This window comes from Camelus bactrianus, chromosome 1 (assembly GCF_048773025.1).
Source record: "Camelus bactrianus isolate YW-2024 breed Bactrian camel chromosome 1, ASM4877302v1, whole genome shotgun sequence".
NCBI lineage: Eukaryota > Metazoa > Chordata > Mammalia > Artiodactyla > Camelidae > Camelus > Camelus bactrianus.
The window spans coordinates 100211666-100283754 of NC_133539.1; the positions used below are offsets into that span (position 1 = coordinate 100211666).

Consider the following 72089-nt stretch of genomic DNA (forward strand, 5'->3'; position numbering starts at 1 on the left):
ATCTGTAACTATAGTGGGTGATTTTAATGTTCCTCTGAATAATTGATTGAACAAGCAAACAAAATATCAGCTAAAGGAACGGCATGATTTATAAACTGACCTAATATAAAAAATACAATACCATACCTGACAAATGAAGAGTACACTTATTTTTTAAGTAATTATATGTACAAAAATTGGCTGTGTACTGAAGGACCATAATGCAAGTCTCAAAAAATTTCAAATGACTGAAACTATTCATAATACCTTCTTGGACCACAATACAATTGTAAATAATAGAATAATAACTAGAAAAATAGCAACTTCTTGGCGATTATGAATAAACAGGTGTCAAGAAAGAAATTATATTGGATATTCTGGGGTACAGTAGGCCTTCTAAAATAAGATGCAAAGCCCAGCAGTCAGAAGTGAAAATAAAACATTAAAATCTGAAAAACAAAACAAAACAAAACTGTGTATTGTGAAAGCAACTTTAAATAAGTGACAAGACAAAGACTCACTAGGCAAAAGAATTGCACCTTATTTAACAGATGTGGGATTCAATCCACAGTAGACTACAACAAATCAGCGGGGAGAAAAATATCATATTCCAAAAGAAAACTCTGTATGAAACATCAGATATATCACAGAACAAAATGGTAAGATATTCAGTAATCACATGAAAAATTGCTCATTATCACTAAACAATCAGAATTAATAAAAACAATAGCAATCATTGCCAATCAGAGTAGCAAACATTTAGAATTGATACTTAAGAAGTGGAGTGAGGTGGTAAAACAAGCATTCCCACACTTTATTGGCAGAACAGAATGATAGGTTTTCTACACTGTGTGCAGAAAGACATGTGCAAGGATTATGACTACAGAATAATCTGTAATTGTGAAACTGGAAACTAACTACACCTGCTTGATTATGAGAAAGGAAGGGGGCAGGGCACAGCCATCCAGGGAATGTTACACCAATTAACACCAAAATGGTGAAAGATTCAAACCCCAGTAGGTCTTGAGGCTCAAGATGATGGGAGATTTAACTTCTAGTAGATCTTGAGCTTCATTATATGCTTATTGTAATGTATTAGCATGGTGAATAACATGCCCACAGGTGCCATGACAGTCCAAAGGCTAGCCACAAAAGGTCAAAGAGTGGGAAATGGCCAACTTCCTAGGAATCTCAGCCCCTTCCCCAGACTAGTTAGACTGGTCCTTCCACTTACTAGCATATGAAGCCACTGAGCCCATAAAAACTGGCAACAGGGTGCCTTGCAGCCGCTGCCTCTCTCTCCCTCCATTCGGAGACCTCCCACACTCTGTCTATGGAGTGTATACCTAACTTTACTCTAAATCTGAGCACCCAACCCCCACACCTCAGGGCCTTTCTTTTCCCTGGATGTATCTCTCTAAATAAATCTACCATTACTGAACTGTGGCTCGCTCTTGAATTCTTTCCTGTGCGAAGCCAAGGTCCCACACTTGGCGGGGCACATCGCAGGGGCTCAACCAAAGCCTGGGACTCAGCCCTCCTCACACCCTACACCCGTATGTCCTGCATCAATTAAATCAAGGACATAGTTCTGTATTAAAGGCAAGGTGATTTGCAAGATGCTCTGTAAGGTGAAAGAAGCATATCAGAGAAGAGCTTGCATAAAAGAATCCTATTTGTGTAAAAAAAAAAAACAAACAACAACAACCCTACGTACGTATATACATATTTGTATATATAATAATTATTGAGTGCTTACTCTGTAGCAAGCATAACCCTAAATTTTTGGTGTATTTAAACTTCCTTAATCCTCATAAAAATTCTACGAGGTAGATAATTGTAATACCCTCATTTTACAAGTTTAAAAAGAGGCGGAGATTGTAGTTTGAACCAAGTCACAGACATGAGAAGGGTTTCTAACCTAAATGGTCTCTCCCTCCTCTTTCCATCTTTTCTCAGTTTTGATCTCTATTCCCCTTACTTCCAACTCCCTTCCCCTCTCCTCCCACCTACCTCTTCCCTTGATAAATTTCAAGTGTCTGTTAACAGTACAACAAGGAGAAAAGCAGCCGAGGAAGGGGTGTGTAAAAATACATATCACTTCTTTTCTCCATATTCAGCTTTATTGCTTGAAAGATCATGTGTTACTTTGATAAATAGAAACTTGAATAGAAAAATAACAACAATGAATCCTTCATTTGAGTTCAACCTTTTTTTTTTTTTTTTTAACTGTGCCTGTTTGCCTGTAGGGGCGCCGGAAAGAATAAACATTCTAAACACATCTGGGTGATCGGACTCTACAGAGGAGTTAACATCACCTGTGAGAGACCGAGCAAGAGAGCGAAGGAGAAAACGTACTCTAAGGGAAAAAATGCTTGACTCGCCTCATTTGTACTCGTTACCGCCCCCTGCTTCCTGGCTTGAAAGCAACGGGATTCTAAGGTACGAAGGTCACGGCCCGAGTAAGGAAAATTCCGGAGCCGGGCACCCAGGGTCCAGCCGGAGGCGGCCACTCCCGTGTTAGTGACGTTCCCAGTTCCAGCTGGTTTCGACGTCTCACTTCCTCGTAGCCCTGAACCCCAGAACCAACGTTTTTGGAGTCTCTCCGGGGGCAAAGACGGAGCGGGGCAGCGGGTCCGCGCCTGCAGGTCTCAGGCCCTCCCGCAGCGCCGCGGAAGTGCCAGCGCGGGAGGGGGACAGGAAGCCCTTGTGGACACCTAAAATCTAGGAAACGAAACCAAAAGCCACGGGCCTCGGCCCCGCGGTCGCTGGGAAGCCTCTTTCCTGGTGACTTGCGGGAGAAGCTCGCTTGGACGCCAAGGGCTGGAGGGAAGAGAGCACCGGCCGGCGCCCGGGTTCCGGAACTCGTCTCACGGCAGGGAGCGCTGCAGCGGCAGCAGCCACAGGTGGGCGGGGGCGCGCTCTGCCTCCCCACGGGGGCGCCGGGGGCGCCGAGGGCACCGGGCGCCGGCCCTGCGCGGGTTCCCAGCCCGGGCCGGGGGCGCTGGGGGCTACGTAGGAGGGAGGGGCGCGAGGGCCGGCGGGTTGTATTTTCTCCCAGGTTTAGGGTAGAGGGTAGGGGCTGGGTCCCAGCGGCTTCCGGAAGCGACCTCAGAAGCACAGCAGGGATCCAGCGAGGGGCCCAGCTGGCCCAGAGGTACCCCGGCCAGTCTCAGGACCTATCCAAGGCCAACGTGTTTCCTGCCTGAAACCGCCTTGTAGGCTGCACTTTGCTTAGTACATCTTTTCACAGCGCTGGATCATGGGCAGAACCTGGGCTCAGGGGAGTCTGCCAGCACTTTGGGGGTATTAGAAGGGACGATTAATAGAACCTGCTAGCTGTCCCTGAACAGTAAGTATTAATGACAGCTATGGCTGGAGCCAAAACTATGCTAGACGCCCTGGAACGCCAGAAGCGGGAAGACACAGGCGGTTTATCATTGAGGATAAAACCATTAGCTCAGGAGTCCACCTGCCTGACTTGAAGCTGCCTCTACTGCTTACTCTGAGCAGCATGTTCCTTCCACATGTTCCTCCTTGATCATCTCTGAAATTGTGTAACGATCGAAAGTTACAGGAGTTACAGTATGACGTGTTGACTTTATCAGACAGGGTCTGTCACTGCAGAATATACTCACTAAACGTTAGCTTTATTATTTTTAGTATTTGACCAAGTCCCTGCTTCTCCAAGCTCCCTGTCTGGTTCCCATGTGGTTTTATTTAGACAGTTATTCCTGGAAATTCTGGCATAGCCACCTCACAGTTTGGGGAACAGGAAGTGTTTCTCCTAGTTTAGCAATTTGAGCAATCTTTCATATTGGCTAGTTAGTGAGCTTATAACATTAAGTGACCATTAATCTCCCTGGGTTTAGCTTCCTCATTTATTAGTTTAAGTGTCACTTGCTTAGTGTGGAGTGTCGGGAGACTCAGGTTCCCCTTTTTCTACCCTGAACTTTCTTAGCAAAAGGGACTTTATCTTAATACCACCTGGGTGAATATGACAATTTGTAGGGCTTTGAATATTGAACAAACACAAGGAAATGAAAAATAAATGAAAAGGGAATGAGTGGGTGTCTGCAGTTGGATAGAAGTGGCATGTAAAATGTTTAGGTCACAGAATAATCATCCTTCACATCTGTAAAGTAGGTTACGACTGTTCTTTCGGACTGAAGGGAGTGAAATAATACTGTACACACTGTTCAATCAACAAGCACCAGTTAAACATCTTGTCCTGACGAGACAGGCCATGCCCTGGCCTTTGAGAGCCTAGAGAGCAAGTAGAGATGCAGGAAACCCATAAGAACTATCCCCTATCCACCTCTCCATCCTGCTGTCTAATGATCTCTCCCTCTTTGCTCTGTAACCCCCAGATCTTCATTCCCCTGAATGAGCCAAGCTTCCTCCCTACAGCCTCAGGACTTTCTGGGAGTAATAAAGCAACAAAACCAGGATAACTGACATAAAGATGAGTTTATGTTTCTTTGGTCTCTTTGGTTTACTTGCTAGGTTTGTAGAGCACTTGACCACCTCTCTCTCAGCTGGCTCAGTTGATGTATATCTATGTTTTTCTTCAAGGATTACTGTAAATGCTATCCCAGTGTGGTTCTGAGCATATTTGATTTCTTAAATCTAAAACACAGGAGTGGAACTTTATAGGAAGACTCTCTGTTACCAGCTTCCTTGCATTGATAACAGCCTCAGCCACCCCACGTCCACCCTCTGTCCTGGACGTATGGTGTACTGGTGCACTCCGATCCTCACCAACATCTTGGCCGCCTATGTACGTGAGCCCCTCTGTTTTCGCTCTGCTTGTCTTTTACCAAAACCACAGTTAAACAGATGAAATATTTTTGTCCTTAGATGTTAACCTCTTTTAAATGCATAAAATTTACCTGCAAACATAAGCTGAACAACATGGAGATTATTTACTTTGTGACTTATCTCAGCAATATTGTGTTCTCCACTCCCTGTGTCTAATTCCTCCCCTCCCAGGAGTCTAGGATCTAATTTTCATTACTCACAGGATGTGAGAGGCATAGAATGCTGGGACTGTTTTTAGAGCAGTAGCGTTTTTCTAAAATAATTAAGAACATGTATCCCTATCTTGGAACTATAGGAAAAATGTTAACTGGCTTGTTTTGTGGCAATTAAGAAGAAAATTTGGATGAGTAATTCAAAGCTAGTTTTAGGATCTTCCAAATTTGAGGTGCTTCACCTGTGGGTTCCAGATTTTACATTAATACTTTTGGAAAGCAGTAAGATAGAAATTTCAGGACCCCCAAGAAATGGGTCAAAAGGGTTTCCTATATAAACTGTGGAGCCATAACGGGATATCACCTGCACTGTTCCTCCTTCTCCCTGGTGTTAGAGGTTTATGATTATCAAATATCCCAGAACACAATGGATCTTATGGTATCTGGTAGAATAAAATTAACAGATAAATGGGTGTAATATGTGATGCCTTAATTTCCTCAGAAGTTCTCATTTAACAGATTAGGAAGAAGTATGTAATAATCAGATTGCAATTTGAAAGTTCTATATTTGTCCTGACATAATTATGATTCCAGTGGTACAATATATGACTTTCTTAGAGACTTTTTTCCTTTAGGATAGGGTAAATATGATTTTCTATCTCTTGGAAGTTCTTCTGGGATTTGTTTCTTAAAAGGAGTAGGAGAAGGTACTATTTAAAAGTTACTATGTTAACTAACTAATTAATTAAACCAAGACACAGCGCAGTCATTTAAAAAACTGAGTAGCATTTTGTCTCATAATAGACCCATTAAGTTTGAGAAAACCACAAGATCTTTAAGACAGTAAAGAAGAGTGGACAGGGATGCACATGGTGGGTATCTTTTGTCCACAGGAGCTTTATTCATTCTACCTGGCACACATACAGGTCCAACTGTCACTTCACATTTTGCACCAGAGCATATGACACCACCTTTCATGCCTGAGATATTATGAATTGTGAAAAATTCAAAACCTACAGGAAAGTGAGGACCACCCAGATTTTGTTCTGCAGTGGTTTTGCCAACAGATACTTGTGCCCACAAATCTATAGTTTAAGACTCAAAATAATGAGACCAAGTAGGAAGGAAAAGGGTAAATATGAACAAATAAGCTTGTTTAAGAGTGTTTAGTTTCTCTTCCTTGGATTTTTGTGCAAGGAGGTAATTATCTCTGCCCTCATGAAAGGTAAATACTCTTATATTCGTAGTTGGTACTCATTTGGCAAGGACTCAGGAACTTACACTCCACTGCTTAAGAGCCTCCACCTGTTCATAATACGATGCAAAGCACTAGTGTATGAATTCCCTATCTTTCTAGCACATTCTTTATTTTTGAATTTCCCATGTTTAAACAACTAAATGCTAATAAGAAATTTATTTTAAATTAGAACTAATTTTTCCATATCAGATATACAGATGTGCCCTCTAGAAACTATGGAATTTTCTTTCCAATTCAATGATTTGTTCACCAAAAAAAAAAAAAGTTTAATTTAAAAATAATACCTCCAGGTATTATTTAGGTTTATTCCCTGAAGTGAGTGCCTTTCTGATGTTGTAGGCAACGCAATAATGAAACAGTAGTCCCTTAAAATTTCCAAGTTGGTTAAAAGCCATAAAACTTTTTTAAAAAAAACAAAGCATATTACAGAGTAATCCTATGAGAAACAGTGGTTAAGTAAAAACTTGAGCTGTTTAGTTCAGTGTGTTAATAAAGGGATACTATCCATTTCTACTACAACAGTGATTAGTTTTTAAGTTTTTGTATATCTTTTAAGATACTCTTAGAATATTTGAAGGTAATGGGTATGGATTTTAATATATAATCTTTGATCATAGAAATGTGTGTTGACAAAAGTAATCATGGCCCAATAGGCCATGTAATATAAGAATTTGATCTCCTTTTTTAATAATGTAAGAATTTAGTCTCCTTTTTTAGTAGTTCTTCATATAATTGAACATAAAACACTAATATGGACTTTGAAAACTTTTAGTATACTCTTGTTACATGTGTTTATTAGCTTATTGTTCACCTTCTTGAATAACTGCAGAAAAACATAAAATTTAATCTTTTTGTACCTTTGGTCTGAGGAGGTCCATAGCAGTTAGCTTCTGACCAGTTAATGCTAACAGGGATTATTATTGCTCTAAGAAAATCCGGGAAGTCAAAAAAACATATTTTTAAATTTATCAGGGCCAAGAAAACCCATTATTGAAGTCCTTGAGTTTATTTAATTAAGAGGTGACTATAATTGGAATGTTCTTGAGAGTTTTAATATGTTGTTAAATTTTATGCTTGTAACAGGCAATGATAAATCAGTAATTTAGAAAAGGAGAGGTGGGATGTGGTTTCTTCTTGGGAACACCAGATTTTAGTTAAAGATATGGAAGGTTCAGTTGACTTCTTTTTTATTTAACCATTTATAATAACACAGTAGAAGGAGTTAGTACTGGGACAGCAGAGACTGGAGAGGGGCTGGGAAGTGCAGTGCCTATTCATATCAACCTGTGGGTCCAAGATAAAACAATCAAGTAGCAAGTTTTTGCATCATGCAGTAACTGTAATTAACAGCCTTATAGGGGTGGGGATTTAAAGTGGAGAGATAGGAAAAAAGCAGTGACTGGATAGTAGTGGGAAAGACTAACATGGGATCAAGGCACTGGAAGGCAGAATTACTGAGTACAGTGTTTTTTATTATTGTTTTTCTGTAGAAATAAGCAACACGAAGTTTCAGTTGGATTACGTGGTGTTACAACTACTACAACCCCTGAGTGTATGTTTTTAGGTTCAAAGCATGTACTGATACACAAAACAGGGGGTCAGGCCTTCTCAAACTTGCTTTTCAAGCTGGGCAGAACATGCCCTCGGGATCTGGAATTTCCAGAGGTATTTGCAGTAGTGTGACCTGATACCTAATCTTTCTCCTTCTCATGCTGGACCATGCCTGCAGCCCAGCACTGAGGCTGCATGCTGGATCACATGCTCCTTGTAGGTTGTGTAGGTTGGAAGGCTCCAGTTTTTAACTTGGTGGGAGGGGAGACACTTAGGCTCACAGTGTTTCTTTCTGGCTTTCAGCCTCATTGAGCCCCCTCCTCCCAAGGTTTTTAGACATGGTCTACCATCCTAGACTGACCAACAACTTGTAAGATCCTACTCAGAAACATATCAGTGGGGAATGGAGTTAAGACCAAGAAGTTTAAATGACCAGATTCTGGAAGACTGGATGAGTAGAGGGGTATCTTATGTGTAGCTTCACACTTAGATTGCTTCACAGTATCTTGTTTCAACAGTGATATTTGACCTATATATTTATAGACAATGTATTAACATCACGTCTTCTTTTTCAGAACTACTTAAAGCATGAACAAACAAAGTAAGTAATTTAAGTGTTTACTTTCTTCCTAAAATGTTACATCCTTTGTTAATGTGTTATTTGTCATAATGCTTTAAATTCAGTTTCCAAAAGAATATAATTTGCTTTGTGATGTTAATACTCCAGAGTCCTAACTCTGGGCCAATGTTTTGACTGCAGAGAAGATGTATACAAATACTCACTACCACTAATTTTTCACTTAAATATAAAAAAGTCTTAGATAAACCTAAGGAATTTTAGGCTTATTGGGAAATATGTTGTATAATTTGTATTCCATTTCATCCAGATCATTTCCTTTTTCAGTGTGTATCTTACATACATGAAGACTATTCAAATCATATTAATTAACAGACAATGAATTTAATATGCCAGTACCTTGTAATAAAATCCTCACATACATCCCCAATATATATTTTATAACATACACATGTGAATAGGTTTAAATAAATACAGATATTTATGTTCTGGCTCTTTTTCTCAAGATTATTCTAAATAAGATGGGTATTGACAAAACATAATTAAAGACTCTGTCTTTTAAAAAAATCTAAGGTTCTGAAGAGAAAAAAATACACACGGAGAAAATATGAAAAACAAAATCTTGTTTTCTGAAGAATTTCTATTCTCCACTTATCTCTGTTTAAATAGCCAAAGAAATGTTTATCTTTACTACAACTGCAGCCTTGTTATATATATTAGGTACTCTTTAGGACCAGAAAACTCAACTTTCCTTCATGAAGTGTCATGATCTTCTCTTAATATTTGCTATATTAATTTAATTTTATTAAGAAAACTCAAAGATTTTTAAATGTAAATTTGTATAGTATTAAGCTATTTTCTTTGCTGTAAGCTTTGGGATGTTTCAGATCACTTAACAAAAATTCACTGGGCCATGGATACAATTACCTTTTAACTCTTCAGCTTCCTGTCTATATAAATGTATGTGTTTGTATGTATCTGTGTGCATAAATAGAAACAATGTATATATGTATGTAAATATGCATAGAGAAATAATAAAATAACTTGTCAGCAATATGAAAGTCCTGTAGTCATAAATTATTTTAAGTTGCATTTCACAAATGCAGAAATCAATCTGTAATTCATATGCTCTTCGGTCTACTTGACCCCTTGACCATTCACTTATGTTCTCTTTGTATGAAGTCACCATGGAATTTCTGAAATCATGATCATTGCTCTGATACCAAATCCCAGAGCTTATGAGCTCCTAATTTCATGAATCTGTCATATGTGTGGATATCTACTATTGTTCAAATAGTAGATACCAGTTAAGAGTCCCAAAATGTGACATGCCATTTAAGGAAGGGTCTTTAAGTCAGATTTGCAGTGCTTTTCCCTGAGAACTATTGAGTCTGATCCTGTTATTTCCAATTCAGGTTGGGAGTAGGGGGCTGTGGGCAAAGCCTTGAGAGCTGGAGAAGTAGGAGCTTGGCCACTCACCTGAAGCAAAGAATCAGAAGGGGTGGTTGGGATGGAAGACTTGTGATACTGCAGAGACGTGCGGTAATTCGGAATACGCTGCAGTGTCTGTAGAAGGAAAAGCCCTGGCTGAAGTGGAGGATTCTCTGTTGCTTGCATTTGAACAGTGTCCCTGGACTCCATTCTGCTCAAGTTGTTATGAAGCCAACAGACTGGAGGAGAAAGGGGGTTGGGGCACAGTTCAGCCTTCCTGTTGAACCCACATGAGTTGAGTGGCCTTTGAAGGCCCAGGGTAGAGAAAAACACAAGAAATGTGTCAGATTGAAAGTCTGACCAACATTTTGTTCTGTACTGATGCCGTGTCCTCATGATTCAAAAAGAAACAATTCTGAATTTACAGTTAATAAGCCATGGGAATGAGAGGAGAACAAGGTGTTAAGTGTTGTGTCCACCTGACCACAGATTCCACGACGGCAGAGCCGGCATTGCCATAGAGCCCACTCGGGGACAGAGATGCTCAGTAAATATTTTCTGGCTGGGGTGGTTGCTAAAGGAATGACTGGAGAAACACAAATATGAAAACTAGGAAACTGAACCATTTGTGTAGATATTAAGATTATTCAAACCACATTGATTAGCAGCTAACAAAACTTAATATGCTTCTTTACTGTAATAAGGTCAGTTAGGATTTTTATTGGTCAAAATCGGTCAAATATTGGGATTTCCCAAACTTAATGGGCTAGTTCCAGAGTCAGCATAAAAAGGATATTTAAATATTGAATTATGTGTATTGTTTTAAATATTTAAAACATAGGTCTTACATCAGTGATTATAGATATCTTTAAAATCACCTATAGTCCATTACCACCCCCACATCCAGCTAGTTTCAGTCATCTCTTTCTTTACAACTTATATATAGTTTTAAAACAATCTTTTTTCTAATACCAACAAAAACCAAGTATGGAAAAGAATATGTTCATCAGGCATATTTGAAAACTAGAAATTCAGCCCCAGTAACTTAGCTGCCTATTTTCTCCAAAGGGAATTTGTTTGAGACAAACTGATAACAGGCACAACTTTTGTCAGCGGAAGAATTCGCTTTATCTATTTCAATACACACAATAGCGTATAAATGAAAACTACTTAAGGACAGTGCATTTTTCTTTCTAGTATGTATTGTTTAAGCAGATGAATGTTTACCTCTCCTTGATTTGCAGATGCTCAAATGAATGCTCCTTACCCAGGAACACATTTACCAGCTGGGTATCCCCCTGAATATCCTTCGGCAGCATATCCAGGTAAAACATTGGCCTGAAAAGTAAAAAACCAAAATGTATCAATTACTGATATTCCCCAAAGGGTGTGTGTGTCTGTCTGTCTCAGTATTTCTTTTAGTAGTGTCTTTTACTGAAGTGAGATAATGAAATTGGCAGCCTAGTTCTTGATTTTTTTCCTTTGACTATATATTATCATATCATTAACATATTTTTTATTTATACAGGATAGTAAAGATGTAGTGTTAATAAAAACAGTAGTGAGTTGACATTTAGGAAATAAAATATAAGGTTGTACATATATTACATCCCAAAATACACATATTAATAAAAGATTTTATTGATTCTCCATTTGTTTTGAAAATTATGGGCATGCAGTCACATTTAGGAGATTTATCTCCCGGTGTTTTTGAGTCATTTATTATCTGGGGTTAATTGTATTCAGTGATTGTCATGCAAAAGAGATGACTGCTTAAATCTGGAAGCTGGAAGCTGTATAAACGTAGCCACCTGGGATCATTCTCATTTTTATTTTGTAACATACAAAATGTGAAAGCTTTGCTTTTCTATACATGCTCAATCACACCTTGCCTTTCTAAGAAAAGTAACTGAGTCATATTGCTACATATCAGGGAATACGTCATTTCTTTTGAACCACTGCAGAGAAGACTTCAGAGATTTTCATTTAGACAAATGCCGTTATCAACATTACCATAACTTTACCAAATGGCAAAATTCATGGTGTACCCAGATTTCCAAATAGGCAGGCTACCCACATCTTGAGGGACTGTCCTAGGGATTTAGGATCAAAAGGAATCTGGTTTGTATGCATTTTGTATTCTACTCAGAGCAAACAAATGTGCTTGGGTGCTGAATGGCTTGTTTAGTTGTCTAGCCAGAAACCTCTCAGTGGGGCCTGGATCTCATCCAGATGTTTGCATTTAAAAGAATGTGAAGTAGAAAGATTCCAGGGCTCTAAGGTGCCTATACTTAAGTATTTACTTGTAAACTGTTGAAAACACTAGTACCAGGGCACCATCCAGGAAAACTGAAGCAGAAGCTCTGGTTCTGGGACTCCGGTATTGGTAATTTGTTAATGTCCCAGGCGATCCTAATGTGTAGCCAGGGCTGAGAACTACTGCTCTAAATTTTTATATGGTTGGTGTCTGGAGAATTGTTAGCAAGTCTATACTGTGCGTCCAAGGCACTTGGAGTATGTTTTAATCCACCCATAGCTAAATAATAGCAGGTGATATATAAGAGGAAATAGCTCAGTTTCATTTCTCAAGTCCAAGGCCAATATAGCAGAGGTCTTTTATGACAATAATGCTAACAATAGTGATGGATTAAAATTGAGAATTTAGGTGCCTAATGTGGATTAACTCATTTAATTCTCAGTCTTCTGGGGTAAATGCTATTAATTAATCCTCATTATGCAAGTGAGAAAACAGGCAGAGAGAGGCTGGATCAGGCTTCCAGTTCTCGCTTCTGCATTTAATAGTTGTGTGTTGGTTTTAAGCAAGTTGCTGTACCTCCAAGCCTCGGTTCTTATCTACAAAATGGGCATAATATTTCCTAATTCAGGTGGTTTGGAGATTAAATAAGAGTATGTGTAAAACACCTAGCACAATGCTTTATAATTAATAAATGACATACTTGCTGACTAATACATTAATAATGTGTTAAATCAATTGGTAAATCGAAATATTACCCAAATTCAGGTAATTCCATATGTTTAATTCATTGATTTGGAAAATAATCAATTATCCACTCAAAGAATTTTGTGAGGATTTAATAATGCTAATAGTATAACAAATTAATTCACATCTCCTCACTCTCACAGGTTTGCTTGTGGTTTGATCTTTGCACTGTAGCGAATGATGTTTAAAAGTACATACCTGTATAATAACATATATCACAGATAGTACTCAGTGGATATGTCATTGGCTTCCTCTTGCTTTCAGGATAAAGATCAAAATGCTTAGTTTGGTCCACCATACCCAAGGGGCTCCTCTGCCTTCTCCTTAACTGTTTCTTAAGTCTGTCTCTCTTCTGTTCAGGGAAACTGGCCTTTTTTCAGATTTTTTTTAAAGGTCTTTTGTTTGTTACTATCCCAGGACTTCTTTCTGAAATGTTCCTTCTCTGGCACTGGTCTGCTCAGCTCCTTTGTGTCCATTAGATCTCAGCTGAACGTGGTCCTCAGGGAGGCTGTCCCAACTCCCTCCCTTTCTCTCTCCCCATCCAAACATAGTCATAAAGCCCCGGTCCCTCCCTTCAAAGCACTTGTCTCTGATTCTAGTTAATCATGTAATCCCATTGGTGTCGCCAGGCCTTGCCAAATATGCCTTGAGGGGAAAAAACTACTGTCAATTCTATTTATATAGGAAATGTCATTTGTTAGAATTCTAGAATTATAATTTTTTACAGAGTGGTTTGGTCCTAGAAATGCTGGCTTACAGCCTTTATTTTGGGCTTTCTACTCAGTGGCATCTCTCTTTTCCAGGAAGGCGTTCCAAAGTTTTTATGTACATGACTCAAGGTCACTCTTGATTTTCTTTCACTTTCTTAGATTTCAAGAATATTTGCATCTGAGTTTTGAGTGAAACGTTTAAGATTGTGGGCCAACTCTATTCATAGTCTAAATAGAAGTGGATGTGAAGCCACAGGTATTTCATTGAAAAATCACTGAAAGATAAAAATACAAACCTTAAGCTTCTCAGAAACAGAATTTCTGAGTGTAAATTGTAGTTTGCAGATAACTAGGATAATCCTAAGTTTAAGTTTGCATTTTTCTCTGCAGTTACAATATTTCACATATTCATATTTCAGGACCTCCAGGATCTACTGGGTACCCTGCTCCCCAGCTTGGCTACCCTGCTCCCCAGCCTGACTACCCTGCTCCCCAGGCTGACTACCCTGCTCCACAGCCTGGCTATTCCGTCCCACCAGCTGGCTATTCAGGTGGTGGCCCAGTCGGCTTTCCTGTCCAACACCAGCCAATGTCTTATCAGTCAGGTGGGCCTGCAGGGGTACCGTGGATGCCAGCACCACCACCTCCATCAAACTGTCCACCTGGATTGGAATATTTAAGTCAGGTATTTCAAATACATAAGAGTCTAAAAACAAACCTGTGCTTCCAGTTTACTTAATGAGATTAACAATTGACTAATTCACTTAAGTCTGAAATGGTGAAACTATTCTTTTGTTGTTACTAACAAATTAATTCTTCTAGGTCAGATTTACTTTTAAAGCAAAATGCAAATGTCTTAGGAAATTATATTTTCTATGATCTTGAGTATAATTTGCAATAATAGACAATAACAAGCCTTTATTAAGCACTATTTTCTAGGCTTTGTTCCTAAGTATAATACATGTGTTAACTCAGTTAATCCTTTAGAAACTCTATGATGTGTAGTTGCTATAATTATCATTTTACAGAAGAGAAACTGAGGCCTAGTGAAGTTACATAATTTGCTCAGCATCAAAATGCAGAGGAAGTGGGAATGGCTTTTTACTTCTGGAACCTTGGTTCTAGATCCTGTGCCTTTTAATCCCAACACTGAATAATTTCCTAGGAGTTGGAAAGAAACTCAAACTCAGTTTAGTGTTGATTTTTCAAAAGTGGTACTAAAAAAGGAGTTAATAATTTATGTATAATTTGGCCCACCTTTTATTATAATTAATAAATTTACACTTTTATGTTGCTTTTGTTCTTGGAAGACACAGTTTTATTAATGCTACCAAAAAGAAAAAAAATATTCCTGGATTTTAACATACTCCATGATAGCGTATCTCAGCAATGTGAGATTTTAGTGTTTGTTTGCCATTAGAAATCCGGTAAGTTAGTTTTCAGTAAATGAGTTGTCTCTCTTGCACTCTCTGGACTAATTTAATTTCCCACAATGCACTTGGGCAGCATATAATATAAGAATTTTGTTAGTTCCTAAATTCTCTAAGAAATACCTTATGTAGATTTTTTAAAATTACAATATATGTAGGGGAAGTTATCACCTACTACAAATGATGGTATCAAATACACTTCTTAAGAAGAAAGATGTTTAGATTTGTAGAAAAAAGCTCTTTAAGGGGATAAAAAGGTCTTAATATTTCCTAAGCCCTTTCTGGAAGGAACATGTTTTTCTAATTTTTATAGGGATTCCAATGTAAGTCAATTTTGTTTGACCTGAATTTGTCCACATTAATAGTGAAATATTCAATAGATGTTTCTTCAGTTAAAAATGCATTAACTTTAATTTTACACCTAGAAGTAGGATAAATAGCTGTTAAACATTGATAATATTGATAATTGATTATATGCATTATTTTAAAATATAAAAACACTAATGTTAAATTGGATGGTTTAATAATATGATATATGCTTACAGCTTAATTTTTTTTTACTATAATAGATAGATCAACTGTTGATTCATCAACAAATCGAACTTCTAGAAGGTATGTATTCATTATATTTATCATATTTCTAGGAAGAGAGGACATTTATGCAGATAGAGGCATATCACAAACCACAAATATGACACTTGGTGATGTAGATGGGTAAACCTGGTTATCACAAATGTCTTTCTTCATGATAATGAAATGATGATGATTATCCGCAGTTCATTTCGTGAAATTGGGAATCAAGTGGTAAAATAATATTATGCCAGACATCTGTCCTCATAATACAGACCCTAACTCAGAGGAGACCAATCAAAATCTACTTGTGTTGCCCCTTTTCTCTAGAAATCTGATTCTGTCACTTTGTCTGACCTCTATTGCTTCAACTCTTTTTTCCCCAGTTTGTGATGACCGTGAGATTTGTCATAGAGCCGCCTGCAATAGTTCAGTTACCTTAGTACACTTCCAAAACAAGTGAACTTGTTCAATTTGGATGCATTGGAAAATTGCCTTATGGCCCACAGTTTCTCTTGGGAGCTCAGATAAACCCTGTAAAACCTTTGTTCCATGGGCTGTGGATGATCACCTTGGGTGCAGGGACACTGCACGGGAGGGTGCTGTCTGGCAGGCAAATAGGCTGGAACTCCTAGAACACCACTCCTGTTCCTGTGAATGGGGCCTGACTCCTACACATGTTTCCTTAGGTCCAGCGCTCCTCAGGGCACAATAAACTTAAGAAGCCACTGAATGTTTCAGGGCTACTGCCAGGGGAAAGAGAACCTGGGTGGATTCATTAACTATAGTGTCTTCCTTATAGCTATAAAGAGTTCAGTGAAAACTGCTGGATTTTTAGAATGTATCTGTGAAATCTTTCTTCACATCTCTACAAAGGTCTTTTCCACCGATAGAAATTATGTGAATTGTACTAGTATAGTAAAAGATTTGGTGAGACCACACAATTGTTGTTTATTACATTAAAATCACTTGTAATGTACATTGTTAAATATTTATAATATATATTTATATATTTTTATTTGTTTGTTTATACTGTGTTTTCATTGGAAAAGCTCTTTGTTGTACGATAATTTGTAGCCTCAATTTTTTAATGATTTATTTAGAGAATTTACTTTTGAGATTATAACCCCCCCAAAAAAACAGACACCATACATTATATAGCACTCCATTTACAGCTTTTAGATTATAAGTTTTATATATATGGAAATGTAAATGTATTAATCATGAAATGTAAACTTCAAATTTAGTAGTTTAGAATTATTCAGTTTTTTAAAAGGGATGTCTTTCATTTTCTTATTTTCTTTTTGTCTCAAATTCAAACTTTATATTTTAACATTATGAGTAGTATAAAGAAATTGAAGATTACTTGATTTATTTTTAGCATCTGAGACTATGGCAGGCAATTATACATTTTCCAATTCAAACCTTAATAGACAATAAAGACATAGCTATAGAATTCTTTTGTTTTATTTGTTTTCATTTTTAAATAACCAGAAGGAAACTTATATTGTGTAAGCCTGCTGATTTCATTTTGCAGATAAGGAAAAGAATTTTGAGATTAAGCTACTTAATGAAACTCTTAGGTAATAGATCCCATGTCATGAATCAGTTTAATTTTTCTCTCATGAAATATTTGACTGGTGGACATTAAGGTAAAGGGAGGTTCCTTTAGAAGCAGAGTGAGGACCTCTCTGAATCAGAGCAGAGACACTTAAGGGAGGTCATGGTGATAAAATTTGTGAAGAACATCTCCATCTGACTAACAGTCCATCCACACCAATATTAGAGAGTGGTTTTTGTCTCCTATGTTTCTATTAATTGCTCATTATTTGGTGGCTCCTGACATCCTATGACCCATGTTAATGAGGGCTGTGGACAAGTGAGACCATTACTTGCTCCTTCCTGGCTCTAAGCAAGGAGAGATTTCCAAAGTACAGTTCAATATGGGAAGCCCTTTGGTGAGATACCACATGAGTGTCAGCATTTAGCATGGCTGTTTCCTCCATGAAGAGATCAGCCCCCTCTAAGGTACAGGGTTCCCTTAGGATGCCAGTGGTCTAGACATCCTATGAGCTGCAGCCTTGGTTGCCTAGCACCTTTCTGCCTTGTCTAGTACCCACCTCCCACTTCTGAACAACCACTGCTGAGCTCAACAAGGGTGCCCTGGGCCCAGGGTGATGTTCTATCTCACCTTCCATTCCATTCCCTCCCTTTTCACACGTGTGCACTGAGGGTAAGCCCTGTCATACCTTTCTCACACAGTGCAGAATGATAAGCCGTGGCTATGGTTTATTAAACAAAATCTCAAGCCAATTTATTCAATATAATCTTATAAGGAGCATAAACAGAGCAATCATCCTGTATTCTCCTCCACACTTGAACACACGAACAAGGAGACATGTTCTGCATACAGTTAGCACAGCTCCGGCCCTCTGCAGCTTCGCACCAGCCCTCACAGCAGAGTCTCCCTTTCTGACATGGGCCTATGCAATTAGGAATATATGAGTTGTCTTCTTGTCCATGCCTCACATGGATTCTCTTAATTTCTCAGTCCCTTAATACACTCTCCTCCACTACCTTTGCCTTTCTTTCTCTGTTTAGATCATCTCTAAAAACCTTTCCTTTTCTTTCTCCTGTGTTGAAGTATCATCTAAAAATGGTATAATTAGATATTGTAGTATCTTAAGATAGATTCCTTATTCTTTTAACAATTACTCATAATGATTCCCTCTTTTATGTTTTTAGTCCTTACAGGTTTTGAAACTAGTAACAAATATGAAATTAAGAACAGCCTTGGACAGAAGATTTACTTTGCAGCAGAGGATACTGATTGCTGTACCCGAAATTTCTGTGGGCCTTCTAGGCCTTTTACCATGAGGATTCTTGATAACATGGGCCGAGAGGTCATAACTCTGGAGAGACCACTACGGTGTACCAGCTGTTGTTTCCCCTGCTGCCTGCAGGAGGTCGGTGAGCGGTTACCAGGGTACTTTGCAAAGTAGTTCTGTAAGAATTTTACCCTCTTGTTGAATTTATATAATCAAACTGAGATCTAAAGGAAAAGTGGTCCACAAGCTATTGGTTTATACCTGAGAGTAAACTGTACAGGAAGGAAGGCAGGTGGAAAAGAGTGAGCACTTAGCCCCCTGTCCCTGAGTAGGGCGCCTCCTGGGGGGTGAGATCAGAGATCTCAGAGACCAAACGCCTCAATCTTCAGGGAGAGCTAAGCAGGTAGGGCACCTCAGTCAAGTCCCTCTCCCAAAATGACCATGAGGGCCTGGCCAATGCCAGAGGAGGGCACCATGGAGATACCCTCGAATGCCATCCCAGAGACAAGTGGACAGAAGAATGAGGAAAAGGACAGATGTGTTCATCTCACAATTTTAGCCAACCTACAAGGAGCAAACCTAGGAGAAGGCCCCCTGAGAAATCTCAACTCCTGTGTTTTTCAGTTCTCCATTGGAAAAAAGTAACATATTTGAGTCCCTGTAATAGGGATATGCTAGTTGTGAGCACCTTCAGCTCCATGAGGTCCAGTGGTCTCTTTCATGTTACTTGACAGCCTGGCAGAGAACATGGATCTCGGGGAGACGCCAGGCAGAGTGTTTACAGGACACTGGCCTCTGCCTAGATCCCACGGGCCTGAGCCCAGCCCTGCCTGTCACTCAGCCATCCATACGGGCAGCTATGAGGGCAGGACAGACATGCAAGCACATAGATATCTGACGTCTAATACTGTACTTATTTTGAAAGGAAAACTGATCTTATTCATATCGAATTGTTTTGTTTTCCATGTCGTTTAGTTTAGATAATAATAATATTCATAAGAATAAGTGAGGAAAAACTAAGCGTTTGACAGAATATTCTCTACAATTTATAGAGCATATTAGCATACATTATATTATTGATCTCAATAAACAGTCCTAGGAGGTCCTTAGTTAGGATAAGCATACTGGGATGGTCTCAAAGTGGCCCAACTATACAGCAGAACCAACACTCCAGGCTCCATTTCTTTCCATCACAGCACCACTGCCACTCATATTTGAAAACTGCCCCAGTGATCAGAGCTCTGTCCATGCATCTAAACTACTGTTTTTAAAGGAGCTTAGGTAAAGAGCTCTTTGCAATTTAGACATTTTTCGTATGGAAATTTAGAAATACATGAGGCCAGTAGAGCAGTGCTCAGAGTGTAGACTGTGCACACAGCCTCCCCACGTTTGTGTCTCATCTCTTCTACTTTGCAGCTGGGGAATATGATACAAGTTAATTAACCTATCTGTTCTTCAGTTATTTCTCCTATTAATAGGAATGATAGTGCCAACCTGGTAGGGATGTGGTATGAATTAAGAACAAATTAAGAATTAAGGATGTGGTCCTTAGAACAGTGTCCGACACTTAGAAAGTGTTCAGTATGAGAGTTCTTATTAGACATTGTTGTGATTATGATTTTTATATTCCTTTGCTTTTGTAGATAGAAGTCTACGCTCCTCCTGGTGTACCCATAGGTTATGTTAATCAGACCTGGGACCTATGCCTGCCAAAGTTTACAGTTCAAAATGAGAGGAGAGAAGATGTTCTGAAAATTACTGGCCCATGTATTGTCTGCAGCTGTTGTGCAGATGTTGATTTTGAGGTAAGAGATGTGATAATGTTTATAGGTCTTGGTTTCCTAATATAAGGATAATATAAACTGGGAGGATATTATAAACATATTAAATAAATGTGTACATCCTTGTATCTCAAGAGGGACTCAGTGTGCTCATATGTTTATCTTTGGTCAGAGAGATGGTTATTGGTCTGATTACACATCAGTGTTGACTATGCTAAATGGAAAAAAAAACAGAGCTTTGTAGTCAAATAAATATAAACAAACCATTTAACATTTAAATATGTTGGTTCCTGTATGTATATTATCCATTTTAAATGGAACGTTAACTTTCTCATCTAAGTCTGATTCCCAAAGCCTATGGTCCCTCCTTAGTCTGAACCACAGCAGGCTGCCAGTGCTCTAGGCCCTCTTCATATTTGAGTTCCTACAAAACGCCCAATTATGCAAAGAGAATTTTAACAAAAATAATGTAAGATGTACTACCCATTTATGCTTCTCTGTGATCTCTCCTTTATCCTTGTATTAAATTCACTCCTCAGAAATCACAATCTATCCTTGTATTTACTACCTGGAGGAATTTCTTCACAGCAATTTTTCAACAAATGGGGCCCAGCCTTATAGCCCATATTATTTAGTTGCAAATGCTTAAAACTCAACAGATTATAAAACTTAATCTTAATATCATGATTCTCTTTTATAAGTATAAAATCTGTTAAACTGGATCCTTTTCATAGAAGGGACAAAAATCTAAAGCTGAGCAGGGCTGCCCCCTTATGAGAAATAAGATGCAGGAACTCTGCCACAGTCTCCTGACTTCCCAAGGTTTTCTACTATCCAGCTTCATCCTTTTATATTATCTGCCTGGCTTCTGTAGTCATATAATTTTCAATTCCTCTGTTATATAAAGACGATCACTCCTCAGTGGCTTCAGAGTCTAATGAGGGAGACAGGAAATTCTAAGAAAACACATTACAATGTAATAGAGACTTTATAAAGACTCTTACAAAGGATGCAGAGTATGTGTGTGTGTGTGTTTGTGTGTGTGTGTGTGTGTGTGTGTGTGTGTGTGTGTAGGGGGTAGATATAAACTATGTATGTTTAAAGATTTTACAAGATTATGGATTATAATAATAGTTCCCTATGTAGGGGTTATCATTCCCATAAAAGATCCAGAGGAGTGAAAAAGTAATTGTTTTTTTCAGGGAATATTAATGGAAGTTTTGCTGGTATATATTTTATTTATATAAAATAAATGAAAATACTGGTGAAGCAAGTCAGACTGGAGTGTGAAACTTTTATATTTAATGATAAGAAAGTTAGAAATCATCCAGCATACCAAAGGATGCCTTAAAGCATCCATTATGTACAATGAATTAACTTCTCTCCTGTGCATCTAGAATGGTTCTAACTAGGCAACACCTTTAAGGGAATTGAGAAAATAGTCTTTTGAGTCACTTTCTGTAGGCTAGATAATGGAAATTTTGAAAGCAGGAATTATCAGTATGAGGGACGACTATGGAACATGGACCCCATTATGGTGTCAATTTCATGGAAACCTGGAGTAGAAAAGAGATAATACCCTGAATATGAAGGAGCAAGAGCCATTCCAAAAGAAGAAACAACTCAGAAACATTTCCTAAGTGTAGTGAGTGGAAACGTTTCATAGATTGGATGTCAGTGGAGAATGAAAGAAAATTTACAGATGAGTCTTATGTCTCATTAGTCTGATGTCTGATCTTTAAGAACCTGAATGAATAATGATGCCATTGGCCAAATTAAGGATCTTGAAAAGGAAACAGTTGATTTGTGGGAAGCTGATGATTTGTTTCTGAGTCATGGTGGATTCTAGGTATGTAAGGGAAAAATGCCAGAGTTTTCAGCATACTTAATGGTAGTTAAAGCCATGAGAAGATTATCCCAAGGGGAGTAAAAGAAGGGCAAGTAGACTTTGTATCCCATAGAGATGATAAGGGAATCTGTCTTCTTGCAGTAGGAGGAAAAAAATATGCCTACATGAAACTGATATCCCAATCCAGTCCTCTCAATGAGTTTGAAGATTGAATTCATACCACCATTATGGTTCATGAATCTCAAAATATAGATCTTGATGTTGAGTGGTGATACAGATGGGAGAATTGAATGCAGAAGCATACTAGAAGGAGATTGATCACCAAGGGCACCCTCTACTCCTACAGAATAAGCCTGTCTTCACATGAGTAGACTCAAAAATTACACACTGCTCCAGAAACTAATCCATCAGAAACAAACTGCATGTAATAGAACAGTCTGCAATCAATCATCTAAGAAATACCTAAACAGACACTAAAGAGCCTAAGGGGAAAAAAAAAGGTTATAAGGGAAAGATGAAACAAGTTATAGAGGAAAAGAGGATGAAAACAAGTCAAGTAGAACCTCCGAAAATGAGGAATAGTCATTGATAAAACCTCATTTGAAAGGATGAGCTACAAATTAGATACAGGTGAGGACAGAATTAGGGAACTGGATGATCCCATGTGATGAAAATAAAGAGGAGGTGGGAAGAAGACAAATTTGAAGGGACATGGAAGCTAGAATAAACTACTGTTGTGTATGCCAAAGAGGAATTACAGAAAAAGAGAGGACAGAGGATGTTTTGAGATAATGCTCAAAGAGATACATGGGTAAGAATCTTGCAGACTTGGTGCCAAGGATCCTCAGATTCAGAAATTGCAAGGAGTTCTGGTAAGAAAAAGAAATAACACCCAGACTCAGCTCAGATAAACTGCAAACTAAAATAGGAAATCTAAAATCAGCAGATAGGAGTAGGGAAGGTTATCTCTAATATGTGATTCCCTGACTGTTAGGGATTATGAGCATTTTTCTCTGTTTACCAGCTGCTTGTATTTGCTCTTTCAATTGTCCTTTAATATCCATTGCCTGTATTTTCTATTGGGTTGTTTACTTTTTTCTTGTCAGTTTATAAGTGTAATTTGTGTGTTGAAGACTTTACTCTGTTTCTGTAACTCTGTTCTCTGATTTTCAAATACTTCCCACAAATCTAACCTTTTTGTACTTTGGTCAGTTGGCTAGACAACTGTGTGATCACAATTTATTAAGTAAACCATTCATTTCTTGCTAAATTGAAATGCTGTACATTAAATTCCCACAAGTAATGGGATCTATTTCTAGATTCTTACCTCTGTTGCACTGATATCACTACCTGTTCTTACAGCAGCACCTTATGATTCAATTATGCTGACTTAATGATACATCCTATATCTAGTCATAGCCAAATAGTCACTAATTATTTTTATCATATTTTCTTGATACTGTCAGATGTTTCCTTTCCTGTGAACATTAAGGTTATTTCATTACATTTTTCAGAAGTTAGAATACAATACCAATTGGTATTGTATTAAATGTGTTCATGATTTTTTTTAAAACTTAACATATTTATGATGCTAACCTTGTCTCATCCCAGAAGTGTTATATATGTTAATTCATTTATATCTAATTTTTTATTCTTCATAAGATCATATAGATTTCTTCATATAGAATCACTATCTTTTGTGGAATTTTTCCTAAGTAATTCATAGGCATTATCATACTGATCAGCAATATTTATATTTTTAGGTACTCATTGTCAATATTGAGAAATATTTTACCTTTTATTCAGTGTTTACCTTTTATTCAGTCTTGTGACTAGATTCTAGTATTACATTTAGAAGGCATTTTTGCTATATATATTTACTTGATTTATCTAGGTATAAAATCACATAGCAAATGAAATCATTCAAGCTCTTCTAATTTTCCAATTAGCGTATTTTCTTTTCCAGCCTACTTCTTAGAGCACAACTGAAAAATACTGCCAATTTTGTACATACCTACCAAGTTGATAATTCAATTGAAATAGCAGCAAATGTTTAATAATTTAGAAAGATATTGTCTATTTTTCACAGTATTTGTCTATTCCTGTTTTACCTAGAGCAGGAATCACCAAGCTTTTTTAAAAAAAAAAAAAAGAAAAGAAAAGATAGAAAACATTTTAGACTTCTGGATCATATGGTCAATGTTACAAATATTCAAGTCTGCCATTTTAGCATGAATGTATTCATAGACAATACATAAATACTGGGTGTGACTGTGTCCTAATAAAACTTCTTACTAAATTGGGGCAGGCTAGATTTGGCTCACTGACCTTTGTTTGCTGGCCCTGACCTAGATTTTTATTGAGTTGATACTTAAATTTCTAAAAAGCAGAGCATCATAATGGTCATGAATACAGACTCTGGAGAAGAATGCCTGGGTTTGAAATCCATCCCCATGACTTCTTATCTTTGTGAACTTGGACAAATTACATACCTCTCTTAGCTGTAGTTTTTTCATATGAAACTTGTGTATAATAATAGTATATAGCCTAGAGAGATATTATGAGGAAGAAATTACCTAAAATTTATAAAGCATTTATATACCATGCATATACTAAATGTTATAAATATGCTTAATTAGTAGGTAAATAAATACCTTTTTAGTACCTATGGACACACTCATATGCTTTGAATCATATTTTTTAGTGTTTTATACTTTGTTATAGTATTTTTTTAATACTTGGTTCTATGTGTTAATGTTCTATTTGGGTTTTTTGCATTTATATACGTATTGTGAGAGGAACCTATAGATTTCCTTTTAGAATACCTTTATCAATTATTTGTATTAAATGTATAGGTTTATAAGTTTAATAGTAATATAATACCAGTTTATTATTTCCAGAAGTTAAAATTAGTTTATTATATATATGTAATATACATATATAATATATATATATTATATATAGGTTTTCTGTTTTTAAAATATTTCCTAGAATTTAGCTAAAAATTTTCTAGTCCTATTGAGTTTTCAGTTGTAGTTCCTTATTCACTTTTTTGTTCCTTTCCAATAAAAAAAGATATATTCTACTTCTTACATAAAGTTTGGGTGAATTTTTAAATTTCTTGCTATCAGAATCAAAAAGGGGAAAAGTTAATATGTGGTTAAGTCTAGTGGAAGGATTATACTGGCTGATAAATTATCTTTTGTATATTTCATTTAAAATTTTTTGAAAAATTAAAAATGAATTAAAAAATAAAACGGAAAGTTTCATTAATAGCTTCAAATGCTTAGATGACAGCTGTTAGCAGATAAAACACTAAGGTGTGCAATAGGGAATTTGTATTAGTCTATATTGCCACAATAGTGGCATTATAAATAACCCTAAAGGTCAGTAGCTTAAGAAAACAGGAATTTATTCTCATGTTTATGGGTCTGCATGTTAACTGTGTCTAGGGAATATACTGAGGCTTAGCCAGACAGCTCTGATTTAGGCTGCCAGTTGGGCTCAAGTCCGCTCCGGGTATGTTCAATCTGGAGCTGTAGCCACAGCAACTGCCTGGATCATGCTTTTCTGGTGGCTGATCCCTGGAGAGCAAGACCAAGGCCAAACCACTCGGCCCTGTTTAAGGTCTCTGCTCATGTCACATCCACTAACACTTTGTCAGTCAAACAAGGCACATGGCCAAGCCTAATTTCAATGTGCAGGGAAGGATACTGTGCTAACAGTGGAAGGAGATTGAAATAAATATTTGATGAAGAGTAACCCATGCTATCACAGTGTTCATATTAGAAGTTTCATTCAGGTTTTTAAAGAACTTAACTACTCAAACCCAAATAAAATGAGTCAGCTGTTTTTAGTTTCCCCACATTTATGTAGCTAGTTCCAACCTGAGCTAGGATTTAATACATGCTCATTTGGTACCTTGTGGTACCTTGTGCACATTTGAAAAGGATGCTCCTCTTCCTGGTTTCACACAACCCTGCCTGTACATACTTTGGTGACTGGGGGCTACTTTTAGCCCCTACGTGCCCGCTTGGTGAGGTGCATCTGTCTGGCTATAAGCTGTTCAACTCTTTATCATGGCCTTTGGCTTTCCACAGGCAGAACTGTAAAATTAGAAGAAATTTACTTTGGAGCCTTTTTCTTTCATACACACTTTCTCGTTTGATGTCACCCATCCCCTCCTGTTGTCCAGTCTGACCCCAGCCTTGGACCTGGGGCATCCCACTTACTGGTTACTTTCCTTCACTCAGAACTGCCAGTCCTCTTTTCCAGGCTCCTGGCATTTCACGTTTTCCTACTGACAGCGGGTGACAATGGGGCCTCCCATCACCTCACTCAGCCTTTGTAAACTCTTTGTGCTTGTCTTAGGAGAACTCAGATGCAATTTTCATTTCCTACCCACTTGATGGCTTCTAGAAATTTCATCAAAGCAATATCTCATAGTTGTGTCTTTTCCTGCTTAAATTATATTTGGATCAATTCAACTAATTTATTACTGTCTATCTTAATGTAGCATAGAAAATGTTAAATGTCAATAAAACTACTTTCATATATTAGTTCTCTGTAGCAAAGAAAGTTTTTTAAATGCATCTGTAAATAGATTTAGGTATCTATATGAATCTAATATATTATTATAATGTTCATAGTTATGAATGACATATGATTTTAATAGAATATTTGTTTCATTTTATTCCCACTTTAAAAGTAGTTTTATTAATAGTTTTCCAGATTTCTTTGACTGTCTTTTTTCTCAATCTAGATTAAATCTCTTGATGATAAATATGTGGTTGGCAAGATTTCCAAACAGTGGACTGGCCTTGTGAGAGAGTTATTTACAGACGTCGATAACTTTGGCATCCAGTTCCCCTTAGACCTTGATGTGAAAATGAAAGCTGTCATGCTTGGTGCCTGTTTCCTCATTGTAAGTCTGTTCTTGCTAATCTGGAGTATAGATGGTTTCTCTAGTAGCATTCAGAAATAATTTAGTAATTTTTACATTTCTAAATGACCTTAAATGTGTAGGTTTATTCAGAGGGGTCCCATTTAATCTTACCTCTGAAATTCCATATTCTCCTGCTACTCTGGGTTTACAGGTGACTAGCTTCTCTTGGGAGGTTCCATGCAGTTTCACATGGTAACAAAAGGATCTTATGTGTTAATGAGAAGCTCTGGTTTTAGCAATTAAAAAAAAATCTAAATAGTGCTTTGGAGAAGAGTTTGAACCTTCCAGTGTGTTTAAGTGGAATAAGTCTCAGGGAAACAAGGAGATATCCTAATCCGTTATTAAATTAAATCATCTAATACAGGAATATAAACTGTAGTAACAGTCTACATTCACACAAGCCTTATATGGTACTGCCAATTGGTAGGAAATATATAGGATAGAGCAATGATTTTGAACTTACCTTCATATTAAAACAGCTAGGGAGATTTTTTTTAAAAAAAAACTGTATCTGGCCATACCTCAGTTAAACTAAGAATCTCAGAATTTAAAGTTTGTGTTGTTCCCCTGATGATTCTGTACACAGCCAGTGTCAAGGACTCCTGGAACAGAGCAGTGGTTTTCAGCCTTAGCTGCACAGCAGCTTTCACACTCCCCATGGCAAGACTGTACCCAGATCTAGTAAACCAAAGCCTCTGGAGGTGGATCCAAGTCTTTAAGCTGTGTCCAGCTGTCATGTGATTCCAATATGCAAGCACGGTTTGGAGCCACTAGATTAATATTTTAAACACTGACATGCAGATGCAATCAGGAAAAAAAAAAAACTAAAAAGCGAGAGAATAATACAGAAAAGGGATCCAGTTACTTCAACAAATAAATATCAGGGAAATAAAAGGATAAAAATAAAAATAGACATCAGCTTAATGTAGTTTGCAGAACATGTTTGGATACTGATTTGAAGAAATCAATACAAAAAGACATAAGGCATTCTGGGAAATTTGGACATTGGCTATTTGATGATATTAATGAATTATTAAGGTTTTTTTTAGAGATGCGATGTTGCTATTGTGGTTGTAGAAAAATAAAAACAGTCCATATTCTTTATGGGCTACGTACTGAAGTACTTCAGTATAAAATGATATGGAATCACAGATTTGCTTTTAAATAATAGGTGTGAGGGCAGGGGGATATGGGGGATGGAGTAATTGATGAACCAAGACTGTTCATGTTAATAACTGTTAAAGCTGGGTGAGTGGTCACGGGGACTTTATTATGCTATTCTATCTAATTTGGTGTAGGGTCAGTATTTTCCATATAAAGTTTTAAATAGAACCACAGTTCTATTTAAAAATTGTGTTTTCAATAAATGTTTATTTCACAGGAAAAGAAAATATTAACTTTAGCCTTAGGGAACTGTTTAACCAAAGGTTTATATACCACAACCAAAGATATGATGTGTATAGAGAAGAGAGAGAGTAGTCTAGGGTGTTGGGATAGATGAAAAATGGGGTTGGGGGTAGTGGTGAGGTTATTAGGAAATGCCTATGGGGTAGAGGTTGGGCAACGTCTTGTAGACCTTGGGAAAATACTGAAAATTGTTCAGTTAACTCATTAGTTTCAGATAGGCATAAATAAAATAGTTATGTCCTGGTGACTGTGGGAGAAATGGATTGAAGAGAGGTAAAATTGTAATAGTGCAATAGTGCAAGTGAAAGGTGATAAGGATTCCATTATTTTTTGGTAAAGGGATACAGGATAATGATAGATGGGAGAGAGGTAGAATTCATAGGACTGGACAGAAGTCAGTAGGGGAGAGGGTCTGGCTAGAAACTGATGGAGCAAGTAAGACAAGCTGGGGAACACAGTGGACAAGTTGGGAAAAGAAATCATGAAACTGGGCCAAAAAACTCTAAGATGTTAGTCTAACTCTAAGATGGCTGTCATTGTCCTGAAACAATCTAAAAATTGTACGTGGAACTCCGGTCACAACACAAGTTACATTGCTAGACAGGGAGTACAAAAAGTTGAGGAAGAAAGACTGAAAGAGAAACATTCTAAGGGGGTGTGAAAAAAGTGAAATTTAGAGAAATTACCAGAGGATTAATTAAATTCATGCAGGTATCAGTAAGGGAATAGAAATACAGGATTTAACTGCCATTAAAATGGAAAGCTGAAGCTATCAGTTTTCCCCAGATCTACTATTACAGGTTTTTCTTGTTTAGCAGGTATGGTTATTCTGTTCCGTCAGATTCCTTAGCATTTATTCATCCAAGAACTGATCTGTTTTCTTGCTGAAAACTCATTTCTTTATTTTGTTTTTACCTAGGACTTCATGTTTTTTGAAAACACTAGAGGTGAACAGAGATCAGGAGTGTGGTAATGGATGAATGAAAGTCTCCTCAGAAAATTTAAGGTCCATATATTGACTGGGACTATGTAAAAGAAAAACACAGTGGATTTTTTTTTCTTTATTTAAATGACTTATTATAGCATATGTTAATTATACCGTGATACCCGAAGCTCCAGGTACATGATCCTATATGATTTTTACTTTTCAAAGTAAAGAGCTTGTTTTCTGTATCGCTTACTTAAAATTTTTTATACATTTTTTTCTGTACATTTTCTTTTTTGTTGTGTATTGTGGAGAAAGGATATAGACATTTTTATATTCAAATATAACTTCCTATGATGAATTGCTTTGAATTACAGTCTTTGCTTTATTTTCAATTTGTATAGCAAAATTAATTAAAACCTTTAAAAAGTAATTTTAATATAAACTCATATACTTTTTAATTAAATCTAGTTAAAATTTATGTCATTTGTAACAACTAATTATTTTGCAAATATTGTATATTCATAAAAGTTAAAAATGAACAAATTCAGTGTTCTTTATAATTATGTTCAATATTCATACTATCAAAGAAAAGTAAAATGTATTTGTTTTTTGTTGAGAAAATCACACGGTATTTAACTTCTCCTGTAAGCTAATCTGCAACTAGAAATAACATTTTCATATTGACAAGACTATAAATTACCAATTTTGCTGATGATTTTTCATGAAGAAAGAATGATTCTGTCCCAAAGAAAGACACATTTAAAGACTCACTCACTCTATAACTGGGATATTGTTATAATTTTTGGAGTAGTTATTTACACATAGAATGGTTAGCTCCTGTATCTGTCATTCATAGTTGGAACATCATAGTTGTCAGAACGCTCAGGTGTTAATTAAATTGAACATATGTATCAGTCTGAGTATAAATGTCTATAATGGTCTATTAGGTTATTTTTACCAACAATCAAGTAAATAAAATAAAAAATTGCTGATATATTTCTTTGCATATTTGAGTTTTGTTTTTAAACAAACGTGAACAGTCAGTTCACACGGTATTCTGGACTTTACACATTTACCTCTTCTTCCCTTTCAAATCTCCTTTAAAAAGAGCAAAAGCATATGATAATCTTTAGCAAAATCTATTCCAGTGCTGGAAACTAAGTTTGCTTCCTGGCAGAAAGTTAAAGGAATTTTTATACTCTGTTTGTAGGGAAAACTGAGTCAAGTGAGAGATGTCCAACTCACAGGTTACCTCATGCAAAGGGAAAGTGTGCTTAGGGAATAGGAGCTTAGGGGAGAGGCTCCCTTTCACCCTCAGCAGAACTCCAGCACCACTGGCTCCTGATGTTGAGAACACTGGGAGGGCAGGGGGGCTACGGGAAAAGTGGTGTCCAGACCACCTTTCATTAGCCTAATCAATTCACCAGATGCTGGGTTCTCATGATGAAGTGTAACTGAGGCACTCAGTTCTGTTTACAGTTGGTACAGACAGCATGCCAGGTAGATGAGGTACTTGCACAGCTGGATCCCAGTGGCATTAGTTATGCCAGTTAGAGAAGGGGAGGGCTTTCCAGGCCAGCAGTCAGGTACCACAACCAACCCAAAAGGACACTAAAGGACTGATGTGATCTCTGTGACAGCTACATCTTGCTTGCACTTTCCCCCTTTTCCTCCAATCTCCCCTGTTGCTGCTCCTTCTTTGCACAGGACTCAAGATCTCTAGTTAAGCAAAGTAAAACTTCAGCTGAACTGACCAGTTCCTTCCTCCATCAACTGTGCAAAGAACATTTGAGCAGAAACCTACACACTGCCTGCAGAACCCTTTTAAGTGCAAATACCGGAAAAAATAAGTTGTCACTAAGTATTTACAAAGAGAAAAACCATCATACATGAAAAATTAGAAATTTAAATGAGAAAAACACCAGGACTTGCAACAAATATCTTAATTTGTAACCTTAATGAGATCTGAGGAAATGTTGCATATTTATTTCTGGAACAGGCATTAGAGAAAAGGGAAAATTCTGATGATGCAAAATTTTAATAAAGTTAAGAAGTATGATAACCACATTTTAAAGTATGGAAACACTGGAACAGTAGATTTCATTAGATAGAAAGATAATACAATAAAAGAGATTTTTAAAAATTCTCCTGGAAGTCAGATAAACAGTGTATAGAGAAAAGGTGATTCCTGAGAAACAGATACATCGACTTCAATTTATGCACAACAGAAATTCCAGAAGCAAAAATGAGATGGGGCCAAGGGAATACTTTCAAAAACATAAGACAGTTTATCTCTGACCAAACCAGACTGTTGTCTCTAGATGAATGGATTTATCACATACCAGACACAATTAATGAATATGACCTACTTAAATGAGTATTACATGCCTTCACTAAGGAAGACATTGGTAGGCCTTAGTAGAATGGTTTCTGTGGCCTAAATTCTATGATATTCCCACAGTCGTGTTTATTTTTGCTACCTCATTAATAAGGTTCAATCAGTTCAGCACTTTTTAATCAGAGACATTTAAAGGACCAACGAATATGGAACAAAAAATTCTACAGAGGTGGTGTGACCTTGTCCCCCATTTCCCATGTCTGCCTTTGAGCGGAGACCTTACCAGTTCAGAGATTCTGTCAGCATGATGTGACTTAGAGAGCTGTGGGGTAATGGACTCATTTGGATCAGGGGCTCTGTTTGTCTTTTTCACCCTAGAAAAGAACAAAGGGAAAGTGTCATATCTCAGGCCATCATTCTGCCCACCACATCCTAACTTCTACATACCATTCTCCACTCAAACTGGGCTGTTTGAGAAATGATCTTACAGTTCAAGTCCAGAAAAGTACAAGATGAGCCTCAAACAATTCATGGAACAGCAAGAAGGTGCTCAAGGAATGATGGTGGCGTGTCAAAAGGATTAAGTGGAAAGGGCACCAACCAGCAAAATTCAAGACAATTTGAGCATCAGAATTATTCTAGTAAGAGATTATTATCTATTGAATAAAAAAGGATGCAACACATCCCTACCCATATACTTACAAATAAACGCCTAAGTTAAAAGTCTATGTACAATAGCCAAGACATGGAAGCAACCTAAATATGTCCATCAGCAAATGACTAGATAAAGAAGCGGTATATATATGCAATGGAATACTATTTAGCCATAAAAGCGAATAAAATAACGCCATTTGCAGCAACATGGATGGACCTGGAGACATCATACTAAGTGAAGCCAGAAAGAGAAAGAAAAATACCATAAGATATCACTTTTATGTGAAATCTGAAAAAAAAAAAAAAAAGACATAAATGAACTTATTTACAAAACAGAGACAGACTCACAGACAAAGAAAACAAAGTTATGGTTACTGGGGGGAGAAGGGGTGGGAAGGGATAAATCGGGAGTTCAGGGGATTTGCAGATACTAACTACTAGATACAAAATATATGAACAGAAGGTCCCACTTATAGCACAGGGAACTATATTCAATATCTGGTAATAAATCATAATAGAAAAGAATATAAAAAGAATATATATATATACACGTACATATATAACTGAATCACTTTGCTGTACACCAGAAAGTAATACAACATAGTAAATCAACTACATTTCAATAAAATTTTTAAAAAATCTGGTGAGGTAATGAGATACATATAGTTGAAATTACTTTCCCACAAATCCTCTTAATTTCAGCAGGGGAAGAGGTAACTTTTACAGCAGAGCGTAGCATCCACCACCGTGATCAAGTGATCATCATCAAAAATGGGACAAAGTGCAACCACCTAACGGGTGCAGGAAGACACAGCATCACAGGGCTCTCGATGTGCTGTACGGGACAGCACGTAGTGAAGGAATGCTGTTTCAGTGTTCTATGAGCTTGCTTTTCCTTGTGGTCAGCCTTTTGCCCTGTAACTTGTGCTTGTCTAGTGAGGAGCTGGGCTTAGTTTGCATCTGGTTGTTCTTAGTTACCCTTAGTGCACTTCAACTTCAAATTCTCCTAGTGATAACTTGTGATCAGGATGTGGGCTGGTTTACCAGAGGATTTTACTGAATGTCTGCTCCTCAGAGAATCTCTTTTGCAGCTTTCCCACCTGGAACTCACTGTTACTTTAGTCAGTGCATGTTAGCATGGGGCTGGGGAACTGGGGACAGATTGTTCTCTGATGTTCAGTTTTAGTCAGTCTTAAGCAGGCAGAGCAAATCTCCTGAGGCCACACCACAATTCAAAGCAGTCTGAAGGCAGAGACTGGAGATTTGCCCAATTTATTTCTTTAGTCATATCATCACTCAGGAGGCATTCACAGATCCAGAACTGGCTAGAAATCTGAGTGCTGTGTCTGGGTGTGTGAATGTGAGGGGAGTTGAGGGGAGTTGATGGGTGATGGTGTGTGAAGGAGGAGGGGAGATAGCATCTTTCAGTCTAAAGAGACTCAACAAGTAGACAAACCTAATGATCGCGTTAGAAACCTATCAGAGCAGAGAAGCTCAGGAAAGCAAAGTGAGGCCACTCCTTCTGGGGCCACGTGCCCCACGTGGCTGGGCTGGGGCACAACTGCAGACAGTACTGAGTCTAGATTATCCTAGGACGGGGAAGTGGCTTCTGCACTCCCACCCCTTCATCCTCCTACCCCTCCAGCCCTACACCCCGAGTTCCTTGTCCTGAGAGGGAAGACAAAGGGTGGGAAGCTTCTTGTCCTGCTCTGGAAGTGCCTGAGGCCCAGGAGAGGGGAAGTCGAGGGCACACCTAGGGCCTAGGAACCAGCCCACCGTGGGGTGGGTTGTGACAGTGAAAGCTGAGTCACTGGATGTCCCTGACTAAGGGGTAAGTGTGGGAAGAGGATGCAGAGGCAGAGAATGGAGCTGTTTTCAGCCTTTGAGAAGTTCTGGGTGGGTGGTCTGGCTAAAGTGTCCAGTACCTGGGCAGAGAGCTTTGGGGGTGGGAGGGGGAGGGAAGAGCTAAAGCAGAGTAGCTGCTGGGGCAGAAGAGATGCTCCAGGCAGAGGCAGCTAAAATATTCAGAAAATCATGCCTGGGCTCCTAGCACCCAGTCAGCTACTCTTTCCAGTTCAGGTATTGAGGTTGAATGGAGTTTGGGATCAAAAAGAGCTTTAGTAACTTTAGGGTAATTAGAAGGAACTAACTCAATAGAGAATTTCTGCTATCATTTAAGGGGAAAATGATTTCACAAATGCTTCCAAGACACACTTAATCCTCCGAGCTCTGCAGAGTTCCCTGGGTGGGTGGGCTCAGAGACCTGCCCAGCTCCTGCCCTGTCCCTGTCCCTGTCCCTGTCCCCACCCACCACGCCCTGCCTGCTTTCTTAGCCCACCATTCCTGCACCTGACCCTGCCTCTTCTAAGAAGTGCCCCTCTCTGTACGTTAACCTCCTCAACTGTCAGGTGAACACGACAACAGTATCTACCTCATAAGGTCTGTGTGAGGATTAAGTGACCTAATATAGGTCAAGCCACTTGAGCAGGTTCCTGTAGCAGAACCACAGCAGAAAATGAAAACGGCTGATTTTTAGTAATACTCAAAGGTTTCTGAAACTGAAAATTCTCAAAACAGTCAAAGCCTATTTATTTAAGGAGATTGAGATTAACAGCTATTTAAGTAAAAATGTCAATACAAAGTAAGGAATCATATTGTTAAAGATGTGTATGTTTTAAAAAATACATGTAAAATAAATTCTTTAAAATATTTGTGCAGAACACTAGATAATTTGCTGTCATCTTCCAGTCTTTGACATTGGTGTCACCCTTGACTAACTCAATAGGAATCATCTTCAGTGACTAGATTTAATAAGTATTTTCAAAGAATTCAGATTAGTTTCCATAGAAACAATTTCTTTTCATATTTATATTTAATCAAAAAAATAATTTTACTCAATTTCTCTAATTATATAATAGATTTTGCATAAATTGCTTTAAGAAATAATAAATAAATCATCTTTAGTAGGTGTAGAATTCAACTTGTCAAAACAGCTGTACCCAAGAAACTAGAGAACTAGCAGGGATCCTCTTAATATACTAGACATGTGTTCAGCATAATCTGTGCCTCATGAGTAGGTTTTTCAGAGAGAAGAGGGATTGTTGACCTGGTGAGTCTGGCAAGTGAAAATCGGTTCAAAGCATGTCCATCTTGACTTCCTTTGATAATTAAATAGTCTCTGACAATGAAAACAGGATTTATCATCAATCCAATAAGTAGATAATAAGGTCTTTTTTTGTTATGATTCAAGGCTCCCCCAAGAACTTCTCTGTTCCAAAATAGAAAAGAAAGGAAGGAAGAAAAAGAAGTTCTTTTTGCACTAGAAATCTACTAAAAACTATAGAAGAAATTATGGAATTAGAAAATTACAACTTGGTAATCGTCATTATAATAAGTAATTTGGTCCTTGCAAGAAAACATCAATGTCTAAAACGATGTAGTAAAAACTATGAGTGAAAGTTTGAGGGGTAACAGTATATTTAGCCTCAAAACAGCTTCCTATAAGATAGTTATTAAAGAGTAAAAACAGTAATTGCTGTTGCTGTAGGATACAATTCAGCTAAGCTTTCTGCCATTATTTGACAAAGATTGTCTTTCCTCATTTCCAATACATATTCTTCATTTTCATCTGTGCCCTTACCTGCAGTGCCTTTAAATTCATATTTCTCCCATCAGTCTGTTCATGATGATGTAGATATTCCCTAAGATGGTATATATTTTCTGGACTATGCTCCTCACTTCCTTCTGAGTACTGACCAGCAGAGCCATTGACATCCACATTTCTACAAATAGTCTTGTCTAGCTCAAGCTGCTATAACAAAATACTGTAGACTGGGTGGCTTAAACAACAGACATTTACTTCTCAGAGTTCTGGAGGCTGGGAAGTCCCAGATTAAGCTGCCAGCAGATTCAGCCGCTGGTGAGAGCCTTCTTCCTGGCTTACAAATGGTCGCCTTCTCTCTGTGTCTTCACATGGTATAGAGTTAACACTGGTCTTTTACTTATAAGGATGTAATCCCTCCATGCAGGCCCTGCCCTCATGAGCTCATCTAAACCTAATTTCCTCTCAAAGGCCCGCCTTCAAATATCATCACATTAGGCATAAGGACTTTAACACATGAATTCTGGACGAATATAACCATGAAAATCCAAACAAGTCTATTCAAGACAATCTAGCTTTTTTTCCTATCATGCTCCTCAAAATTCTTACAGCCTCTGCCCATTTCCCAATTCCAAAGTTATTGCCACATTTTCAGGTGTTTGTTACAGAGCACCGAACTTCTAGATATCAAAATGCATATCAAAGTTTCATATTGCTGCTATAAAACAATCACCATAAACTTAGTGGACTTAACACAAATTTATTATCTTATATGTAAAATCCGGAAGTCAAAAGTCAAAATAGGGCTTACTGAGCTAAAATTCGAGTATCAGAAGGGTTATGTTCCTACAGGAGGTGCTAGAAGAGAATCCATTTCCTTGCCTTTTCTGTCTCTTAGAGGTCACCTCTACTCCGGGGCTTGTTGCCTCCTTCATTTTCAAAACTAGCAAATGCTTCCATTGTAACATCTCCATCTCTGACAGACTTCAGGAAGGATCACAGGACACCACTGAAAATTTATACTGTTATCTTTCTGGCAGGCTTCCACAAAGGAACTTACAGCCTGTAAACAGTAAGTGTACACTGGAGAAGAGGAATAATCAGAATTTTCCAGGACAACTGCACACTGCCTCTGAATTGACACTAATCCCAGGATACCCAAAACGTCACTGTGGTTCACCAGAGTAGGGGTTCATAGAAGTCAAGTGATAGATGGAGTTTCAGCTCAGGTCCCACTCAAAGTGGGCCCAGTGGATTCCTAAAACCATTCTGTCATTATTTTCTCAGTCCCTAAGAGAAAAATTAGGATAGATATGCTCAGCAGCTGTCAGAATCCACACATTGGTTCCCTGACCTGGGAGTGAGGGCTGTTATGGTGAGAAATGCCAAGTGGAAGGCACTAGAATTGCCTCTACTTAGGAAAGTAGTTAAGAAAACACAATTCCACATTCCTGGAGGGATTGTAGAGTGTAATGTTGCCATCAAACACTTGAAATTGTAGGAGTAGTTATTCCCACAACATCCCTATTTAACTTGTCTGGCCTGTGTAGAAGACAGATGGATCTTGGAGAGTGACAGTGGATTATCTCAAGCCTAACCAGGTAGTAACTCCAATTGTAGCGGCTCTACCAGATGTGGTTTCATTACTTGAGCAAATTAACACAGTCCTTTATTTCTAATATTCAGCTATTGATCTGACAAATGCTTTTGTTCTCTACACCTGCTAGTGAAGACCACAAAAAACAGCTTTCAGCTGTCAGGGCCAGCAATATATCTTCACTGCCCTACCTCATAAATTTAATAACTCTCCAGCCCTATCTCACAATTCAGTTCACAGTGATCTTGTTCACTTTTCCCTTCACTGACCCATTACATTGATTACATTGTTCTAATTGGACCTAATGTACAAGAAGTAGCAACCACTCTAGATTCACTGGTAAGAGTTTGCAAGGCAGAGAATGGGGAAATAAACCCAACAAAAATTCAGGGTAATTTTTGTTTACCACCTCAGTGTAATTTTTAAGGCCTCAGTGACATGAGGCATGTCAAGATATCCCTTCTACAGTAATGGATAACTTGTTGCTGGTGGCCCTTGCCACAATCCAAGCAGAGACACAAAAGAGGCATCAACCCTTCCCTCAGTCTCTAGCCTGTCTGCCTACCCAGCACGATTTAGACTTGTCAGTTTCCACAATTCCACAATCACATAAGACTATTCTTCAAAATAAATCATGAGAAAGAAAGAGAGAGGGAGAGGCATAGAGGGAGGCAGACACAGACAGACAGAGATCTATATATAGATATATATGGATATATACAGATGTATAAATACATAAAGAGAGTATGTGTACATATTTGTCTATATATTTTATATATAGTGTATATTGAAAAGTACACACACACACACACACACACACACACACTTGGTTCTGTTTCTCTGGAGAACTCTAATACACCAAATTATCTCTACAACCTATAATGCAGTAAATATTACTATACATGTATCCTTATGTACATATGACAGAGATTCTCTAGCGTTACTCCTATTAGTGAAGATCTTCATCATTATGAGGTATTATAACACTGTTCTCCAAACTGACTGTAACAATTTATGGTCTTAAAAGCAGTGTATGATTTTGCTACCATTTACTTACCTACCAAATGTTGGTATTGCCAGTTTTTATTTTGTTTTTGTCAAATAATATTTTTAATAAGGAATCTCATTGATTTTAATTCCATTTTTGGGATTTCTAGGAAAGATGGTCATGTTTTCATTTTTCTGTTGGATATTTGTAATTCCTCTAATGTGAACCACCTTTTCATAAATTTAAGTCATTTTTCTATTGGTTTGCTTCTCTCTGATCTTATGATTTGAAGTCCTTTTTCAGGTTACAAAGTCTTTTGTAAGTTACATACATCACAAATACCTTTTCCAAGGAGACAGCTATTATTTCAGTTATTTGTGATCTCATTTGTGTGGAAATTATAAATAGTCATATTTATCAAATCTTTTTCTGGTTTATGTTTTTGAGACATTTGCTTTTTGTTTTGCATGTTTTTTATTATGAAGATCATTAATCTCCTTGGAGTTCATTTTTACATGCTATGAGTAGATACCTAATTTTATTTTATGTAGATAGCTAACTTCCCCCAATATCAAAGAGGAGTCCATCTTTTCCACTAGTTTGTCTGAACATGTATAATGTATGCTGTACATAGGTAATGTATGCAAGTCATTGAGTTTGCAGATAAATACACATTCATGAAACCATTTTTGGCATAAACATATCCATCACCACCAAAAGTTTCCTCCCACCCTTTTTGTTTTTTATAAGAATATTTTTAACATAAGATCTACCCTCTTAGCAATTTTTTAAGCATAAAATGCAATGTTGTTAACTATAGGTACTATACTGCACAGTAATCTCCAGGATTTATTTACCTTGCATTATTAAAACCATGTACTCTTTGTCTAATTCCTCCCCCATTCCACCTCCCTGTTTCCCTTCCCCACAGCCCCTGGCTACCATCATTCTACTCTGTTTCTATGAGTTTGACTATTTTAGATTCCTCATTAAGTTGCATCATATATAAGCCATCTGTTTCTGGCTTATTTCACTTAGCATAATGTCTTCAAGTTTCATTCATGTTGCAAATATGAATAGTTCCTCCAGTTTTCAGGTTGAATAATATTCCATTATAAGTATGTATCACATTTTCTTTATCTACTCATCCACTGATGGACACTTAGGTTGTTCCCATGTCTTGGCTACTGTAAATAATGCTGCAGGGAACATAGGACTGAAGATCTCTTTTTGAGATTCTGATTTCATTTCCTTTGGATTTATAACCATAAGTGGGATTGCTGGATGATATGGTAGTTTTATTTTTAATTTTTTAAGTAGCTTCAATATTGTTTTCCATAGTGGCTGCAACAATTTTCATTCCCACCACGAGTGCACAAGGGTCCCCATTTCTCCACATCCTCACCAATACGTATTATCCCTTATCTTTTTGATAATAGCCATTCTAACAGATGTGAGGTAGTATCTCATTGTGGTTTTGATTTGCATTTCCCTGATTAGTGATGTTGAGCATCTTTTCATGTACCTGTTGGGTATCTGTATTTCTTCTTTGGAAAAATGTCTATTCAGTTCCTCTAGATTTTTTTTTTAATTATTGTTTTTTTTCCTTATTGAATTAAAACAGTTTTTATGTATTTTAGGTATTAACCCTTTATCAGATGTACAATTTAGATATTAACCCTTTATCAGATGTACAATTTGCAAAGATTTTCTCCTGTTCTGTAGGTTGCCTTTTCATTTTTCTGATGGTTTCCTTTACTGTACAGAAGCTTTTTAGTTAGATGTAGTCCCACTGTTTATTTTTGCTTCTGTTGCCTTTGCTTTTGGTGTCAAATCCAAAAAAGCATTGCCAAGACCAATGTCAAGGAGATTGACCCCTATGTTTTCTTCTAGAATTTTTATGGCTTCAAGTCTTATATTTATATCCATTTTGAGTTGATTTTTATATATGATATAAGATAAAGGTCCAGTTTCATTCTTTTGCATGTGAATAGTTTTTCCAGCACCATTTATTAAAGAGACTGTCCTTTCCCCATTGTATATTCTTATATCTTTGTCAAAGATCAGTTGAATGTGAGTGCATTTCTATACTCTCTCTTCTGTTCCATTGGTCTGTTTTATTATAATATCATACTGGTTTGATTATTGTAGCTTTGTAAAAAAAAATAAAATCAGGAAGTGTGATACTTCCAGCTTTATTCTTCTTCCCCAAAAGTTATTTGGCTATTCAGGGTCTTATGTGTTTCCATATGAATTTTAGGATTGTTTTTTCTATTTCACCAAATTTGTAGATTACTTTAAGTAGTATGGACATTATAACAATATTAATTTTTCCAATTCCTGAACATGGGATGTTTTTACACTTATTATTTCTGCTTTAATTTTTTTCATCAGTGTTATGTGATTTTCAGCCTACATGTCTTTCACCTCCTTGGTTAAGTCTATCCCTAAGTATTTTATTCTCTTTAATACTATTATAAATGGGATTGCTTTCCTAATTTCCTTTTCAGATAAGTCATTGTTAGTGTACAAAAATACAACTGATTTTGAATGTTGGTTTTTGTATCTTGCAACTTTACTAAATTTGTTTATTAGTTCTAACAGGTGCATGTGTGCGTGTGTGTGTGTGTGTTTGGAATCTTTAGCATTTTCTACATATAAGATCATGTCATCTACAAAGAAAGACAAGTTTACTTCTTCCTCCAATTTCAATGCCTTTTCATTCTTTTTATTGCTTACTTACTCTGGCCAGGACTTTCAAGTACTACACTGAATAAAATTGGTTGGAGTGGGCATCCTTGTATTGTTTCAGATCTTAGAGGAAAAGTTTTCAGTTTTTTACCTTGAAAATGATGTTACCTGTAGGCTTGTCATATATGGCCTTTATTGGGTTGACGTAAGTTCCTTCTATACTTAATTTGTTAGACGTTTTTATCATGAAAGGAGGTTGACTTTTGCCAAATGCTTTTTCTGCATCAACTATGATCATGATTTTTATCCTTTATCCTGTTAAGGTGTTCTGTCACCTTAATTGACTTGCATATAATGCAACATCTTTGCATCTCAGAGATGAATCCCACTTGGTCATAGCGTGATCCTCTCAGTGTGTTGACTTTGGTTCAGTTAATATTTTGTTGAATATTTTGGCATTCATGTTCATCAGGTATATTGGCCTGTAATTGTTCCTTCTTGTGGTGTCTTTGTCTGGCTTTGGTATCAGGGTGATGCTGGCCACTTAAAATGCGTTTGGAAGTGTTCTTTCTTCTTTTACTTTTTGAAAACTAAGTATTCCCTTCAGTTCTTCTTTAAATGGTTGGTAGAATTCAGATGTGAAGCTTTCTGATCTCTGACTTTTATTTGTTGGGAGGTTTTGATTACTGATTCAGTTCCTTTCTTGTTATTGATCTCTTCAGGCTTCAGGAAGTAATTATGAAAATAGAAAATAAAATGCTAAAGGGTACTACAGGACTGAGGCAGAGAACGCTAGGAAGGACAAGGCTAGAGTTCAAACCTCTTTGGAGAAAGTGTAGTTGTGGCCTACCGGATGGTGGAGAATTTTACAGAGTTGCCTTTACCAGAGCTAATCCACAATCACCAGGCAAGGACACAAATCTCTGTAGTATAGGAAACTAGTCACCAGTGGAGGGGCATGCAGACAGACTTAGAGAGTTCTAATGTGGGTGTGATGTCTGGGAAATGCAGTGTCCCAGCAAGGAGTACCACAATCCTCTGGGATATAGATGAGCCACTTCAAGTAGAAGGGCATGCAGAGGGAGTTGGAGTCAGACTCCTGGGAAACATGGTCTCCACGCTGGGAAAGATGTAGGAAACAAACCTTCAGGGCACAAGTGAGCCACAACTTGCAGGTGGATATGTAGAGGGAGTTTGAGCGCCCTTGGTGACATAGGCCTAAAATATGTTGTGACCATATCAAGAGGCCAGAGAGCACATTACTGACCCATGCCAGGGCTGCAGAGGTTGCAGAGGTACTATGCAAACTGAATATGCTGGTAGGCAGAGCACCACTGGATGCCTGCAGATACCTGCACTGCTAAGCAAAATGCAGCAGGTGAAAGGGAAGGGGAGGGAAGGAAAAGTGCAGGGGAGGAGAGGAGAGGGAAAAAAGTCAAGTTAAGTCAAGTCAAGTCAGAGTAAGGCAACTAGAACTAGTAAAAGAATCCCTCGGCCTCCCACAGTATCTCCCCAATGCCCTCTACTGACAAGGATTATGCTCTCTGTAAAGGAGAAATTTTTGCGGATCCATATTTGCGGATAAGTATTAAAGACTGAAATTGGGGCTAAGAGATAATATATTGATAACTGACACAGTTATTTATAAATATATTACTTAAATTTCTAAATTAGAAGGGATTTTTATGATCTTTTTATTACTAACTTTTATTTTAATTGTTACATTTAGCAGACATACTTTGTATTAATGCAATCCTTTTAAATTTTCTGAGAATTGTTTATTGGGACAGCAATACAGTCTACTTTGTTGAGTGTTCCATATGAATTTGAAAAGAATGTGTTTGCTGCTATTGTTGGGAGAACTGCTTTATAATGCCAATTAGATCAAGATTGTTGTTGGATCAATCAAATTCCTTATATCCTTACTGATTTTCTGTTGTTGGTCTATGGTGGGTTTTTTGTTATCTGTTACTGAATAACCAATTACTCCCAAATTTTGCTGCTTAAAGTGTAAAACATTTATTACCTTCTAGTTTCTGCAAAAGAGAAATTAGGAAATGGCATAGCTAGACAATTCTAGCTCAGCAGCTCTCATGAGGCTGCAGTGGCGATGTCTATGGGTCTACAGACACCTGAAGGTTTGACTGAAGATGGAAAATCTCCTTCCAAGAGGATCACTGACATGGCTATTGGCAGATGATCGCATTTCTTTTCTGTCTACTCGTAGACAGGAAGCATAATTCTCTGCCATGATTTAATTTTCGACACCTTGACTGTAACGTGGCTAGGGGTGATTTTCTCTGTATCTATCCCACTGAAATTTGATGAGCTTCTTGAATCTCTAAACATATTTCTTTCACCAAATTTATATAGGGTTTTTAAAGTGTGGGTTTAAAAGCTAGAATGTTGAATTTGGCTGTGGAATTGTGTTTACTAGATCAGACTGTTGCTGACTGCCTGGGTCTCAGAAATCTGTTCCCTGGACTGAAGCTATTGCTGATTTTCTGATTTTCAGAAGCTGTATGTTAAAGATGCTACTAACTCTCTTGGAGAATTGTGTGTGCTTTTGTAATCAATCACAGATTACTCACACATGTAGGTTTAACACTGGTCTTGATGGTTAGTCATTGCTATGGTGAAATTATAATCGGTTCTTCCTTAGGAGGACACATATTTAGAAAAAGTTTGCTCCAGGCAGATGGAAAAGCAAGTACAAGGGCTCTAAGTCAAGAGGCTGCTGGGCAAGTTTTAGAAACTAAGAAAGCCACTACAACTGATGTATACCAAACAAGAGTGAGAGAAGTTTGAGTTGCAGAAGGAAACATAGCCAGGGACTAGATCACACAGAGTCTTGTGAGGCAAAATATGAAGGAGGAATTGACAAACTGTGGCACGTGACTAGATGTGAGCTATAAGGGAATTATAACTAAAAATTCAAGGATAAAGCCCCAGTTTCTCTCCAGCCCCAGTTCCTGTTGTGGAAAACTGAAGGTATGGCCATGCCACTCTCCAAAATAGGTACAACTCAGTGTTGGGGGTGCTATGATAAAAGAATGTATGTGAAGGCACAAAAAGAGAAAGCATTCAATGCACTTAGGGTGGCAGATTCGAATCCTTAGGGAGTAGTACTGTGTTGAACAAGGACCACTGATGGACATAGACAGATTTTTCTTTGTATAAGAAAGAATTTCATCACAATTAGAATTTTCCAGCCTCTCAAAATAGTGAAACAGTTCAACTTTCAACTTAAATGCTTCCAGGTCAGAAACTTAGAGAGTTTCCATCTTGGGAAGATGTCAGACTGCATAATGTCCCAGACTCTCTGTAGGGACTACTGATAAGCTGAATGTGGCTGTAACCATAAGTGACAAGTGGCTTGGGAAGTTACTAGTGAGTGCTGTACACATGTTTGCAAGACAGTCAGGAGCATTCCGGGTTCCCTCCCAGCGCTGGGCTGGAATTATTTATGCTTTCAGTCGGAATGTCTTCATGTTGGTGAGTATGTTTTCACGATGAGATTTATGACCATATGTACAGAACGCTAAAATTAGGATTCTTCTGACATAAAGAACAATGACCAATGAGGGTATGGGTTTAGGAGAAAGCCACATGAAAAAAATGAGGCATTGATAAAGTGTCCACTTCACAACTTTGTCTAAAATACACTTTTTAAAATAGAAGCTAAGCAAAGGTGTTAGTTGGAGAATACGTCATTGAAAGCATAATGTCCCTAATCTGCCTGGAGTGCTCTGATCATCTATAGGAGATAGCCAACTAGAGGACCTAATAGTGTTTTATATCAACCTAGAAAATCTACAAAGTCGTGCAGAGGGCTGGCTATGTGCTGCTGTACATCATTTGTGTGTTATGTGTGTATATTGTGGTGAGTAAGAACTATGCAGAGAATATGTTTATTTCCCATATTAAAGTACTTAGTCTATAGTAAAAGGGATGAAATGATAGGCACTAGGATTCAATTCAGCACTAAGAAAGTGAGCCTTAATAATTCTTCATAAAGAATGTCATAAGCTCAGTAGTTACACTAAAGTCATTAATACCACTTAAGTTACCCTAAAGTCTGCTGTCTCACACTATTCAGTTATTTGCACATGGGAAGATGTCAAATAAATTCTTTCTCTTCCTGTATTTGGCTATCATCCTAATAAAAATAATAGTCAAGAAATATATAATATGGAATTTGACACAACACTGTAAAATGACTATAACTCAATAAAAAATGTAAAAAAAAAAACCCAAAAAACCCCAAAACAAAAAAAGAAATATATAATATGAGAATTACACATATGACAAAAATGTCATCTTAAAGCAATGGAGAAAAGTTAACTACTTTTAAAACAGCATTAGGATAATTAGAAAATATTTGCAAAAAGAAAAAGTTAGAATTCTTGTATGTGTCACATACAAAAGTAATTATCTGACAAAATGAAAAACAAAATGCAAAAAATAAAACCATAAAAAGATTAGAAAAACTAAAAGAGATTACTTTTATAATCACTATTTTGAGGAAGATGTCCTGATAAAAACCTGAGGAAAATACTGACAATTTTTAGTTTTATATTGCTGAGGCAATATGCCCTAAAAGTAAGAAGATTTAAAGAAAATATTGATTATCAATGAACTATTTATTTCCTAGAAATCTATAAAAATTGAATATAATAAGTCAAAATAAATAAACAGGAAATAAATGATAACAATCATCAGTATCCAGTATATTTACAAATGAAAACTCAATGTCAATAGCAATCAGAATCATAAATATTGTGAATTTTGGTGCTCTGAAGAAACTCCTTATACATATTATGTCAAGCAGAAGTTGTAAAAGGAGTTGTTTTACATGTGTCAGCAATGGTTGTTTTATATACTTTTAAAGTATCTTAGCTGTCTGATCTTTCAAAATTACAATAATTTTCGAAAACCTGAAAGTTTCAAACATAAAAAGCCCAATTAAATTATAATACATGTACAATTTCGAACTTCTAAAGATTTAGCTTTTAGAAGGCTAAATTTCTCATATTGAAAAACAAGAAACAAAAAGACTAACTTGCACACATTTAAAAAAATTACTGAGTTTAAAATGACAATATACATCACATACAGTCATTATAGACATATAACCTGGACATCCCTACCATCAGACTCTGTATTAGTGCACAGGCAAGGAAAGAGTTCCTTTCCATTTTTATTCCCTAGCACAAAGCACAGTACCTGATATGACAGAAGCCTCAAAATAATGGTCTGGGGATTTTTAAAATTACTGACTTCTATTAAACAATTTTATTCTATATTATCTTGTCATTAAGCTTATAAAGGAAAAAGAGTGATCTATACTTTAATTAAATAATCCTCAAAAATTATTCAAGCAGCCCAGCATTTATTTTGTAGAGACTTGAAAAAGATTCTCATATGTTTGGGGCCAGTTGAAGAGGCTTTGCTCTTACTTACTGAAGTATGATTTTACTAATGTGTGAATCAAAGCACCTCACAAATTATCCATTTTTCAGTTTCTAACCTTTCAAAAAAAAGTTCATTTTCATTTCATTAGAGTTTTGCTCTAGATTAAAAATCCATAAATTTTTGTTCCAATAGTGTGAGAAAAATGACATTTCTAATTTCATTGTATGTAATTAAGACAGGACCTCTGAACTCCTACCAAACTGAGCTGTTAGTAGTAGAAATAGTCATAACGATAATAGAAGTGGTGGAAACGGCAGTCATAACATAAGTAGTAGTGTAACTGTTGCCATTTCCAACTTTACAAATTTGGATCATTATTTCTCTTATTCTCCAGTTAGTTCTGTCAATTCACTGGAGTCTAGGCAGAGACTTTCAAAGTAGGCAAGAAAGGATATCAGAAGCATGTCTTCTGAATCTATGTGTTCTGTGTTATAGTTCATGAGAACTCTTTTTAAAAATAATATGGTCTACCTCTTCTTTGAAGGCTTGTAGACAATTTGTGAGAGATTCCTCAAAATATCATTTTGCATAAAATGGCTGAAATCATCATATTAGGAGAGAGAGATCACTCCATCTCCCAATTTACCAAGCCAATCCTATGGTTATTCAAGGCCTCAGTTCTACAAAGAATGGATTCTAAATTTTCACGAACTCTAATTCAAAACAGGACTTAACATAACACATCATACTGAGAGCTTTTGGTGTCATTTGGAGTTACAGCAGATTAGTATCCATTTATTATCTATAATGCCAAATTCAAGCCCTGAAAAAAGCAGCACTTTTCCAAATCTCAAAACTTAAGGTAAATATGTTTTATAGGCCCACCAGATGGTAAAATTTAACTTGAATGATCCCTGAGAAGCTATCCTCCCAAAGAGGGAGTAAGCCTTGCAGAACTCCCGGTAGAGGACTGAGAGGAAATCAGAACTGGTCCACAGGACAAAACAGGTAGAAATGCAAGGTTGCACCCCACCCAGTCATGCAAGGGAAATAACTGGTGCTCCCTCAACCAGGAATAGTGAGTAGGGTAATGGGGCTGACAACCAGAGATCTGATACATCTCACTGCTGCCAGCATTAGACCATATTCAGAATGACAATCAAAAGTATAACTAGTAAGGAACCAAAGTGATCAGTATAGATGCTGGGGCAGACAGAATTCTAAAAGTGAGACCCTGCTTTCTTCACACTGATAACATCTGCCTCTCAAGCTTCAGATTTTGGATATGCTTCTGATTGGTGACCTCTCTTCTCTTCTGGAACTGGGAAGCAGAGGACACAATAAATTAGGCATTGTGTTTAACCAGAAGGTATGTGTGAGCACTTTTTCCTTGTCATTAGGCACAAACTAAAGGACATGATCCTGTGACCCGAATAGCAGGACGTGGCCACCGCAGCCACGACTTCTTTTACCTCCTACATCTTGTGCCTCACTGGACCGCCTCTCATTAAAAGTCTCTCCCAACCTTAGTTTCAGAACCATCACACTTGTTTGACGAATCTCTTCTTGTCCTCCCTTTCAATCCTCTTTAGGCAAAAGATGAAGAATCAGTGTTATTTAACTACCAGTTGTCCCCACTTGAATGTCCCACAGGCATCTCAGATTCATCTATCTAACTGGACTTTACCCCAAATCTCATCTGTGATATCTCACCATATGTGTGCACTGCCACCCATCCAATGCTCAGCTGGAAGCCTCCTTAAAACAATACTCTTCCCTTCCCCTGTCCCAAATCTGTTAACTCACCAAGCACCACCTACTCTTTTTCTTCTTTTTTAGCTCCCTGAAATCCCTCCCTCCCTTCTAGCTTTACCAAATAATATCTATCGTTTTAGGATTACATTATTTTGTATCTGGAATTATCCCTAAATGATCCCCCAGCTGCTATTCTACAAATCATTCTTCACCCTGCCATACATTTAGTTTTTCTAAAGCAAGAGTCAAAGAGTGTTTTTCTCACACTAATAATTATGTAATTCTTCATTCCATCCTCCAAAATAAAATCCAATCTCTCCAGCTTAGTGTATGTCCTTTTACAAATGTCACCTGGCCAACTTTTTCAAGACTGATTACTTTGGATAACGGTAGCTATAGTAAGAACATTTCAAAGGCTTTCCCCAATAGCACTGTATTTCTCCATCAAGGTGGGGTCTCTGATCTTTGGGCAGCTTTTATCCACATGGTTTCAGGACCACAAGATCCTTCTGTTTTGTAGTTCTTTTTTTTCCTCATTTCATCATCTTCTGCATCCAACCAATGGTGGGGGCGTTGGGGGGTGGGTAGCATGGTGATAGCTCATCTACTTCTTAAGAACATTGGCCTGGAGGTGACTTACTGATTCATCTCACATCTACTAGCTGAAATTCAGTCACACAGCCTCATCTAGATGCAAGGAACTGTAGTCCTAAGCTAGATATCCAATTCTCAGTAACAATTCATTACCATGGAAGAAGGAACACAAATGATGTTAGTTACCATACAATTTAGATCTGACCAACAGAATGTGAACAGTAGTGATATGTGTGTCAATTCCAAGCCTGGCCCATAAAAACCTTTCATATGCAACTCTCTTCTTCCTTCCCTTTCCTGTAGACTCAATGTCAAAGCCCAGAGAACTTTGGAAACCACATATTAAAGATGCCAGTGCTTCCATTAACCTGGGTCCTGGAGTAATGCTTGAGCTTGGAGTTCCAGTGCACCAAAGGGTGACATTTCCATTTGGTTGTTATATAATGAAATGACAACAACAACAGAAGCCTGTGCTGTGTTATAGAAGCTTTATGGTTGCTAATGCTACCAGTTTTACCCCTAGAATTAGAGCCCAACTCTGATGATTAACGGATTAATGGTAGTAATCTAATTGGAAAATTAAAATGCCCTACTTAGCCAATTTTATCAAAACAGAAAACCACAGCCTACGTCAGATGACCCTGAGGCACCAGATGTCAAGACCTACTCCTGCTTCTCACATAGCCCTATCATGCGAGCCTCACCCTGGGGCTGGGGGACTCTTGGAGCTACTGGCTACAGCAGCTGCCCTAGACAAGAAAACATACACATACAAACACATATACGTATATAAAAGTAGGTAGGAAATACTTTCCTAGAAGTTCTCAAGAAGATGTTTCCTTAGCCAAATCAGGGTAATATGCCACATGTACACCAATCACAGGAAAAGGAGGCTGGTACCACTATTATCTTCTACCAAAGAAAATTCATTCTTTGAGTTAGGACCCTCCTTCCATGAACACACTGCCCCTCAATACCTGATCAAAACAAGACTCCTGTACCAAGTGGTTCTCAGAGTGAGGTCCACAGAACAACATCAACAACATCACATGGGGACTTGTTAGAAAAGCAAATTCTCGGGCCCCATCAAAAACCCTAGGTGGGGCCCTGCAAAATGAGTTTGATAAGATTTCCAGGTAACTCAGATGCACTCTAAAATTTAAGGATCATAGTTTACCATGCAAAAGCAGATACACTCAATCCTCCCTATCCACAGATTCAGCAACCAAAGATTCAACCAATCTCTGATCAAAAACACTCCAAAAAATTTTTCAGAACGTTTCTAAAAGCAAAACAGAATTTGCTGTGCACCAACAACTACTTACATAGCATTTGCATTATATTTACAACAGTTCGCATAGCATTTACATTGCACTAGGTATTATAAAGTAATCTAGAGATGATTTAAAGTATAAAGGAGGATATATAAGAATGAGGAGGTCCAATTTAATTCCACAGAACCCCAAGGAGATGAGGACTTAGTGATGCCAAATAAAGAGGAGGATAAAGTTGAAAATTAGAAATTAAACTGAAGGATGCACAAAGGCCTATATTCAGAAAGCTGTTCACCCACCATCATTCACTACCCTCCTGGAGAAAATGTAATAATTGTGTGTATTACACTAAGCAAAGAATGGATGATTCTTTCTGTGTAAAACTGAATAGACCAGTCTTCAGATTCAAAACATGACATTTATCAGGGAACCAGAAGTTGGAAAATAACATTTACTTTGGAAATCACTGGATCTCTGCAGTTTTCCTATCCCTTCTGCAGCAGAAGGTCAGCACTTAGGAAGCTAAACCCCAAGCAAAAGACTGGAGACCTTGGCATCTACTTTGACTGCTGCATAAAAATGGTATGAACTGAGTGTTTGTGTCCCCAGATTTCATATTTTGAAGCTCTCACATCCCTCCACCATTCGATAGTATTTGGAGATGGGGTCTTTGGGAGGTATTCAGGTTTAGATGAAATCATGATGGTGGGGCCTCATGATGGGCTGGGAATCCTTATAAGAAGAGGAGGAGAGACAAAAGCTAGTTCTCGCTGCCTTGTGAGGACATAGTAAGAAGGCAGCTGTCTGCATACCAGGATGAGGACCCTTACCAGGACACCTTGATCTTGGACTTCCCAGCTTCCAGAACTATAGGAAAAAGCATATGTTGTTACAGCCACCCAGACTATGGAATTCTGTTATAGCAGCACAAGCTGAATAAAACTGATGACAAAACCAAAGATAAATTTCAGGATCTATCAAGAAGGAAAAGCTAATAGAAAATCCCTACTAAAATCTAGGCTCACAAAAAGTTATCACCTTATAAAACTAAAGAGTAACCCCACCGTGCAGAAAGAGCAAAGAGGAAACTTGACCCTCTTGACATGTTTCTGGATAAGGTATATCTATGTTTACATGTAAATATATATATATATATATATATATATATATATATATATATATATATATACACACACACACACATATATATATATACACACACACACATATAAGAATATGTTTATGAATTAAGTATTAATTTCAGACAAAATAAACATAAAGGGAAAGCATACTAAAAGTAAAGAGAACCACTTCATCATGACAAAGATTCAACTCATTGGGAAGATACAACCTTCAGTTTTTGCCTCATCTCATAATCTCAAAAATGAATGAAAAATTCAAAACAAGAAGAAATAAATCCATAATTATAGCTGAGATTTTAATATCTTTCTGAATAAATGATAGAACAAGCAATCAAAATAAAATGACCATATAATTAACAAATTGAGTCAACTAAAAAAAATAGAACACTGTACTCACAATTGAAGACCACACTATTTTTCAAGTAATTATAACTACAAAAATTGGCTGTGTACCAAAGGGCTATAATACAAGTCTTGAACCACTTCAAATGACTGAAACTATTCACAGCACTTTCTTGGACTACAACATAATTATAAATAATAGAAAGTATAACTAGAAATTCCCAACCCTTGGTAATTAGTTAAATAGATATCAAGGAAGAGGTCAAAATAAATGTCCTGGGGTACAGTAGGCTTTTTAAAAATCAGGTACAGAACACAGAAGTAAAATTTTTTTAAAACACTAAAATGATTAAGAACAAAAGCTTACGTATCATGAAAGCAAGTGTAAGTAAGTTACAAACCAGAGACTCACTGGGCAAAGAGCTGTATCTTATTTAACAAATGAGAGCTTCAACTCCACAATATTAATAATAATAAAAAAAAAAAGTACCAACGAATCATTAAGGGGAAAGAATGCTAATCCCACAGAAAAATGGGTATTAAATATCAGACAAATCAAAGAATAAAATGGTAAATGATCAGTAATCATATTTAAATGTACTCAAACTTATTAACTGTTAGATATTACAAATAAAAACAAGAATAAGATAAAAATTGCCAGAGTAGCAAACATTTATAATTGAAATTATAGCATTGGAGAGATGTGGAAAAACAAGCATTCTCACACTTGACTGGCAGAAGAATAGAATGTTATTCTGTAGTTTGTACAGAAAAATATGTACAAAGATAATTACAATGACATAATATATAATTGTGAAAAACTGAAAATAAAGTACACCTAAATTATTAGATCAATAATTCAGTTCTGTATTAAAGGCTTGGAGATTTCCCAGACACATTATTTGGGAACAGTTGTATAAAATAATTCTGTTTATGCAAAAAATAAAAAAATAAAAAGCACTGTGTAGATGTGTAAACATATGTATACACATACTTGTATGTATAACATTTACATAATGCTTACTCTGGCAGGCACCATTCTAAACTCTTAATCTTCTTTAATCTTCATAAAAATCCTATGAAGCAGATACTATTACTACCTTCATTTAACATATTAAAAATGAGGCACCGACATGGTCCGGTAACTTTCACAATGTCACAGAGATGGCAAATGGCTTAGAAAGGATTCAAACCAGCATGGTTTGGTCTCGTCCCTCCTTTCTCCGTCTTATTTTCTCAATTTCTCTCTCTATTCCCCTCCCTTCCAATATCCTTCTTCTCTCCTCCCACCTACCTCTATTGGTTAAATATTCACGTGTCTGTTAACATGATTAACAGTGTAATGGGAAGAGAAACAGGGAGTGGAAAGGGTAAGGTTTCATTTTTTTTCCTCCATATCCAGCTTTATTGTTTGGAAGATCACGTGTTACTTTTGTAAATAAAAATTGTTTAAAAAAAAAAAAAAGAATGAACACACCAGTTTAACCGGTATGTATTTATGCATGGCTGTGTGTCATGTGGGGGCAAGAAAATTAAACACTGTACACATCTGATCGCTTTGACTGTTCAACTAGTTTAAAACGTCATCTGGTAGACAGAAAAGAGACCTTCAAGAAAATCAAGCGTGACCCATCCTCATTTGTTCTCTGAACCCCTCTCTGCACCCCAGCTTTGGAAGCAATGGGATTCTAGGCGATGGAAGTCAAGGTCTGAGAAAAGGAAATCCCCAGAGCTGGGCACTGAGAGCTCACGGTGAGGCAGCCACTCCCACATTAACGACTTCAAGTCTCAGCTGGGGGCCACGTCCCAGTTCCTCACAGCCCTGAACCTCAAAACCAACGTTTTTGGAGCCTCCCCACTAGTAAGAAAGGGAGCAGGCAACGTCTCTGTGGCTCGAGCCTCACCCAGAGCGGCGGTCTGGCCTCCACGGTCTACCGCCTTCCAGCAGCAACGCGGGGCCTCAGGGGAAGAGAATCACCTCAGGCACATGGACCCCAAACTTCCGCTGGCTCAGTTCTGACTGCGCAGGACCAGGGCAGAGGCAGAGCGCGTGCGCAAGAGCACGCGCAGGGGCCAAGACGGCCGGTGGGGGCGGGGCGCGAGGCTTCACCTGGTGGGGCTGGCGGCTCAGCCGCCTCTGGCAGTGACCTCAGAAACACAGCAGGGATCCAGCGAGGGGCCCAGCTAGCCCAGAGGTACCCCGGCCAGTCCCAGGACCTATACAAGGCCAACGTGTTTCCTGCCTGAAACCGCCTTGTAGGCTGCACTTTGCCTAGTACATCTCTTCACAGCGCTGAGAGCAGCCCTGGATCATGAGCAGAACCTGGGCTCAGGGGAGTCTGCCAGCACTTGGGGTATTAGAAGGGACGATTAATAGAACCTGCTAGCTGTCCCTGAACAGTAAGTATTAATGACGGCTATGGCTGGAGCCAAAACTATGCTAGACGCCCTGGAACGCCAGAAGCGGGAAGACACAGGCGGTTTATCATTGAGGATAAAACCATTAGCTCAGGAGTCCACCTGCCTGACTTGAAGCTGCCTCTACTGCTTATTATCTGTGGACTCTGAGCCGCTTTCTTCCACATGTTCCTTCCTTGATCATCTCTGAAATTGTGTAATGATCAAAAGTTAACAGGAGTTAGAGTATGATGTGTAACTTTATCAGACAGGGTCTGTCACTGCAGAATGTACTAGATTCATTATTAATATTTGACGAAGTCCCTGCTTCTCTAAGCTGTCTGGTTCCCATATGGTTTTATTTAGGCAGTTATTCCTGGAAATTCTGGCATAGCCCCTTCCCCACAGGCAATCTGACCACCCCAGTTTAGCAATTTGAGATACAAGGTTAGCACAAGTGTCACTTGCTTAGTGTAAAGTGTCAGGCGGTTCAGGGTCCTCTTTTTCTTCTTGGAACTTTCTTAACAACAGAACTTTCTCTTAATATCACCTGGGTGAATATGACAATTTTCAGGGCTTCGAACACTGAACAAATACAAGGAAATGAAAATAAATGAAAAGGGAAGCAAGTGCATGTCTGCAGTTAGACAGAAGTGGCGTATAAAATAGCTGGGTCACATATTAGCCAGCCTTCACATCTGTAAGTAATAGCTGTTCTTTTTAACTGAAGGGACTGAAATAATACTGTACACACTGTTGAATCAACAAGCACCAGTTAAATGTCTTGTCCTGACGAGACAGGTCATGCTCTGGCCTTTGAGAGCCTAGAGAGCAGGTAAAGACACAGGAAACCTGTAAGAACTGTCCCCTGTCCACCTCTCCATCCTCCTGTCCAATGATCTTTCTCTTTGCTCTGTAACCCACAGATCTTCATTCCCTTGAATGAACCAAGCTCCTTCCAGCTTCAGAATTTCTACCCATACAGTTACCTTTGCCTCTAATGCCTCCCCACACCCAAACACACACCTCCATGGCCTGGTTGCTTTTAGACTTCCGGTGGCTCCCAGACCTGACTTTCTTGACAACTCTACCACCACCGCTGTCTAAAATGGTGCCTCCATCTCTCTTTCTTGTAAAACCATTATTTTTCATCATAGCACTTGGAGTATTTATAATATGGTACTTAATTTTGTTGTCCATTTTTCCCTTTGTTTTACTGCCTGGTATAAGGCCTTACCTACTTAGGATTTTGAAATGGAGAAGAGGATCTTCTTGGGAACACCAAATTTTAGTAAAGGATGTTAGAGATTTGTTGACTTTTTTTTCAAACATAAAATATAATATTATGTTAGTTTCTGGTGTACAACATAGTGATTTGACAATCAAATATATTAAAAAATAGTCACAATGATAAGTCTAATAATCAATATAACCGTACAAAATTACTACGGTATTACTGACTATATTCCTTATGCTGTATATTTCAGCCACTTCTTTTATACCTGGAAGTTTGTACTTCTTAATCCCTTTTACCCATTTTGCCCAACTCCACACCCCTGTCCCCTCTGGCAACTAGCAGTTTGTTCTCTGTATCTGTAAGTCTTTTCCTGTCTTGTTTTATTTGTTTATTTGTTTTATTTTTGGAGTCCACCTATAAGTGAGATCACAGCATATTTGTCTTTCTCTGACATATTTCAGTTAGCATAAAAACCTTTAGGTCCATCTGTGTTGTTGCAAATAGCAAGATTTCATTCTTTTCATAGCTAAGTAATATTCCTCTGTGTGTAAATGTTTGTGTGTGTATGTGTATATGTAAGTGTGTATATACACCTTCTTTAGGCATTCATCTATTGATGAACATTTAGGTTGACTCCATATATTGGCTATTGTAAACAATGCTGCAGTGAACATAGGGGTGCATATATCTTTTTGAATTAATGCTTTTGTTATCTTTAGGTTAATACTCTGAAGTGGAATTGTTGGATCCTATGGTAGTCCTATTTTTAATTTTTTGAAATAGCCCGCATACTGGTTTCCATAATGGCTGCACTAATTTATATTCCCACCAACAGTGTATGAGGGTTCCCTTTTCTTCACATGCTTACCACCATTTATTATCTCTTGTATTTTTGATAAAAGCCATTCTAAGAAAGATTATTTGTTTTTCTTTGATATTGAGTTGTATGAGTTCTTTGTATAATCTGAGTATTAGACACTTATTGGAGGAATTATTTGACTTTATTTACCATTTATGATGACAGTAGGAAGCTTTAGTAAAGGGCAGACAAGACCGGACAGGGTTTGGGAAAGGGGAGGACTGATTCATATTAATGTGTAATTCAAGAGGAATCAGTCAGGTAACAGTTTTTGTCACATGTTAATTGTAATTAACAGGCATAAGTGGGTTGGGATTTAAGGTAGAGAGATAGCAAAAATAGTGACTAGGTGGTTGTGGGAAAAACTAGAATGAGATCAAGGCTCTAGAAAACAGAAGTTCTGAGTACAATGGGCTTGTCTGTTTTCTATTAAAATAATAGTTAGATTTCAGTTACATTATCATGTTTGTTTTCTACTGAAATAACCACAAAAAGTTTCAGTTCAATTATCATGGTGTTACAGCTCCCATAACCTCTGAGCAATTTTTTTTTTTTTTGGCTAAATGAATGTATTGATATATAAAACAGGGGGTCAGGCCTTCTCAAATTTGCTGTTCAAGCTAGGTAGAATATATCCTCAGGACCTGGAATTTCCAGAGGTATTTACAGTAGTACGACCTAATAGCTAACCTTTTTCCTCATGCTGGACCATGCCTGCAGCCCAGCCCTGAGGCTGGATGCTGGATCACATGCTCCATTGCTTTCTAACTTTGTTACCATATGCAGTCTTAAGCTCAAAATTTTTCTTCATGGCTTTCTGCCTCATTGGAGCCTCTCCCCTCAGGGTTTTAGAAATTGGTCACCATCCTGGGCTGACCAATCCCTTGTAAAATCCTATTCAGAAACACAGCAAAGGGGAAGGGTCAAGCCCAAGGGGTTTAAATGCCCAGATATGGCTATGCTAGATGAAAAAGAGGAATAGCCCATGTGTGTGTCTGTATAGCTTCAGAGTATCTTGTTTCAACTGTCATACTTGGCTTATAAATTTGTAGGCAGTGTATTAATATGAGGTCTTCTTTTTCAGAACTCTTTAAATCATGGACAACCAAAGTAAGTAATTCACTTTGCTTACTTTCCACCATATAATGTTAATTCTGTTGTTAACAGATTTTTTGTTATAATGTTTTATTCAGTTTCAGAAAGGACATAATTTGCTTTGTGTTGTTTAATTCAAGAATCCAGTGTGTATTTCAGTATTGTACTATGGAGAAAATGTAGACAAATATCCAATTCTGCCTATTTTCCCTTTAAAAAATAAAAAAAAAAAATTAGAGAAACCTAAGAAATGCTAAGTTTATTGGGAAATATATAATTTATTTCTCTATTCCATCCAGATCACTTTTCCCTTTTCTGTGGGCATTTCGTATATGCAAATGTTATTCAGATCATACTAATTAGTAAATAATAAATTTAATATGTCAATTCATTATGTAAAATCCTCAGCTATATCCCCTGATGTAATATTCTATAATATACACAAGTATATAGGTTTAAATAAATAACAACCATTATGTTCAGGCTCTTATTCTCTCAAGAAAATTCTAAAGAAGATGGATATTGATCAAGCATGTAATAAAAGACCTTCTCTTTTTAAAATTTTATTTTAAAGAGAAAAACAATAAATATGAGAGGAAAATGTTAAGAATAAAATCCTGAGGAGAACAAAGTTAGAGGACTGATTCTACCCAAAATCGAGACTTACTATAGATACAGTATCAAGACAATGTGGTGGTTGCAAAAGAACAGACAAATATAGGTCACTGGAACAGAACAGAGAGCCCATAGTTAGAAACCCAGTTTCTAACTATGTATAAATAGTCAACTGATCTTTGGCAAAGGAACAAGGCAATACAATGGAACAAAGATAGTCTCTTCAACGAATGGTGCTAGAGTAACTGGACATCCACATAAAAAAAAAAAAAAAGAATCTACACACTGACCTTACACCTCTCACAAAAATTAACTCAAAATGCATTATAGACCTAAATGTGAAAAATGAAACTATAAAATCCCTAGAAGATAACAGAGGAGAAGATCTAGATAATTGTGGGTATAGCAATGCCTTTTAATTTATAGCACCAAAACCCAATCCATGAATGAAATGATTGATAAGCTGGACTTCATTAAAATCCAGAACTTCTGCTCTGCAAAAGATCTTATCAAGCAAATCAGAAGACAGGCCACAGACTGGGAGAAAATATTTGCAAAAGACAAATCTGATAAAGGACTGTATGCAAAATACACAAAGTACCCTTAAACTCAGCAACAACAACAACAACAACAAAATTCCTCTTAAAAATGTCCAAAAACATAAAGGACACCTCACCAAAGAGAATGTACAGGTGGCAAATAAGGGTATGAAATCATACGTCCATACCCATGTCATATCACATGTTATCAGGGAAATGCAAATTAAAACAACAATGAGATATCACTACATTCTTACTAGTATGGCCAAAATCTGGAACAATGGTAACACCAAATGCTGGTGAGGATGTGGAGCAACAGGAAATCTCACACATTTCTGGTTGGAATGCAAAATGGTGCAGCCACTTTGTAAGACAGTTTGCAAGTTTCTTACAAAACCTAAACGTGTTCTTACCATACAATCCAGAAAACTACACTCATTGGTATTTACCCAAAGGGGTTGAAAAACCCACAAAAAATCCTGCTCTTGGATATTGATAGTGACTTTATTCAAAATTACCAAACCTTGGAAGAAAGCAAGATACACTTCAATAGATGAATGGATGTATCAACTGTGGTACATACAAATAGTGGAATATTATTCAGTGCTAAAAATGAAATGAGCTGTTAAACCACAGAAAGGCATGGAGCAATCTTAAATGTGTATTAGTCAAGTGAGAGAAGCCAATCTGAAAAGGCTATATATGATTCCAATTGTAATGACATTCTGGAAAAGGCAAAGCTATCAAGACATAAAGTTCAGTGATTGCCAGGTGTGGGTGTTGTGGGAAGGTTGAGCTGGGAGAGCACAAAAGATTTTAGGGCACTTAAAATACTCTGATGACATTATAATGATGGATATATGTCGTTATACCTTTGCCCATAACCACAGGATGTACAGCACCAAGAGATGACCCTAATAAACTCTGGACTTTGGGTGCTTATGATGTGTCATTGTAGATTCATCCTTGGTAAAAAATGCATATGTAATAGCAGAGGGAATATGGGAAATCTGTATGCCTCCCTCTCAAATCTGTTGTAAACCTAATGGCTGTAAAAAAAAAAAAAAAAAAAAGAATTCAGGCTTTAAAAAAATACCTACTAAAATGAAACAAAAACATAATCCTGCTTTTTCCAAAATGATCTTTATTCTCTTTTGTATCTTTGTCAAGATAGCCAAAACATGTTTATCTTTCATGACAATGGCAGCTTTACTAGATATATTAGATACTCCTCGAGACCAGAAACCTTACCTTTCCCTCAAGAAGATTCATGATCTTCTCTTAAAGGTTGCTCTGTTGACTTCATTTTATTTACAAAACTCAACATTTTTAAATGTAAACTTGGGCAGTATTAAGCTACTTTATTTGCTACAAGCTCTAAGATGCTTCAAATCACTTTAAACATAGATTCATTTGGTCATAACCACCTTTTAATTCATCACATTTATATAGATAGTTATATGTATTGGTATGTGTGTATGTGCATAAATTGAAATAAATGTATATGTGTATGTGAATATATGTAAATAATATTAAGTTGCATTTCATAAAGGCAGGAATCTATCTGTAATTCACATGTTCTTTGGTCTACTTGACCACTCCCCTATTCACATTTACACGTTTTCCCTTTATATGAATTCTCCCTGGAACACCTGAAACCAGGATCATTGTTCTGGTACCAACACAACACCCCAGGGCTTATGAGCTCCTAATTTCTTGAATCTGTCAACTCATGGGTATGTCAAACAGTGGTGCTGGTGAAGAGGTGCCAAAACGTGACATATCATTTACAGAAGGGTCTTTAAGTCAGACTTGCAGTGCTTTTCCCTGAGATACGCTGAGTCTGATCCCGTTGTTTCCAACTCAAGTTGGGAGTGACAGCTGTGGGCAGAGCCTTGAGAGCTGGAGAACTAGGAGCTTGGCCACTCACCTGAAGCCAAGAAGCAGATGGAAGACTTGTGATACTGCAGAGACGTGCAGTAATTCGGGGTATGCGGCAGTGTCTGTACAGGGAAAAGCCCTGACTGAAGTGGAGGATTCTCTGTTGCCTGAATTTGAACAGTGTCCCTGAACTCCATTCTGCTCAAGTTGTTATGAAGTCAACAGACTGGAGGAGAAAGGGGGTTGGGGCACAGCTCAGCCTTCCTGCTGAAACCACCTGAGCTGAAAGCCCACGATAGAGACGCACACAAGAAATACGACAGATTGAAGGTTTGGCCAACATTTTGTTCTGTATTTATGCCATGTTCAAAAAAAAATTTTTTTTTTGAATTTACACTTAGCGAGCCACAATGAAACAGAGCAAAACATGGTGTAAGTGTAGTGTCCTGTAGACCACAAGTTTCATGAAGGCAGAGCCAGCCTAGCCCCCGAGCCTAACTCACAGGTGACACAAGAGATGCTCAATATTTATTTTCTGGCTGAGGCAGCTGCTAAAGGAATGACTGGAGAAAAAAATACTAATATGAAGAACTAGGAAATTGAACCATTTGTACATATATATATTAAGATTATTTAAATGACATTGATAAGCAGATAACAAAGATTTTAGTTTATTATAATTAAGTCCATTATGATTCATAGGTCAAAATTAGTCAAATATTGGGAATGTCCCATAATTTAACCGTTTTGACATAGTTCCAGGGTAAGCATAAAAAGAATATTTAAATACTGAACTATCTGCATTATTTTAAGTAAGTTTTAAAATAATTCTTATAATAATGATTATAGATATCTTTAAAATCAGACAAGTTTCTTCCATTACCATGCCCACCTCCAAGTAATTTCATTTATGGCTTTCTTCACGGTCTATATGTGGTTTTTAATAGTTTTAATAGTTTTATTCTAATACCAACAAAATCAAAGTATAACAGTAAACACTCATCAGGCATATCTGATAACTAGAAATTCAGCCCCAGTAAATCAGGAGTCTCATTTTATCAAAAAGGGAATTTGTTTGAAACAGGATTCTACTGCAAAGTTACTCTGTAACAGGCACAGCTTTTGTTAAGGGAATTCACTTTATTTCAATACAGTGGAAGATCATACAAACCAAAATTATCTAGGGACAATGCATTTTTTCTAATATATACTTTATCAAAGCAGATGTATGTTTACCTCTCCTTGAATTGCAGATATGCAAATGAATGCTTCTCACCCAGGAGCATATTTACCACCTGGGTATTCCCCTGAATATCCTTCAGCAGCATTCCAAGGTAAGACATTTGTTTTAAGAATACAAATCATAATTAATTATTGATATTCTCCAAATGGTGTGTGTGTGTCTATCTTCTGTCCCTGTGTGTATTTATCATAGAAGTGCATTTTATTGAAAGCACAGTAATGAAATTGGTAGTCTAGTTATTGATTTTTTGTTTGATACCTATTATCATAAATATCATAAAAATAATTTATTTATACAGGGTAGTAAAAATGGAGAGTTAATAAAAACAGTACTGAATTTACACTTAGCTAATGAAATGTAAAGCTGCACATAAATTAAATCCGCAAATACTCATATTAAATAAAAGATTTTATTGATTCTCTGCTTGTCTGAAAATTGTGGTCATGTAATCACAATCAGGAGATTTATCCTTGAGTGTTTTTGAGTCATTTATTATCTGAGGTTAACTGTATTCAGTGAGAGTCACAGAAAAGAGATGGGTGCTTAAACCAGGAAGCTGCAAGCAATAGAAACGTAGCTTCCTGGGATAATTCTTATTTTTATTTTGTTAACATATGTGAAAGTTTACTGTTGTATGCATGCTGAACCATGCCTTACATTTGTAAGAAAAGTATTGAGTCATATCACTACATACTAGGGAATCCATTATTTCTTTGAATCACTGCAGAGGCGACTTCAGAGATTTTTATTTCGACAAATGCAGTTATCAGCATTACCAGAACTTTACCAAATGGCAAAGTTCACGGCGCACCTAGAATTGCAAGTAGGGAGGCTACCCACATCTTAAGAGACCATCCTGGGGACTTAGGATCAAAGGGCATCTGGTTTGGCCACAAGGGTGTATGCATTTTGTATTCTACTCTGAGCAAACAAATCTGCTTGGGAGCTGAATGGCTGGTTTGTCTAGCGATAAAACTTCCAGTAGGGGCTGGATTGCATCCAGATGTTTGCAATCAAAAGTATGTCCACTAGAAAAAACGTTAAGTCTTTAAGATAGTAAATCTCAACCATGCCTTAAGTATTAAGCAGAAGCTCTTATAACACCAGTACCAGGGCACTCTGCCAGAAAAATTTAATCAGAAGCTCTGGTTGTGGGTGTCGATTGAAAAAATTGCACAACCTAAAAGTTGAGAATTATGTTTTATATGGCTGACAAAACTGAGGACTTAAACTCAGAAGACTGAGGGATGGCTCCAAAGAGGTAGAGGAGGAGCCAGGACGTACAGGATTTCTGCAACAAAACCAGGTAGTCAGGACATCAAACGTTTACTGTTAATTAAAGAAAACCAGACATCTCAACGTAGTGAATTAAGTGCTTTCCTCTCTATGGGAAGATGCAAGAGTCTGGGCTCATTGAATTCATTCCTTTGATCTGCACCTTAGCCATCTAGGGCCAGTGTCCTGCTTTTGTCCATCCTGAATCCCCTCAGGGTGCACAGTTGGGGGTGGCTGCAGTGGCTGCTGGCTTGATGGCTGGCTGCCTGCAACATCCTTTGTTTACTGATATGGCAGGGGATATTTTTCATACACGCGGGATTCAGGATTTGGTAATTTTTTAACTCCTCAGGTGATTAAAATGTGTAGCCAGGGATGAGAAATGCTGCTCTAAATTCTTATACAGTTGTTATTTAGAGAATGATTAGCAAGTCTAATATTCATCCAAGGCACTTGGAGAATGATTAAATCCACCCATAGACAATTGAAACAGGTAATACATAATTAAAATTGGTTCTAATCAAACTTGAGAGTTTGTGAGAAAAATAATTCAATTTTATTTTTCTCAAATCCAAGGTTGCATGTAGCATAGGTCTTGAGAGAAAGAATATGCTAACAATAATGTAGCTTAAACTTAAGAACTAATTGTGTTTTAGGCATTTGTCTAAGTGCTTATTGTAGATTAACTCATTTAATTCTCTGACAATCTTATGGGGTAAATTCTGTTAATTATCCTCATTATTCAAGTGGAAAAAAGGCAAAGAAGGGTTGGATTAGGCATCAAGTTCTGGCTTCTGTACCTACTAGTTGTGTGGTGGTCTTAAACAAGTTGCTGTACTTCTAAGCCTCGGTTTTCCTATCTATAAAATGGGGCTAATATTATCCAATCATTGGTTTAGAGATTAAATGAGAGTATATGTCAAATAGCAGCACAATTCAGGTATGTGTAAAATAACTAGCAAATGAGAAATGGCAACTATTTGCTATTATGTTATAATTTTTTAAACTGGGCCTTATATAAATGGAAATATTATCCAGATTTCAGTTGATTCCATATGCCTAATCCATTGATTTGAGGAAAAAATATACCATCCTTACTTTCCAAGAGTTTGAGAAGATTACAGAAATGCTGTTACTATTAACTCATACCTCCACATTGCCAGTGTCTTGCCTATGGTCTGGGTTTTACACTGTACCCAGTAATCTTTAACAGAACAAACCAGCTTGTATTACAGAGAGCTTTCAGTCTCTACTTTATGGCTTTCCATTACTTTTAAATTAGAAGCCAAACTGCTTAATTTTGTTACCAGGTCCCAAAAGGCTTCCTTGCCTTCTCTTCTGTTCAGGGAGACTGCGCTATTTTTCAGATTTTTAAAGGCCCTTTGTTTGTTACTATCCCAGGACTTCTTTCTGAAATGTTCTTTCTCTGGCACTGGTCCGCTCAGCTCCTTTGTGTCCATTAGATCTCAGCTGAAGGTGGTTCTCAGGGAGGCTGTCCCAACTCCCTCCCTTTCTCTCTCGCCACCCTTTGGCACATGTAGTCATAAAACGCTGGTCCTTTCCTTCAAAGTACTTGTCTCTGATTCTAGTTAATCATTTAATCATGTTAGTGTCGATCTCTTTACTGTAAAGATGAGTATAAAGTTCTCTTTCCCCTTACTCAATGGGGGCAGGGATTGCATTTGCATTTCTCATCTTAAATCCCAGTGCTCGGTACTCCTGAAAATTTTGTAAGACGTAAATCAGACCATGAAACGTACTCTTCTGCTTAGAATACTCTCAGGCCTGTCAATGACACTTGGAATAAAATCCAAACTCCATTAAGCAGCTAAAAAGATGGACTGATCCTATGTCTTTACTGACAGCTGTTTCTTTCCTTCTTCTCCCTTATAATGTCCTTAAAAATGCCAAATCCATTCCTCACATGGGAGAGTTTGCATAGTATCCTTCCTCCTGGAATATTTCTCATCAGATCTTCACACAGTTTTTCCCTCCTTATATAGTAAGGCTCAACATAAATTTTATCTAGTCAAAGAAATCGGTTCATACCTCTTATTCTCCCCCACGTATTTTCCAATCAGTTCAATATGAATTTTTTTAGAAATCTTTTTTTTTAAATTTATATTTTTGTTTCCCAGAAGTTTCCTGTAAGCTCCCTGAGAGCAGGCTGCCTTGTCCATAGCTGTATCTTCTGATTCTAGAAGAGACCCAATCACATTGTAGGTCATCTGTAAATATTTATACATTTAAGAAGGAATGAATTATAAAACTACATTTAAAAGACATTACTACGAGGATTAGCCTCTCTTCTAAGACTTACTCTTTTTGTATAGGTAGGTGCCATTTGTCAGAATTCCGGAATTACCATTTTTTTGAAGGGTGATTTGGTCCTGGATATGTCGGCGTAATGCCTCTATTGTGGGCTTTCTACCCAATGCCGTATCTCATTATGCCATTCCAGAATCTTTATGTATGTGACTCTATTGATTTTTTTTCACTTTTTTAGGTTTCAATCATATTTTCACCTGAATTTTGAAGAGTAAATGTAAGGATGAAGACCAACTCTATACTAGCCCAAATCCTCAAAATAGAAGTGGATATGAAACCACAGACATTTTATTGAAAAACTGCTGAATGATAAAAACAAACCTTAAGCTACGTTGAAACAAGATTTCTGAGCAAAAATTGTAGTTTATAGATAACTGGGATAATTCTAAAAAAGTTGATATTTTCACTTTTCTGTGCAGTTATAAATAATTTCACTTGTTCATATTTCAGCATCTCCAGGACATATTGGCTACCCTACTCCCCATACTGACAATTCTGAAACCCAGGATGAAAATCCTGTCCCCCAGAATGACTATCCTAAAACCAAGGCTGAAAATCCTTGCTCTAAGGCTGGCAATTCCAAAACCCAGGCTGAATATCCTGGCCCCAAGGCTGGCTACACTGGCACCCAGACTGACTACCTAGTCCTACCAGCTGGCTATTCAGGGTCTTGCCCAGTTGGCTCTCCCATCCAATACCAGCCAGTGCCTCTTCGGCCAGGTGTGCCTGCAGGACTGCCCTGGATTCCAGCACTACCACCTTCACCAGACTGTCCACCAGGATTGGAATATTTAAACCAGGTAACTTCAAATACATAAAAGACTCATAAAATATAAAACTGTGCTTCCAGTTTACTTAATGAGACTAACAATTGACTAATTCACAAAAGTCTGAATGGTAAAACAACATTTTTTGCTAACAAATTACTCTATTTCTTCTAGGTAAGGTTTACTTTTACAGTAAAAGACACATGTCTTAGGAAATTGTGTTTTCTATCATCTTGAATATAATCTGCAATAATACCAATAGCAAACCTTTATTAAGCACTATTTTCCAGGCTTTGTTCCTAAGCAGAATATATGTGTTAACTCAGTTAATCCTTTAGAAACTCTGTGATGTGTAGTTGTTATAATTATCATCGTTTTACAGAAGAGAAACTGAGGCCTAGTGAGATTACATAATTTGCTCAGCATCAAAATGCAGAGGAAGTGGGAATGGCTTTTTACTTCTGGAACCTTGGTTCTGGATCCTGTGCCCTTTAATCCCAACACTGAATAATTTCCTAGGAGTTAGAAACAAACATCAAATAAAACTGTTCAATTTCAACAAGTGGTACCAAAATGGAGTAATGTTTTGTGTAGAATATGGCTCAACATCTTATTATACTTAATAAAATTACATTTTATGTTGCTTTTATTCTTTTGAAGACTCAGTTTTATAAACGCAACCATAAGGTCAAAAAAAGTCCTGGATTTTAAGGTGCTACATGATAGCTTATCTCAGCAAAGTGAGTTTTTACATTTCTTTGATGTTAGAAATCTCATAGGTAAAGTAAGACTATGAAGTCCTATGTGTTAAAACGATACAAAAATAAATATTCCCATGCTATCCAACCACTTTTCAAAAACTGAGCTGTGTCCCTTGCACTCTCTACACTAATTTAATATCCCAAAATGCACCTGGGCATTATAATTTTCAAGAAGTTTATCAGTTCACATATTCTCCAAGAAATACCCTAAATAGATTTTCTTTAAAAAAAATCAAGGACTTACAAAATATGTAGGGAAAATTATTGCTTACTACAAATGATGATATCAAGTACATGAAAAAGAAAAATTTTGAGATTTATAGTAAAAAATGCCTTTAAATGGATAAATTTTTAAAAATATTTCCTAAACCCCTTCTAGAAAGAACAGTGTGTTCTTATTCTTAAAGGGGTTTTAGTGTAAGTCAATTTTATTTCACTTGAATTTGCCCACAGGAATAGTGAACATATTCAATATGTATTTTTTCATTTATAAATACATTAAATTTCCTTTTACACCAAAGATATAAACTATGATTTAATATTGACAATATTGATAATTACTTATATGCATTCTTGAAAACATAAAAATGTATCTTAATTTGGTTGGCTTTAAAAAACATGATATATGCTTATAGCTCAATCTTTTGTTTGCTCTAATAGATAGATCAGATTCAGATTCATCAGCAAATTGAACTTACAGAAGGTATGTATTCATTGTATTCATTCTATTTCTAGAAAGAGGGGATGTTTATATACATAAAGGCACATCACCAACCACCAATATAACACTTTCAGTGATGTCGGAGAGTTAAACCTGGCTATTTACAAATGTCTGTCTTTGTGATAATGAATTGATGAGGATTATCAGTAGCTCATTTCTGGAAATTAGGAGTCGAGTGGTAAAATACTATTACTCTAGTAACTGTCTTCAAGTTAAAAACCCCAACTCAGAAGGAAAACAATCAAATTTACTTTTGTTCCCTTTTTTCTCTAGAAATCACTTCAGGGAATCTATCACATTACCTGATTTCTATACTTCAGCTATTTTCTCCCAGTTTGTGATAACCTTGAGATTGGCACAGAGCCACAGGCAATAGTTCATGTTAACTTAGTACCACGTACTTACAGTTACCTTAGTATGTTTCCAAAGAGAGTCAACTTACTGCATTTGGATGGGTGCCCATCTCCCACTTCTGAACATACAATGCTGAGCATTCTACCTCACCTCCATTTCCTCTCCCTCCCTCTTCACACGTGTGCATTGTGCGTAAGCCCTGTCATAACCTTCCTCACACAGTGCAGAATGATAAGCCATGGCTATGGTTTACAAAACAAAATCTCAAGCCAGTTTATTTAGTGTCATCTTATAAGGAGCATAAACAGAGCAATCATCCTGTATTCTCCTCCACACTTGAACACACGAACAAGGAGACATGTTCTGCATACACTTAGCACAGCTCCGGCCCTCTGCAGCTTCGCACCAGCCCTCACAGCAGAGTCTCCGTTTCTGACATGGGCCTATGCAATTAGGAATATACAGGTTATTTTCTTGTCCATGCCTCACATAAATCATCTTAATTTCTCTGTAGCTTAATTTCCCCTCCTCTTTCTCTCTCTTTCCCTTTTTTCTCTGACTAGATCATCTCTAAACCCCTTTCCTTCTTCCTCCTTATGTGACATGAAGTATCATCTAAAGTAATATCTGAAAAATTTTTGAATCTAATCTATATTTTTAACATTATGTTGATTATGATTTTATCTTCTACATTTTCAGTCATAATACGTATTGAAACAAATAACAAATATGAAATTAAGAACAGCCTTGGACAGAGGATTTACTTTGCAGCAGAGGATACTGATTGCTGTACCCGATATTTTTGTGGGGCTTTTAGGCCTTTTACCATGAGGATCCTTGACCTTATAGGCCGAGAGGTCATAACTCTGGAGAGACCACTAAGGATTAACTGGCTTTGTTTCCCCTGCTGCCTGCAGGAGGTCGGTGAGTGGTTACCAGGGTACTTTGCAAAGTAGTTCTGTAAGAATTTTACCCTCTTGTTGAATTTATATAATCAAACTGAGATCTAAAGGAAAAGTGGTCCACAAGCTATTGGTTTATACCTGAGAGTAAACTGTACAGGAAGGAAGGCAGGTGGAAAAGAGTGAGCACTTAGCCCCCTGTCCCTGAGTAGGGCACCTCCTGGGGGTGAGATCAGAGATCTCAGAGACCAGACTCCTCGATCTTCAGGGAGAGCTAAGCAGGTAGGGCACCTCGGTCAAGTCCCTCTCCCAAAATGACCATGAGGGCCTGGCCAAAGCCAGAGGAGGGCACCATGGAGATACCCTCGAATGCCATCCCAGAGGCAAGTGGACAGGAGAATGAGGAAAAGGACAGATGTGTTCATCTCACAATTTTAGCCAACCTACAAGGAGCAAACCTAGGAGAAGGCCCCCTGAGAAATCTCAACTCCTGTGTTTTTCAGTTCTCCATTGGAAAAAAGTAACATATTTGAGTCCCTGTAATAGGGATATGCTAGTTGTGAGGACCTTCAGCTCTATGAGGTCCAGCGGTCTCTTTCATGTTACTTGACAGCCTGGCAGAGAACATGGATCTCAGGAAGACGCCAGGCAGAGTGTTTACAGGACATTGGCCTCTGCCTAGATCCCACGGGCCTGAGCCCAGCCCTGCCTGTCACTCAGCCATCCATACAGGCAGCTGTGAGGGCAGGACAGACATGCAAGCACATAGATATCTGACGTCTAATACTGTACTTATTTTGAAAGGAAAATTGACCTTATTCATACCGAATTGTTTTGTTTTCCATGTCGTTTAGTTTAGATAGAATAATATTCATAAGAATAAGTGAGGAAAAACTAAGCGTTTGACAGAATATTCTCTAAAATTTATAGAGCATATTAGCATACATTATATTATTGATCTCAATAAACAGTCCTAGGAGGTCCTTAGTTAGGATAAGCATACTGGGATGGTCTCAAAGTGGCCCAACGATATAGCAGAACCAACACTCCAGGCTCCATTTCTTTCCATCACAGCACCACTGCCACTCATATTTGAAAACTGCCCCAGTGATCAGAGCTCTGTCCGTACATGTAAACCACCGTTTTTAAAGGAGTTTAAGAAAAGAGCTTTTAATTATTTAGATATTTTTCATGTAAGTATGAAAATTTAAAAAATATGAGGCCAGTGGAGCAGTGCTTCAGTGTAGAGACTGTGCACGTAGCTTCCCCAAGTTTGTGTCTCATCTCTCCCACTGTGCTGCTGGGGAATCTGATACAAGTTAATTAACCTCTCTGTTCCTCCGTTATTTCCTCTATAAATAGGAATAACAGAGCCAACCTGCTAAGGATGTAGTGTGAATTAAGTGGTGCGTAAAACAATATCTTGCCCTTAGAAAGTGGGCAAAGGACCAGAATAGACATGATTTGAAAGAAGACATACAAATGGCCAACAGATATATGAAAAGCTACTCAACATTATTAATCATCAGAAAAATGCAAATCAAAACCACAATGATGTACCACATCACACCTGTTAGAATGGATCTTTTTAAAAGACAAAAAATGTATGTTGCAAGGATGTAGAGTAAAGGGAACCTTTATACACTCTTGTAGGAATGTAAATTTGTACAGCCACTTTAGAAAACAGTAGAATTTCCTCAGATAACTGAAAGAGAACAGTTATATGATCCAGCAATACTAATTCTGTTACATACCCAATGGAAGTCAAATCAGGCTTTCAAAGGTATTTCCATTCCATGTTAACTGCAGCTTTACTCACAATAGTGAAGATATGGAGAAAACCTAAGTGTTTGTTGACAGATGAAGGGATAAAGAATATATATATATATATATATATATATATATATATATATATATATATATATATATATATATCTCACATTTATATTTATATATATCACATTTATATTTATATATACATTTATATATATATTCAGCAAAAAAAGGGAAGGAAATTCTGCCATTGTGACAATATGCATGTACCTGGAGGGTGTTATGCCATGTGAAATAGACAGAGAAATACAATATACTATGGTATCATTTAAATGTGAAATCTGAAAAAAAACTAACTCATAAAAACAGAGATTAGAATGGTGGTTGCAAGGGATGGAGGGGTGGGAGAAATGGGGAGATTCTGGTCATCAGTACAAACTTTCAGTTATAAAATAAATAATTTCTGGGGACCTGATGTATATTACGATGACTAGTTAATACTACAGTTGATGCTTGAACAACTTGGGTTTGAACTTCATGAGTCCACTTACACGTGGCTCTGTCAGTAAATACACGCGGCAGCACTACAGTACTACACAATCTCTGGTTGGCTGAATCCGCAGATGCAGAACCTTGGATATGGAGGGCCAGCTGTAAAGGCTGATTTTTGAGTGTGCGGTGGGGGCGGGTTATGGGGACGGCCAGAGAGGAGTCAGTGCCCCTAACCCCTGCATTGTTCAAGGGTCATCTGTATGCTCTACACTTGAAATTTGCTGAGAGTAGACTTCAAATATTCACATCAAAAAAAAGAAGTGACTCTTTCAGATGATGGATGTGCTAATTTGATTGTGGTATCATTTCAAAATGTACATGTGTATCAAATCGTCACACAGTACACTTGAAATATATTATAATTTATTTGTTAATTATACTTCAGTAGACCTGGAAAAAAAGAACATGCCAATTTCAAAAAGTATACAGTAAATGAGAGTTCTTATTAGATACATGATAATGAAGATGATGATGATAATGATATATTACATTTATTCTTTTGCTTTTATAGATAGAAATCCACGCTCCTCCTGGGATACCAATAGGTTATGTTACTCAGATCAGGCACCTATTTCTGCCAAAGTTTAGAATTCAAAATGAGAAGAGAAAGGATATACTAAGAATTACTGGTCCATGTTTCATGTGCAGCTTTTGTGGAGATGTTGATTTTGAGGTAAGAGATGTGATAGCTTTTGTAAGATTGGCTCTCCTAAAATAAGGATATTATAATTTTGTAAGATGTTACAAATACATTAAAATACATATTTGTATAATGATCTCAAAAGGAAGGTAATGTGCTCATATATTTAACTTTCACTAGAGATGTGGTTTTTGCTCGTATTAAACATCAGTGTTAATCCTTCTAAATGTGAAAAAAGAAAAAAGTGTTATAGTCAAATAAATATAAGCAAAACGTCTAACATTTAAACATGGTGTTTTCTGTATGTACTGTGTATTTTATCTATTTCAATTAGAACACTAATATTGTCTTCCATGTCTGATTGCCAAAGCATATGGTCCTTCCTTAGTCTGAAATACAGGCTGCCAGTGATCTAGGCCCTCTATAGAAGCTCTAACATCTTTGAGTTCCTACAGAAAGCTCACTTATGCAAAGAGAATTTTAACAAAGATAATGTAAGATGCACTACCATTTGTGCTTCTTTATGGCATCTCTTTTATCT

General features: G+C 37.3%; 2 protein-coding genes across 3 annotated transcripts in view; both read left to right on the plus strand.

Moving 5' to 3' along the window:
* The first annotated feature begins 2303 nt into the window (after window positions 1-2303).
* LOC105066024 (phospholipid scramblase 2) lies at window positions 2304-30214 on the plus strand. Of its 2 annotated transcripts, XM_074369919.1 has the most exons (10): window positions 2304-2885; window positions 4350-4759; window positions 8337-8362; window positions 11014-11094; window positions 13900-14165; window positions 15480-15522; window positions 18226-18446; window positions 19952-20113; window positions 26701-26862; window positions 29210-30214. In XM_074369919.1, exons 3-10 carry the CDS (start codon window positions 8350-8352, stop codon window positions 29261-29263), a joined length of 1002 nt encoding a protein of 333 aa, XP_074226020.1. In that variant the 5' UTR covers window positions 2304-2885; window positions 4350-4759; window positions 8337-8349; the 3' UTR covers window positions 29264-30214. The 2 variants fall into 2 exon arrangements, with proteins under 2 accessions (XP_074226020.1, XP_074226015.1); XM_074369914.1 differs by lacking the exon at window positions 4350-4759 and having other exon boundaries at window positions 2310-2885.
* Window positions 30215-65521: 35307 nt separating this feature from the next.
* LOC105066027 (phospholipid scramblase 2) overlaps window positions 65522-72089 on the plus strand; it is a gene marked incomplete at its 5' end in the record, with an annotated part of 15086 nt that continues 8518 nt past the window's right edge. The window contains 4 exons of the mRNA XM_010951253.2: window positions 65522-65878; window positions 67267-67309; window positions 68381-68601; window positions 71420-71581. Of these exons, the coding sequence (XP_010949555.2) occupies window positions 65522-65878; window positions 67267-67309; window positions 68381-68601; window positions 71420-71581 (783 nt within the window). The remainder of the gene's footprint in view (window positions 65879-67266; window positions 67310-68380; window positions 68602-71419; window positions 71582-72089) is intronic.

Bases quoted from the DNA above. Each gene is read 5' to 3' on its own strand.
- LOC105066024 (XM_074369919.1), top strand. The intron at 15,523-18,225 runs GTATGTATTCAT...TTATGTTTTTAG, and splicing joins ACAAATCGAACTTCTAGAAG to TCCTTACAGGTTTTGAAACT. The intron at 18,447-19,951 runs GTCGGTGAGCGG...TTGCTTTTGTAG, and splicing joins TCCCCTGCTGCCTGCAGGAG to ATAGAAGTCTACGCTCCTCC.